Source organism: Schistocerca nitens, chromosome 1 (genome assembly GCF_023898315.1).
Source record: "Schistocerca nitens isolate TAMUIC-IGC-003100 chromosome 1, iqSchNite1.1, whole genome shotgun sequence".
Classification (NCBI taxonomy): Eukaryota; Metazoa; Arthropoda; class Insecta; order Orthoptera; family Acrididae; genus Schistocerca; species Schistocerca nitens.
Window position 1 is genome coordinate 797,127,293 of NC_064614.1, and position 57,866 is coordinate 797,185,158.

The 57,866-nt window shown below is 43.0% G+C and overlaps 1 protein-coding gene across 3 annotated transcripts; it reads left to right on the plus strand.

Annotated features, from left to right (window-relative positions):
• Window positions 1-5,127: 5,127 nt before the first annotated feature.
• LOC126262403 (S-adenosylmethionine sensor upstream of mTORC1) lies at window positions 5,128-15,023 on the plus strand. Of its 3 annotated transcripts, none has more exons than XM_049959029.1 (3): window positions 5,128-5,558; window positions 5,655-5,853; window positions 13,466-15,023. In XM_049959029.1, the coding sequence occupies exon 3, from the start codon at window positions 13,708-13,710 to the stop codon at window positions 14,767-14,769; it is 1,062 nt and encodes a 353-aa protein (XP_049814986.1). In that variant the 5' UTR covers window positions 5,128-5,558; window positions 5,655-5,853; window positions 13,466-13,707; the 3' UTR covers window positions 14,770-15,023. The 3 variants fall into 3 exon arrangements, with proteins under 3 accessions (XP_049814986.1, XP_049815004.1, XP_049814995.1); XM_049959047.1 differs by having other exon boundaries at window positions 5,134-5,558; window positions 13,466-13,703; XM_049959038.1 differs by lacking the exon at window positions 5,655-5,853 and having other exon boundaries at window positions 5,139-5,266.
• The last annotated feature ends 42,843 nt before the right edge of the window (window positions 15,024-57,866 follow it).

The following is a 57,866-nucleotide window of genomic DNA, read 5'->3' on the forward strand; positions in this document are numbered from 1 at the left end:
TTTCTCATAGAATATCAACCACTCGTGGTCTGACTCATGGATCTTTGGCAAGAAGAATCATTATTCCATAAATAATTACAGACTTTAACTTTGAGCGCTCCTCAGTATGAACTCTTAAGTTCTATTTAGCCCCTTACTTGCAATACCATCTCACCTTCACATTAATTTTCCTTGGGCTTGCAATAACACAATTGCCATGTCACTTTACTCAGCAGCCTTCAACACAAAAAAATCTCGTCAACCAGGCTCACATCATTGTGCGTGGGCACAATAAACAAAACTCTCAATATCATCATCGTCATCCTTCGACATTTTTACTTCCTTAAGATCCTGAAACATTCTGAAAAATATCGTGCTAGACAAAAGGCATTTATTTTCTTCAGCCATCGTCCAGAAAAAAGCATTCTAATCAGACTGCTACATATATTTCTCATAGTAACCACAATCATGCATCACTCAGTTGTGTAGAGATTGTAGCACACGGCGAAACCCACATGACACAAGTAAGAAAAATCACACATAAACTAGAACAACTGTAAAAACATCGCTCAAATAGACACTAGACAAAATACCTATGCAAATTCAAAAAATAAGTTCGTAAGTCACATAAAATGTTTACTCTACATAGAGCTTTATGTTCGATACGTGATGTATCCCTTTTGATTGGTTTCATCGTAGGGTTTCCAGTTCTGCCACATTTTGTACCTTTGGTACAAATAGTTTTATTTCTTCAGCAGCCAGTGAGCTTTCATTCTTCTGTCTTTAACAATACAAACAATTCACTGCCCACAAACCATTTATTTACACTAGATCCTAACTCTGTAGATTCATTCACAATCAGTAAATTCATTTACCTGCAAAAAAAATCTTCAAGGCGCCAGTGTTATTCTCTAACTCCGTTTTTTTACAATTCCTTTCGTCAACAAAATGGTTGGTTCCGAATGCAAGATGTTATCTTAGTGACCGGAATGACACTTAACCTTGTGCCCCATGTCGAACCGATTTCACGTCATAATATACCATTCGTTCCAGGGATATGATCCCATTTTGTTGTTCGAATCCTTTATCTGCGCTAGCAATCACTTCTCGCCTTTTCTTCCACCTCACCACACCGGACTGACGAAGTTAATGCAGTGCAGATCCTAGCAGAACTGCCGCAAATTACTTCCTTGAGTTACAGCAGCACTCCCACTTCTTCAGTGCCATACTACCTCCTTGTTGGAAATCTCGTAGCTCATCCTCCACTGTGTTTTGCCGCTTACTCGTTACTGCCTTGCTATCTGTGTCTTGGGAGCTGTGAGGGACCATGTCGCGTCACACACGCGATTCTTCGCTATTGCCTACTGCTGCAGGCAGCATGCATTCGGAATCTCGATCATGTGGAAGTACATTCGTTCCAGCCTTGTCGTAAGGACCTCAAGTTTCTCGGATACCTAACGGAGATCGTGCTCCCGTTTTCGAAGTGCGGTTTCCTGTTGCGAGACTCGCTCAGTAGCGTTTTCTAAAACTTTTCCTTGTTCTTCACAAACTTCCGCCATTACTATTTTTATTGTGATGCTATCCACATGGACTCCTTCAGAATGCTGATTAGCGTTGTTTTGTAGGGCACTGAAGCTGGCATCTATGTGTCTATTCATTTCACTCCGATTTTTGCACATCACCTCTATTTTATCAGTTACTTCCGTTTTCCACATGGTTATCGCTTCTACTTCGGCCCTAACCTCGCTGATTTCTTCTCGTGTTGAGTACGTGGTAATTTGGTTCTCCTCCACTATGTCGTTAATCAGCTTTTTTCTCATCAGACGTGTTTTGAACCCCTCGTTTATTTGATCGAACCTTTCATTCAGATCCCACATTTCTGTCTTCCTTTTCTCACTTTGTTTTCTGCCTTGTTCTTCAAGCAGTGCTTTATGAGCATTGAAAACAAGGGTTACATCGTTGACCTCGGTTCAGGAGTTGCTGCAACAGCCAATGGTGCCTCAAACAGTGTAGCCTGGTCCGGTTTCCTAACTACATTTATGCATTCTGCATTTGGAGATAAAGGTATTTCCCAATCGACTACATCACTTGCGACTCATTTATATAATTTTGTGCTTCGCCCCGTGGTAAATCTGCCTCCCTTGAAGTTGGTATGAACACGTCTGGTTTACTGCTTTTCCTCCTTTCTCGTGTGCAACGTTTGCCCTGACTGTCTCAATGCAGGATCGCCCTCTGCTTGTAAAGCTGTGTTACAAGAATGACGACTGTGCACACTTCGCTCTGCAGAAGTTCTGGACACTGAATGGTTTGGAAAAAGGCTTGGTCCGATGAATGCGGTGGGTCTGGAGAAAAAGATTTGGAAATTCGAAACGATGGGTTCTTTTGATGTGCAACATCACAGAGGGAGGAAACGAATTGATTCGGCGTCAGTGGAAGCAGTGACCACAGCAATGTAGGAGGAGACAAGTGGTGGAGTGCAAATGTGTAGTGAGTGGAGAATTGAACAAACACTGGACATACCCATGAGCATGGTGCATAAAATCCTATGAAACATTCTTCCTTCCTATCCATTAAAAATTACCCATGTGCACGAGCTGCTTCCTGTTGACCTGCCAGCAAGAGAGACCTTTGCTTTAGAATTTCTTGCTCACATGGAAGTGGACAATGATTGGCCATGGAACATTTTGTGGACAGACAAAGCCCACTTCCATGAGACAGGATATGCCAGTACACAGAATTGTCGAATATGGGCACAGAAAATCCACACACAAAACAACCAGTACCACTTCATCCTGAAAAGGTCACTGTTTGGTGTGGGTTTATGGCATCATAGGGCCATGTTTTTTCGAAGAGACAAGTGCGTCCGGTCCTGTTACCTGCTCTGCGACTGGTAAGCACTATGAGTATCTTTTGCGCAACCAAGTCATTCCAGCTCTCTAACAGCGTGATTGTGTGGATGGGATCATTTTTATGCAGGATGGCGCACCTCTTCACATTGCAAATCCAGTTAAGCATCTGCTGAAGCGCCATTTCGGAAATGCTAGAATTATCAGCCGCCATTTCCCTACTGCCAGGCCATCCCAATCACCTGATCTTTATCTGTGTGACTTCTGGTTGTGGTGCTATCTGAAAAATCTTGTGTTCAGTGTTACAATGGTAAACGTAGCTGCATTGAAGGCACACATTGCGCAACACATTCTGAACGTGACCCCCAAAACATTTAGATCAGTTGTGGAACATGCTGTTTCTCGAGAATGCAGGCTTTCTCGGTGAATCTTGATGATTAAATCTTCTTAGGTTTCTGTTTCTCGATTTCAACTAGTTGCAGAAAACGCTGGACAACATATTTCACATGTTTTGCTCCAGTCACATGGAAATTAATAATCCGATTTGATTTTGACTGATGCTTTTTATACGGTTTTTAGCCTCAGGACAATTAAAAGCCAGTGTGAGTGATGCCTTTTATGCGGTTTTTGGTCTCAAGACAATTAAAAACCGATTTCTCCCATCCGATGTGATATGACCTTGCTATGGTGGTTGGGCTTACTTAGCTAACAGTATCAAACCTGTACATTCGTGCACACTGAGTACTGCAGTTTGTTTAATGTCAAGCGTACACGTTAGGCATTGTTGTATGATTCATTTGTCGATCACTATTAAATTATGATGCTTACAGCGCCATCCGTTGTTACATTTTGTAACTATTTATTTTTCTTCTGCCATACGTTTTCCCTCTTCTCCGATAATATTCCGTTGACCGGTGGTGTTATTTCGACAGCGGTTTGAAAGTTTGACTTTAATTAATAATCATCCTGTACTTTTGATAGCAATTAAAGATCGAAGTTTTGAAGTGAAGTAAGAATATGTATTAAGCCGGGTTCACACACGCAACAAAAGTATCGCCCTGCGAGTGGCATATTGAAGTTGCATTGCAGTTGCATGTGTGAGCTCCCAGGTTTTAGTGGTGCAACTTCAGAGACACAACTTTTGTCATCCCACAAAAAGTTAAGCTTGGTTGAACTTTGATGCGCCACTTTCCTAACAGCACTGTTCCCTGGTGGCAGTATTTCTAGACAGGAGTATTCTGTCGCAGTTATCGTGGTGAAATTTCTGTTGCACACCATTCGATTTTAGTGTTTTTTTTTATTTCTAAAAAAAGTGAAAACAATGGTCGGCAGGTACACATTTGCAGCTTCTAGAACTTCACGATTGGCAACCTATGTCTGATTTTCAGCAGCAGTGTGTGTGTGTGTGTGTGTGTGTGTGTGTGTGTGTGTGTGTGTGTGTGTGTGTGTGTGTGTGCAAATAAATTACATAACCCATAGTCTTAAAAGATGAATAAAGAAACTTAATATATTTAACCATAAAAGTGTGTCGTATAAACTTCGTAATTTGTGAGACCAAGCATTGTATAAATTTTGCATTATACGCAGGAAATAGTGCCAGAGTGTGATGTGGTAGTTGTTATACTAAAAATTAGTTATTCGAAATGCCTGTATCAATGGATATAATAAGGATCTAAAGTCTTGGAAGACTGGCGTGTCTGCCGATGATACCTGCCAGCTGTTGGTTATTTTGCCATTGCAGACAGCATTTTCTTCTCTGAATATTATTTTGTTATAAATGTGCTTGTTTCCCCTGATTTATCCCTGAGCGAAATCTATTTTCGGATATAACATTTAGGTTTCGTCTTCCTCATATTTAACAGTCATCCTAGCTCTAAGGGCATAACCTGCACTATAACATTCATACTCGCTCATTTGATTTCAGTTGACGTCACCCGCAGAATTTGTTGCGTCCCATGTGGACGGTAGCTTACGATGCCACTACAGCAAGTCACAAGCTGTGTCGCCACGTTAGATGCGTGTGTGAACAAAGCTTTATGAAGTTTGCTTTTTCCATTAATAAACTTTATCGTTGTTAGTTACATAATTTCGATACTATACTCCGGATTTTTGTATCCCGTGTGGCAATCTACACGTTGAATTTCACCGTTCAGTAGTAGGCTAACGAACTGACGTGATGGACAGTGTGAATACACCCTGACGTGGCGCTTCCGTGGCTGATAGCCAGTGTGAATTTTTCTACTTTTTTCCTCTAGTGAAAAACACAGCTAGGGGCCCCCAGCCAATTATATCTTTGCTACCGACTGCATATACATAATCTTTAGCGCATAGTGATGGTATGTCTATGTCAGCACTCAGCATAGAAATGTTTGGTTATGTTTACGGAGGACGGAAACTCTGTGTTGCGTAGAACAAACCGAGGAGTCTAACGTCCAGACATGGTATGATTAAAAGGACACATCATCATTTAGTAGTGTTATGTACAAGATTCGATAATCGCGCCAAAAAAACTGAATTTGTGGCTTGTCAAATGAATGTTCTTCCCGTGCTTGAAACTAGGAAAGTATTGTTAAATCATCTTGCAGCGAAAGTATGGCCTTTATGTCATTCTAAATCATTAGGCAGAGAAATTGCATCTCGTATAGCTTTCAGCTTAACAGATAACGAAATTTTGCACCTTCTCGAAAATGAAAGACAGCTTGAAGAAGCCGTTGGAAGGTCACTGACATCCGTGTAAGTAAAATAACAGAGTTCGTTGTACAAGATATATTCTCCACAGAGGTTCAGTGTGTTCAAAAATTTTCTAATATGTCATCTTTCCATGTTCAGCTGTCCAGAAGACAAGAAACACGTACTCGGAGAAAAACTGTTTGCTGCTGTTGCAAGTGTAGAAACAGAACTATGTGCACAAGTCACAGGGATGCTTCTAGAGCTAGATTTCAAAACCGTAGAGTTTCTCCTTAATGAGCCAGATGCGTTGACAGCAGCTGTAAAGAAAGCAAGGAATGAATATTTGCTGTACACTCAGGTGATCTAGCTATGAATAGAATTCAGTATGTTTTAGGTTATTAATACTACAGTTCCTTGGATACACCTTTTAGTTTCTCAACAATCAATTTATTTAGTGCACTGCTTGCATTAGAAAGTAAAATTACAGAGAAACAAAATTGACTTAATTAGTATTTACTTGCAGGAAGCAAAATTCCGTTACTTCAGATATACACCTTTGGGAATGAAAACATTGATTTTAGTTTTTGGAACTATTATTTCCTGCCTCACAGAGGAAAGATGAATAGGTTGTGGACAGGAAAAATGGGCAGATCACTCAGCTTCCAGGATGAGAGGATCCCACAACCTGTTGTGTTAGACACTCTCACCTCCCCCTTAAGCTTTGTTTCCATTCCACCTCACGGTGGGTTAGTATCCCTCACCCTACATTCCTAGTGACATAGTGTTGCTTTCTAACTTTCGTGTCCTTCATCCCAGCAGAATGAACTAGGATTAGTGTTCTCCTTTTTAATTGTGTCTATTGACAGGGCTGGAATTTTGCCTCCTGAAAGTAATTCCTGGCTAGCCATTTTATGGTTTTTGAAATTTGAGGCTTCTAAACTGAATTTTGTTTTTGATGCAGTTAAAGTAAGCAGTGTATTATGTACAATTTACGGGAAGGAAGAGTGAATGTTTCCGATCAACAAATGTCATTGGCCTGAGCTGTTGATGGTGTCTTGTTGGTGCTACCTCCTTGATATTCACACAGTCTCAATCAATTCTTGAATCTCTCTGCTTACCAGAACTTACTATTAACAGTATATTTATCAGTAATGTTCTAGTTAGATTCTATTAGTAATACAAACATCACAAAAAGTTTTCCACCACCTCAGTTCCGAGAGTTCCAGAACCTGTACTGAAAATTGGAATAGAGGTCAACATAAACATCATTTCCGCCCTTTTTATTGCTCATGAAAACCACACACTGCATGTTGTACCACTATTCAGCGAGACCTTCAGAGGTGGTGGTACGTCTAATACCCAGTAGGACATCCCCTTGCATTGATGCATGCCTGTATTCGTCATGGCATACTATCAACAAGTTCATCGAGGCACTGTTAGTCCAGATTGTCCCACTCCTCAACGGCAATTCGGCGTAGGTCCCTCAGTGGGTTGGTGAGTCATGTCGCCCATAAATAGCCCTTTTCAATCTATCCCAGGCATGTTCAGTAGGGTTCATGTCTGGAAAACATGGTGGCCACTCTAGGCAAGCAATTGCATTATCCTGAAGGAAACCCTTCACAAGATGTGCACTATGGGGTTGCGAATTGTCATCCATGAAGACGAAAGCCTCATCAACATGCTGTCGATATGGTTGCAGTATCCGTCGGAGGATGGCATTCAAGTATCGTACAGCCATTACGGTGCCTTCCATGGCCACCAGTGGCGTATGTCGGCCCCACCTAATGCCACCTCAAAACAGCAGGGAACCTCCACCTTGCTGCACTCGTGGACAGTGTGTTTAAGGTGTCCAGCCTGATAGGGTTGCCTCCAAACACTTCTCCGACGATTGTCTGGTCGAAGGCATATGCGACATTCGTCTGTGATAAGAATGTGATGCCAATCCTGAGAGTCTGTACCGTGCAGCATGGTGTCGTGGCTGCTAAGATGGACCTCGTCATGGACGTTGGGAGTGAAGTTGCGCATCAAGCTGCCTATTGCACACAGTTTGAGTCGTAACACGACGTCCTCTGGCTGCACGAAGAGCATTATTCAATATGGTGGTGTTGCTGTCAGGGTTCCTCTGAGCCATAATCCATAGGTAGCGGTCATACACTGCAGTAGTAGCCCTTGGGCAGCATGAGCGAGGCATGTCATTGACAGTTCCTGTCACTCTGTATCTCCTCCATGTCCGAACAACATTGCTTTGGTTCAGTCTTAGATGCCTGGACACTTCCCTTCTTCAGAGCCCTTCCTGGCACAAAGTAACAATGCTGTATTTGACCGCCTAGGCATGGTTGAACCACAGACAACAAAAGCCGTGTACCTCTTTCCTGGTGGAATGTCTGGAACTGATCGGCTGTTGGACCCCCTCCATCTAATATGTGCTGCGCATGCATGGTTGTTTACATCTTTGGGCAGGTTTAGTGACATCTCTGAACAGTCAAAGGGACTGTGTCTGTGATACAATATCCACAGTCAATGTCTATCTCAGGAGTTCTGGGAACCAGGGTGATGCAAAACTTTTTTTTATATGTGTATTTTAAAAGTGCAGTAATACATTCCATTCTGTGATTTTGTTGTGACTGTGAGAGTGTAAATCACAAACTGGTTAGCTAGCTGTAATGTGAGTTGTTAACAGAAGACATGGTTGGTGCAGTATGATGTGGATATGGAGCCGTTTGTATTTCAAAAGATAGTTAACAAAATAGAGTGACTGTGACAAGCAACATCAGACTAAGCTAATGCAGTGATAGAAACAACTTTACAGAGGAGATTGCTTGGAGGCCATGATGTTGATAAAGGCGTGAAAATGCAAAAAACACGATGAAACAATTACATATACAGAAAAAGTGTGGCATCTCTTACCCTGTAGTGAAACATTTGAAAAAAAATTATGTATTTTGTAGGACACTCTGAACAGTTTGAATAGCTGTCACTATCCATCTAACCCTAACACCATGTCACTTTCTTGCAGTCAACATACTCTGAAGTTTGGTGTCTACCTGTCTGCTTTGACCAGTGACATAACTGTGTTGTCTTGTGTGACATCTTGGTGGTGCGGTGAATCTGAAATGGATTGTGTTTGCAGAGACCGTGTCAGAGTCTGTAGTGGTGATCTCTTGTATGGGATGTTTATGTTTCTAAATGCTTTTGTGAGTGCCATTTGTAGTTCATTGGACTTCACAAGTGTGTTAATGGACTCTTTGGATATTTTGATTGTGGTGGTAAACTGACCTGTAATGCAGCCAGAGGCCTAGGTTAGGTTGGACACTGACACTTTGTTTGTGAGTTGACATAGTTAATGAATGTGAAAGTGGAAAATCTGGTTATAGCAACAAATTGACCTGTAGCAAGGCTAAAGTTTATGTCCACACTATAGTGGAAGATTTTTGTATTGGTTTATTAATCAATTATTTGTGTCAATGGAAGTGTCCGATTCCACCCGTCTGCTGTGACCCATGATGTAAGAGTGTTGTGGTGTCTGACGTCATTATGGCGCAGAGTTTGAGTTGGTTGTGTTTGTGGATGTCGTCTTGTGTTTGATGGCGTCCTCTCTCTCTCTCTCTCTCTCTCTCTCTCTCTCTCTCTCTCTCTCTCTCTCTGTGTGTGTGTGTGTGTGTGTGTGTGTGTGTGTGTGTGTGTGTGTGTGAGAGAGAGAGAGAGAGAGAGAGAGAGAGAGATATGGCTGGCCGAAATTTGTTGGTGGTAAGTAATTGTTTTTTGGGTCTATTTTTCTCGAGATGTAATGTTTTGTGTATTTATTGTGTACTGAATGTGTTTTAATTTATGTAGGGATGTTTGAGTTTTTAATTTTTGAGTTGTTGTGTTTTTTTTTTTTTTTTTTTTTTTTTCGTAGTTGTAGGTGTTGGTTTTTTTGTACCAGTAGTTATAGTTGACCTATATAGGTTAAGGGAACTGACCGATTCCAATTTTCGTATTTTTATATGTAGGTATAGGTGTTTTGGTACCATCAGTAATGGTCAAGGGAAATGTCTGATTCTAATTTCCTTAGTTTTTTTGCTGTAGGCATTGGTGTTTTGGTATCGTCAGCTGCCATTGACCTCTATAGGTCAAGGGAAGTGTCCGACTCCTGTAAATTTATTTATTTTATATTTATTAAATTTTATTTATTTATTTTTTTTTAATCGTGGTGTGTCTGTTTTTACTGGGGTAAAGTGAAGTTTCTGAGACCAGATTTGTTTTTCCAGATTTCTTGTTATTGTTGTTTTTTGGTAGTGTTTGCTTTATTTTTTGCATTACTATTTGCTTGTGTATGTCTTCATTGTTAGGACTGCCATTCATACTCATTTTTCAGGTGTCCCTGCACTATTTCTCTGATGGGTTCATAGTTTGATTAATTCGCTACAAGCTTTCATCATTTAACACTTGTTTCATTACAGCTGTACAAATCTCTGTCTCTCAGTTCATTACTCATAGAGGATAATCATTTTAAAAATGAAACACACTGATCCACCAATAATTTTTGCTAATTGCTCTTGCCTTCATCTTCTGAGACCTTTCTTTCAATAGTAATTGTTGTGATTTTTCAAGATTGAAATGATGAAAAGCTTTTACTAAACAAATGTAAATAATTTAGAAGTGAAGACCACTTGCACCACTACCACTACATTGTGCCAGCTGTACACACATTGCATGGATTGCTTTTTGGTGGGTGAACTAGGATGGGGTTGGGGCACTGGAAGATGAGTTGGCTCAAAGGAGGCAGTAGATTTGCAGCCCTGGTATTATTATTATTTTGTTTCATTTATTTATTTATTTATTTTTACTCTAGCTTGACAAAGGATGTATTCCAAAAGCTAGCTAGTTTCTTTTTCTTTTGCGTGTTCCTGTTGATGACTCGAATTCTGGTATTCAGTGAGTAGTCTCCTCTACTCCTAAATTAATTACATTCTACCAGAACTCTCCTAACATTTTATTACACTTGTGTATTCATGTCAGAAACGTATTCATGGTTTGTGAAGTGGAACTGTCAGCTACTTCAAACACTTTTACTTTCATTACTGGGAGAATACCTTTGTTGCATAATTAGTTAACAATTTGTTATTTTTATTATCTCCTTTTCTTGGTGACTATTAACTTCATTTTAATTTCAATTGCTGCATAATCAAAATAAGTGCTACATATAATCGGCACACATGCGACAGCATGCTTACCAATATGTTCCAAAATGCCACACATAAAAACAGGATTTTATGGTGTTCATACCTCAGGGTCTGTTGGTGATAGAAAGGTAGGGGTCAAGTGTTTTGGATTTGGGGTAGGGACCATTCACATACTCAACACATGGATTGTCTTAGTGTCGCTATCATAGAGTACAAGGTCAAAGTAGGAATATTACACACTTCCTCCTTCTTAGGTATTGAAGCAAATTGGTTGGTTCTTTTTGCATTTGATGTGATAACGGTGGGCTTGATGGGACTTATCAAGGTAGCATTAGTTCATGGATGGTTCCTCAGAAAATCCCCCCCAAAAAAGGATTTGTTTACTACATTTTCACCATCATCAGTGGACCAAAACCCAGCTGAGGATTCGAAACTGGCTATGCACAGCCAGTGGTTGAAATTTTTATGGTATACTCTCAAGGTCCCAATCTTTAACACCCTTGAAAATTTTCTTGCTATCTTTATTCCTTTCCCACATACAGGGGTTCAAAGTTACGCAGCTCATACACATAAAATATACCTATAGAAATTAAATAGATTATTGATGACAGGTATACCCACTATAAACATATTCTCAGTTTGCATATAATAAATTTTCTTGAGACCAAGAAGCTTTCATCTGTGAATTAGCATTGTTTTAGAGAGCATTGCTCGTGTGAAACTCAGCTTGCTCTTTTCTCAACTGACATCTGCAAACTATGGATGAAGGGCAACAAGCAACTTCCACATTTCTAGATGTCTGGAAAGCATTTGACACAGTGCCCTGTTACAGGCTCTTAAAGAAGGTATGATAATATGGAACAGGTTCACAGATATGTGAGTGGACTGAAGACTTCTTAAGTTATAGAACCTAGTATGTTGTCCTCGACGGTGAGTGTTCATCAGAGATAAGGGTATCATCAGGAGTGCCCCAGGCAAGTGTGATAGAAATGCTATTATCTCGATATAAATAAATGATTTTCCGGACAGGGTGGGCAGCAATCTGCAGTTGTTTGCTGATGATGCTGTGACATATGGTAAGATGTTGAAATTGACTGACTGTAGGAAAATACAAGATGACTTAAATAAAATTTCTAGTTGGCGTGATGAATGACAGATATCTCTAAATGGAGAAAAAAAAAAAGTAAGTTAACGTGTAGAAGTAGGAAAAACAAACCCTTAATGTTCGGCTACAGCATTAGTAGTGTCCTGCTTGACACATCATTTAAATATCTGGGTGTAACATTGTAAAGTGATATGAAATGGAATGAGCAGGTGCGGAGTGTGACAGGAAAGGTGAGTGGTTGACTTTGGTTTATTGGGAGAACTCAAGGAAAGTGTGGTTCATCTATAAAGGAGACTGCATGTAGGATGCTAATGCGACCTATTCTTGAGTATTGCTCAAGTGTTTGTGATCTGTACCAGGTCAGATTAAAGGAAGACATTGAAGCCATTCATAGGTGGGCTGCTAGATTTGTTACTGGTAGGTTCGAACAACACACAAGTGTTATGGAGATGCTTCAGGAAATCAAATGTGAAGGCATGATTCTTTTTTAGGAACACTATTGAAAAAAATTAGAAAAATGACTTTTGAAGCCAACTGCAGAACAATTCTGTTGCCTCCAGCACACATTGTGTTTAAGGACCACGAAGATATGATATGAGAAATTAGGACTCATATGGAGGCATGTAGATAGTAGTTTCTCCCTTGTTCTTTGTATGATTGGAACAGGAAAGGAAATGACTAGTAGCGGTATGGGATACCCTCTGCCATGCACCATAAGATGGATTGCGAGGTATTGATGTAGATGTAGAAACTTGAGTTAATGTAATTGATGTGCATACAAGTGAATAAATGAATGATGCATTTTCGTACTTTCACGGGTAGTTCCGGAGAAATTTTCACAATTTTTCGACATTAGCTGCAACCACATCCCACTCGCGTATTCCAAGATGGCTATGAACAGCAAATGGCTGTAATTTTTACAGTATATTCCTAAGATTCCAGTCTCAAACCATCTTGGAAATTTTGTAGATATGTTTATCCATTTGGGAGATGCAGAGTTTGTTACCCTACGTGTGCACGTACAATCTTGACAGTGACAACGAGTGAAAGAGGGATAATGACAGTGAGGAGAGACAGCAGCAATGGAAGGAATGAATGAGATAGTAACTGTAAGAGAGAACAAGAGGGAGACAGTAACAGTGAGATGAGGCATTATTATTATTATTATTATTATTATTATTATTATTATTATTAGTAGTAGTAGTAGTAGTAGTAGTAGTGTGACAGAATGAACATGACTGGGTGTCAGACAGGAGACAGTAACAGCTGGAGCACACAAAGAAATAATGAGTTGGGCCGAATGAATAACAATGAGCAACTGGGAGTGGTTGGGCAGGAGAGACTTACAGCGATGGACTAGTGGGTGTGAGCGAGTTATAGTTATGGCAGCTTGTGAGAGTGAGAGGTGAGTTACATGTTAAAAATAACTCGAATATGTTGGGCATGACAATATTTTTGCAAAAATTTTTAAAGGCGGTGATGAAGGTAGACTGAGGCAGCTGGTACCCCACTTTTCAAAGCCTATGAATAAAGAGTAGCATTATCACCTTTTTTGTGCTCCGATAGCATTATTCTGCTGGTAATTACGTATGTATGTGTTATATGCATATGCAAATTATTTGTAATAGTTTTGATGCACTTGATATTTGTTGTTTTTGGGATGAGTAAAAATCATTTGTTATTTTTTGTTTTATTTTCAGAGCACAGGACCAGTTAATGATGATAATAAAAGCGATGAAATAGGAGAAGCCTTATATGATCTAGTAATCAAGGACTATCCAGATGAAGAGCTGGCAGCACGCTTAACAGGGATGATACTTGAGCTTGATGTTAAATATGTGAGACAACTTGTTAGAAATCCTGATGATTTAAGAGAGAAGCTCTTGGTGGCACATAAAGCTTTGGAAAATGCAGAAGAAAGTATAACTGCTTAGGGTGCACAATGGCATCATTAGAACATCAGGAACTGGCTCTTTTTATTAAATCAGTACATCATTCTCTCAGAAGGCAATGCAAAAAATTAGGTCATGAACAAGCATGGAAGCACCACTGTAATCAGAAGAATATTTTAAAAAAATATGCATCAGTTATGCATACACTAGCTACCAAATTTTGGGAGCAGTCAAATGACCCACTTGTGAATGGTTCCAGCAACAGGATCCAATGGGTTGTTACGATGTGCATGAACTATTTTCTGAATGGTGGCAGGGTGGAAGAATTTATCAAAGAGGTTACAAAAACAAGTTATTGTACAGAAAACACATCAAATTCATCATTAATATGCAAAAACTCCGTTTTCAATGTTTCACCTCAAAAAAGCATGGAGAAACTGAAGTTATTGGATGTAGGAAGCTGCTATAACCCATTTAGTCAGTTCTCAGTGTTTCAGGTTGTCCCTATTGATCTGGCACCGGCTACCCCTGATGTATGGCAATGTGACTTCTTGAATGCAAAGATTTCTGATTACGGTCACAAATCTCTAACAGTTCAACAAATCTTAACTCAAGGAGAAATACCAGCAAATTTTTTTGATGTTGTCGTTTTCTCCTTATTCTTAGAATACATACCTTGTCCACAGGAGAGATATAAATGTTGTCAGAAAGCATACACAGCACTTCGACCTGAAGGCCTGCTCTTTATTATTACGCCAGATTCAAGGCATGCAACAGCAAATGCACCTATAATGAAACATTGGAGAATTGTTTTGGGCAAAATGGGGTTTCATAGAATATATTATGAAAAACTGACCCATTTGCACTGTATGGCCTACAGAAAAAGCATTGATCACAATATTCCACTGAAGTGGGCTCAGAAAGTTGCAGTGAAACTGCCAGATTCTCTTCCTGTTGAAGATAATGTCTTGTACATTCCTCAAGACAATAACTCTTATGAATCCGAAGAAAGTGATAATTCTGATGAGACTCTTCCTCAGTTAGAGAGAAATGACCAAGACAATGCGCTAATGGCAGAAATGTTTTCAGAATTGCCAAGTTATGAAACGTAGAATTCTGAAATTTTAATAGTGACTGTAAATGGAAGAATAAAGAATGAAGAGCTTGAATATTTTTGTCTCAGTAGTATCACATTTGGAAGCAATATGAAAGGCTGGAATGTGTGCCTCCCATTTTGTTCTTTCTGAAATTGTTTTGTATAAATACAATAGTTTCATTAATAGTATGAATGTCTCAGGCATATTTTGTATCTTTGTATTAAAGCATATTGTTTCAGAGTTCATAAAAATAGTTTTTGAAGTGATAATTTTATTCTTTTAAAAACATGTTGTTGTTATATACAAAGACTTATTAAAATATGTTTGCCATAATGATGAGCTTTCCATATCATTTGACTGTAAGAAAGACTGCTACTGACACTTCTTCCATACATCTACAAACTAAACAAGAGGTAATCAAAAAGTAGTGGAAATATTTGTTTTCGTAAAGAATCTTTATTTATTCATCAAAATCAACTTCGTCCCCTTCAAAGTAATCCCTTTCAGATAAAATACAGGAAGGAGCTCATAATGCACTGTCCTATTACAGGTGTTCACTGATATTAGTGAAAACTGCAATACCAAGGAGGATACATGCTTAATACCACAAGAAATTATACAAATGATCATGATTACAAAACTGTACACGATTTGTTGTTGAGAATTCAATCTGTGTCTCACAATCAGAATTCTGAAACATCATAATATGGAAAGAAAGAGAGCCTGTATATATTCCTAAGGACTCATCCTCACCAAAGTTCATATTTAAATCCATAAAACATCAACTATGGTTGTTGAAGGAATGTGAATATTAAATTATTATTCTGCTCTATTCAGCTCACAATTTGATACTGCATCCTTTGACTTTCTGCATGCATACTCTGCAAACCCTGAGAATTGCATGGCAGATGGTACTTAACATGTTAGGGTTTATTTCTGTTCCAGTTGCACATGAAGAGCGAAGAGAGTAACTGCTTAAAATCCTCCTTTTGTGTTGTAATTAGTCTACTGTTATATTCACTTTCTGTTTGGAAGCAGTATGTAGGAGGATGAATTTCTGTAGATTCTTCACTTAATACTGATTCTTGAAACAATGTATTGAGGCTTTTGTGGGATAATTGGCATCTGTCTTCGATATCTGTCAGTACAAGGTTTTCAACATTTCCGCGATACTCTCCCAAAAGCCAAACAAAACTGTGACCATTTTTGCTGCCTTTCTTTGTAAATGTTGAATAGCCCTGTTAGTCCAGCACAATAGGACAAGACACTAAGATAGGACACACATGTGGCTTGTAAGCAGTCTCCTTTATGAATTTCATTTTCCCAGCATCCTGCCAATGGACTGAAGAATGCCACCTGCCTTACCTATGGCTCAGCCTGAGACCATTCCATTTCATATCCCTACAAATCTTACACCCAGCTATTATTTACTTATTCTGATCCTAGCTCATTGATGTTGTAGTTGTAAGGTAATATTGTACTTCATTTTATGAATTCCACAATTTCACATTTCTCAATATTTAAAACAAGCTGCCAAACTGTTCACCACTTTGAAATCTCCCTGGATAGTTGTGTGGTTTTTTTCCAGCAAGGACATCATTATAGACAACTGCATCGTCAGCAAAAAGTCTGAGGTGACTACTACTGTTGTCTGCAAGGCTATTAATACACAACATTAACAGCTAGGGTCCCAACACACTTCTGTGGGTCATGCCTGAAGTTACTTCTTCCTCTGCCGATGACATATCATCCAAGATAACATGCTGTATGCTCCCAACCAAGAAATGTAGCTACTTCATCGAAACATCATGAAATTTTGGTATCTTCATGGAAGGTTGTTCACCGGGCCATTTTTAGTGGCCAAATAACCAAAACATATCACCACACGTTAAGATAGGAACTTTACATTCAGAATTCTATTCTTAACTTTGATGCTTGACGAACGAGATCTGGGTTTTTATTTCGTAATAACTTGACACATTTTGCTTCTAACTTTTCTTTTCTTCAGGCACAAGACAAAGTTACAGACAGCTTCACAGCCGTTGCTAGTCTCAACCACACACAAAATGAGACCCAGTTATCGATAATAATTACTATGACTCCATGTCCTACCTATTTATAGGATCTGGCTCTCAGCTCATTATGGTATATTGTTGTTTGGATTAAACACGCTTGCTTTTTTTAATTTTTCACCAAATTACTGTATCATAGGACATCTAGCTTCTTGAATGAAATTTTCAGTCTGCAGCAGTGTGTGTGCTGATATGAAACTTCCTGACAGATTAAAACTGAGACCCAAACTCAAGACCCTTGCCAGATGAGGTACTGGCAGCAGCAAAACTGTGAGGATGGGTCTTAAGGCATGCTTGGGTAACTTAGTCAATAGAGCACTTGCCTGCGAAAGGCTAAGGTCTCAAGTTTGATTCTCAGTTTGGCATACAGCTTTTATCTGCCAGGAAGTTTTATATCGGCACACACTCTGCTGCAAAGTGAAAATTTCATTCTGGAAACAGCCCCCAGGCTATGGCTAGGAGTGCTAGTCCTGCAACTTTCGCGAAAGAGCTGGGTGGTTTGGAAGGTAGGAGATAAGGTACTGGCGGAAGTAAAGCTGTGTGGATGGGTCATGAGTCTAGCTTGGTTGGTAGAGCAAAATGCAAAGGTGTCGTGTTTGAATTCGGTCTGGCACACAGTTTTAATCTGTCAGGAAATTTCATCTACTTTTTGTGTTTTGGTTATAATTAATATTTTGTTGTGACAAACATTATTATTAAATTTATTACATTACTTTAATTTTTTTGAAAAGATGTGAAGTATTTTGTTAATACCATTCTTTGACAGTCACCCAAATGATTTCAATTATATAACATAACATTGATTAGAATACAAAATTAATTTTGCTTTTCATGTTATTAGGTACCTTAAAATTGTTTCATAGTAAGACTTGGTATGGTATGAAAGGAAAGAAATACTGCATCCATGTAGTTGGTGTGATGCATAGCTTTCATGATTTTGTCTTAGAAAACCACAAGTTGGGTTTTGTGTGATTGAAGTTTTCAAAATTCTTGCTGGTTGGCATGGAGGAGGTCATTGAATCTGAGATTAAAGTTTAACTCGGAATGAGGTTGCAGCCATGGAGGTAGCGGGCGTACTGGATGCTATGTTCAAATCTGTGTCTGCACAATCCAGATATGTCTTGAGTGCTGTATGGTGCTGTGGACATTTGTGTCATATTGTTGCCACTAGCATCGTATTCCATGCTGAACTGAGTTCATGTACTTTCTCCCTGTTGCGGAGTTTCTTGTGAATTCATATTTCTATGGATTTCTTTATAATGTTGGGATGGATGGTTGCTCAGCATAGTGCCTTGGTGTTCTGAGTCAAAAGTGTGGTCTTCCTTTAAGGTATGCTCTGGTACCACTGATTACTCCCAAGACCCAGTCATACATGCCCTTTGTACTCTTCAGCGTTTCAAGGTACAACACTACATTTGCCTGACATATTGGTAGCCACATTCAAGAGAGATGCTTTATATCCCAGGTAAGTTCAGTTTCAGTGGATTTTTGCAGAGCTGAGATACTCTTTCATTTTAGGCAGTGGTCAGAAGATGGTTATTATGGTATGTTCGATTTTTCGAGCAGTCCCACCGTTTTGGTTGAGAGCAGTCCTAAGCAAGAAAGGAAGCTGAATGTCGTGTCTATTTCCTTCTCTTCTCAGTTTGCTGCATCTTTTCTTTTCTTGAACTCCCTACTAATCTATGCTTCACTGGACACATTTTAATGAAACACTTTGTGAAGGTGCTCAGCTCATCTCAGAGGATTTCCTTGTTCAGATGATACATAATCTATGTACCAGGACGATTAGCACTGTCTGCAATTGTTATGGATGGTGGCATATCACTGCATGGAGGTACAGCTCTCTGTGGGTGTATGGCCTGATATACCATCTCCCTTCTCATTTATTAGTATATCCACAAAAGGGAGAGAACTATTCTTCTCTGTTCTCATAGTGAATGCAATGTTTTGATGGATGCCATTAAGGTGGTCCAGAAACTCAATCAAAACCTGTCTGCCATGTTCTCACACCACTTAACTATCATTGACATATAGGAAGAAGTGTTTGAGGTTTTGACAAGTGTTCCATGTAGAGACCTGAAATCATAGGAGCCACTTGGGATCAAATGGCTACACAATCCATCTCTTCACAAAAGTGTCCATTGTACTTGAAGTAAATTGTTGTCAGTGCATGTTCAAAATGTTTAACTATTTGCAGATCAAAATGTTGAATAAGAGGTGCCAAGGAGTCATGTAGATGTACTTTCATGAAGAGTTATGTAACATTATAGATTGCAAGCAGGTCATCCATTTGTAACAAAATAATGAAAAGGATACCTGGTGTAGAAGTACAAAACCAGAATTTCTCTATAAATGGTGCTAGCTTTCAGTATAGGGTCCATGAGACCGCGTCTGCAGTGCCATCTGCTTCCCGTGATGGCTGATGACGAATGTCAGTGCACAGTAACCCAAGTTCCATATATTGGTATCTGTTTCAAACCTGTAAACATGTCGAGTTTTATGCTTGTGAACTACGATTTGCAGACAGCATTGGTTTTTTGTCATCAGTTGAATAAAACTGTTGCAGAGTCGCATCAAATGCTTGTCAAAACTTTCGGTGAACATATTCTTGAGAAAACAGTGTTTCGAGTGGTTAAAAAAATTCAAAAGTGGTGATTTTGATGTGAGAAACGACGAGTGCAGGAAACCAACAAAAAAAGTTTGAAGACAATGAATTGCAGGCCTTATTGGATGAAGATGATCCTCAAACTCAACAGGAACTCACAGAACGATCAAATGTGACACGGAAAGCCATTTCTCTTTGGTTGGAAGCTGTGGGAAAGTGAATGAATGACAGCAAGCAACTTGAAAGACCACTTGTGAAATGCTGCTTGCTAGATACAAAAGAAAGTCACTTCTCTATCAAATAGTGACAGGTGATGAAAAATGGATCCTAAACATTGTAAATCATGGATGAATCCAAGCAAACCATCGACATCCACTACAAGACCAAATCACTTTGGAAAGAAGACAATGCTCTGTGTTTGGTGGGGTCAGAAGGGTGTCATCTGTTATGAGCTGCTAAAACCTGGTGAAACCAGGTTGCTACCAACGGTAAATGATCAATTTAAATCAAGCATTACAAGAAAAATGACCGGAATATGGAAAAAGGTAACACAAAGTCATATTACTCTATGATAACGCCCCATCACACACAGCGAAATGGGTCAGGGAAATGATCCAGGCATTCGGTTCGGAAATGTTAGGGCATGCAGTTTATTCTCCACACTTGGCTCCATCCAATTATCATCTACTTGCATCACTGGGAAATGCTCTCGCTGAACAATGCTTTACTTCACATGAAAATGTACAAAAATGTCTAACTGACTGGTTTGCTTCAAAAGAAGATTTTTTTTTTTTTTTTTTTTTTTTTTTTTTTTTTTTTTTTTTTTTTTTTTTTGCTTGGCATTCACAGCCTGCTGGAGAGGTGGGAGAAGTGTATAAACAGCAATGGAGATTATTGTGAATAAAATATTGTTTATCAGTTTCAAACAAAAGATGTGTAATTATCGCAACCAAATTCCGGTTTCATACTTCTACACCTGGTAGTTGCTACTCACCATATAGCAGAGAGACTGAGTCACAGAAAGGCACAACAAAAAGACTGTTGGAAAGTTAGTCTGACTCCAGCTGCCAGAGACTGTGTGTGTGTGTGTGTGTGTGTGTGTGTGTGTGTGTGTCGCGCACGCGGTCTATTTTTGACAAGACCTTGTTGGCTCAAAGCTAACTTTGTAACAGTCTTTTTGCTGTGCTTTTCTGAGACTCGGCAACTCCACTAGATGGTGAGTAGCAGCTATCCTTTTCGTTATATTGTTACATTCTATTCTGGATTTTCCACTGTTTGATTTCATCCATTTGTAGTCACATATCGTTAGTACTTGCCTTAAATCAGCCAAGTTCTTCATGTAGTGAGCGCAATGTCCCACAAGAGATTTGAGAAGTATCACCTGATATTTGGCCAGTCCATAGGTGTTGAGACAGTGGTGTCAAGTATTCATTACAAACAGAACACTTTCTTGTGGTCTTTGGGAAGTCCTTACAGGTGTGGTGTCACTGGCACCCTAGGATACAGGAGCTTCTTAACTTCCCCTGGTACTGGCTCTTTAACAGAGCACCATTTTCCAGGTCATCATTAAGGTTGGATCCTTTGTGTGGAATTACCACACCCAGTGAAATCAAAGATCAACCAGATATTATGATGAGCAGGCATGACCATAGCAAGGAAGCGTATTTGATTCACAGGGAAAGAGGTGGACAAAAATGTGTGTACCTTATATGCCACCTGCATATGACAAGGGCACGACAAGCACACATTTGGGTTGGACTGAACCTCTTACACCAGAGCAAGGTCCACAAATGATGTGCTGCTGCAAAACAGCTTTGCAAATTTGATAGACTGTCAGGAGCTCCTCTGAATAATACGGATGCAAATAACACTAGAGCTACTGTAAATTTGACATAGGAAATACTAGGTTCAGCTATTACTTCAGCCCATGAAGAGGGGTGTTCTTGGCACCCATCTCAAGGACCATACTCAAATCCGACGTTGTTGGGGGGCATGAAGAAAGATGTTCAAGGTCCACCAAAGGAAGAGCCAGAGGAGATCAGGTAGGAAACCTGCAGGGTCGTTGGCAAGTCCCAACTTCAGAGATCCAAAAGTGAACATGACTGCTGCGAAATGGGAGGCTCTCCGAATACTGAGGGATGATGCTGACACTAAGGTCCTTCCAGCAGAGAAAGGGAAAGCAACAATGCTGACATGTATCAACAACTACCACCATAAAACTGGCTGTGTTTTGCTACAGCACCCAGCTTACAAGAAGCTCAACAAGGACCCGACCTGTATGATGACCAGGAAAATGGTTGCTCTATTGAAGAGCTCAAATCTACCAGAGGAACTGAAAAGGTGGCTGTATCCCAGGGTGCCAGTGCACACCTGTATGTACTTCCGAAAGTCCACAATGAAGGTGTGCCTCTGTAGCCAATACTTGACACCTTTAAATCACATTATTGTGGACTCGCCAAACATCCTGTTGCATTTCTAAAACCCCTTCTGGAACACTGCAGTCACCATGTGAAGAAATTGCCCAATATCACGAAAGTACTTGCAGACATGTGACTACAAAGGGATGACCTGCTTGTGATCTGCATTATGTCACTCTTTATGAAAGTACCTCTTAAACACTCCTTGGTTCTCCTTACTCAACATTTAGTGCCCTAAGTAGTTGAAGTTCTTGAACATGCACTGACAACCTTCTACTTCAACTGCTATGGAGAGCATTATGAACAGATGGATGTAGTGACCTTGGGATCTCCACTGGCTCCTGCGATTTAAAATCTGTACATGAAACACTCTGAGGGGGTGGCTCTTCAAACTGCTTGTCAAAAACTTGAGCACTTCTTCAGCTATATCGATGATACTTTTGTGGTGTTGGAACATGACAGATAGATGTAGGATGAGTTTATGGACCACCCTAAAAGCATCAATCAAAACATCACATTCCCTTCATCGTGAAGTTCATGGGTACCTGAACATGGAGCTGTTCTCCAATACTAACAAAGGAGGAGTCAGATGGAACACTAGCCAATGCACCATATAGAAAAAAGATTCACAAAGACATGTACCTCCATGCAACAAGAGGCCAACTTCCAGTGCAATGGCAGAAAGTGTTCACCATGTCAGTGCATAGAATGTGTCTGATCTGCAATAAGAAAACAATCCCATTCTAACTACAGCACTAAAGGAAGGGGTACACGAAAATGTGTATAGTGAAGCAGAGATTACTAAGGTATTCAAGCGAAAAGATGTAGCAGATTGTGAAGAGAAGAGACTTTTCTTCTTTACTCTGGACAGCTCTGGGATACAAATCATCCACATGAATGCATTGCATTTAAGCGTGATTTCCCAAAGGTAAATGTTTTTTGTGCCCTGTCACATAGAAAACTGTACAGGCCATTCTTCTTCACCAAGAGCACTGTCACTGGATATTCCTACTTAACATGTTGCAGCAATGGCTAATGCCTCAAATACAATTGGACTCTCCGTTCGTCTTTCAGCAGGATGGGGTTCCACCCCATTTTCATCGTGAAGTTCGTGGGTACCTGAACATGGAGCTGCCACATTGATGGATTGGCTGTGCTACAGAAGGGGACAGCTGTTTCATGAAATGCCCTCTCCGATCACAGATCTTATTCCATGTGACTTTTTTCTGAAGGGACACATTAAAGATCTGGTGTATTTACCGCCTCTACCATGTACTAGAGCTCTGGGAGAGAATACAGGAAGCGACCGCCACAGTCGACACTGCCATGCTGGGATAGGTATGGCAAAAATTTGATTACAGTGTTGATGTCTGCTGGGTCACTCATGGTTCGCATATCAAATTTTTTTTTTTTTTTTTTTTTTTTTTTTTTTTTTTTTTACAAACTTTCAGAGTTTCTCTTCAAAATGCAATATGTATGACATCTGTACAATGTTTAGTTCTTGTTCAATAAATAATTGAAAGTGTTCCCAGACTTTATGTTCACCCTGTATAACATGAAAGCTGTTTTCTGGCAACCACCTGAGGTGAAAAAGTACTTCAGCTCTGCATAATGAAGTCAAATAAAAGTGTCTCTGGTTTTGGGTTGTAATTAAGTCTTCACTTCTCCTTCAGTCTGTCACCATGATGCTTTATGTGATCACCTTTAGCTTACTTGAACTACTTCTGGCTATGTGACTTCGTTTCCATTTGCAGAGGGTTGAAGGCTGTAAGGGAGCTCAGATCTATGCCAGCTCTTTATGAAAGAATGAAATAGTATATCATTAACTCTTCTGTATTTTATGTTACCTCTATATACAAGTTCAATGACAAAGCCAGGTGAACAGATCTCAGACAGTTTTTTTGACATGCATACATCTTCCTTTGATGTCAGCCAACAGTTTCTGAATAAGTGACATTTCTTAAAACCAATTTCATTTATTTTCCACTTGTTTACATTTTTGGGTGCGTGTGTCTGTTCTTTGACTTCCAAGGCACTTCAAGCAGTGACGTCCAAAGAACAAGTGCTCCACCGCAGCATGTGGAGAGGTTTATTCACTGTCATGCCTTACCAATGTCTGGAGATGTCGTGACTTACACGTTGCCTACAAAGACATAAAAATGAGAGAATGCACAGTGGGATGTTTTACCCGTACCAACTATCTAAACTAAGTTTTCAGCTCTCAAGAACATTTTTCACCAGCCTAAGAGAATAAGAGTGGAAAATATTATTCTGAAGTGTGGTTTCATCCAAAAAATAGGGTGCGAAAGCAAGGTTGGCACCTCACAGCAAAACCACAGACATGTAATGTTGGTGAATGCCATATTGATAGATGAGTAATGCCGACATAGCCATGCCTTCTAGAGCTTCACTACACCACCGCAACTGAGGTGTAATTATGGTTGAGCAGAGGAACGCTCGCCCCAGTTTGCAGTCAATGATCAAGATGACAGTATCATCTTGGATAGGTTACCAGTGTATTAAATGTCTTATGCAGAACATTATATGAACATTCTGTCAGGAGGGTTTCAAGTGAAGAGTCTTGTAAAATTGTCAGTATCAGCATCTTGTAAAATTGTGTATATCAAGTGATAATTAAATATTCAGAGACAGTGGTAAATACTCAGAATACAGTTGTAAATACTCAGAATACAGTTGTAAATACTCAGAAGAGGGCCTTCGGAAATTCCCATTACAAACTTCTAAAACGTGTAGAGGGAAGAGAGAAGATAATATTCTGAGTTGGAACCTGTATCCAGAAACGTACCATTCTGTGCTACAATCATTTGAAACTATGTTGGTAGTGCAACCACATTTACAAGTAATTGATTAGGTGTGGCACAGTTCATCACTTGTTTTACAATTCCACTAATTAATAGCCAAAGAAATCACTCGTGTACTTGTTGATAGGTTCTCTTCAATGTGATGCTGTACAGCCTCTTCCAAATCAGTTGTGGCATATCCTTGGAGCACCACAGTCATGCCTGCTGACGGTGAGGTATCCTTTCTCGAAGCCAGTGCGTAATTGTGGCAAAAAGGGTATGCAATGGAGTTGAACACTGTTAAGGTGATGAGCAGCTCTTCCATTACTGTGAGCTTCACCACTCAGATGAATCATGTTAGTGTATTATGCAAATGTGCACTCAGCCACATTGTTCTAACACTCACAGACACATGAATGAGGCTCGAACCAGATCAGTGACATACGATAGACGTCAAATGACATCAATCTGACATAACTAATCCCCTCCCCCAAACTATGACTACCTTGTTGCGTATCTAGCTAGGAAACATGTTTTCAAACATATGTAGCATGGAAACAATGTGTTTCTGGACATGGGTTCCTATTCAAAATATTATGTACTCACTCCTTTCTAAAAGTACTAGAATTTTGTAACGGGGATTTCCAGATACCCTGTATATTATAGTAAAGTGAACTAATATTTTGTATGTTACAGTTCCACTCCATATCCTTCCAGAGCAAATCAAAGAATCCACAGTCTTGCTGGCGAGTGTGTTTTCGTACATGAATATTATGAAAAGGATAGTTGCAACTTACCGTATAGCGGAGATGCTGAGTCAGATAGGCACAAGACTACATGCAGCAGCAGCAGTAGTGCATGTTGGGAGAGGCAACTGGGTGGGGTAAAGAGGAGGCTGGGGCGGGGCGGGGAGGGGAGGGATGGCATGGCATGGCATGGCATGGCATGGTAGGGGTGGGGGACAGTGAAATGCTGCTGGGAAGTATGGAGGGAGGAGGTGGAGAGGGGGTAAGGCAGCTAGGTGCAGTTGATAGGTTAGATGGAGGGGGAGGGGGGGGGGTAAAGGAGAGAAGTAAAAAGACTGTGGATGCTTTAGTGGAAAAGAAGGCTGCGTAGTTCTGAAATGGGAACAGAGAAAGGCTAGATGGGTGAAGATAATGACTGACTAAGCTTGAGGTCAGAAGGATTATGGGAACGTAAGATATATTACAGGATGAGTTCCCACCTGTGCAATTCAGAAGAGCTGGTATTGGTGGGAAGGAGCCATATGGCACAGGCTATGAAGCAGTCATTGAAATGAAGGATGTAGTGTTGAGCAGCATGCTCAGCAACAGGCTGGTGCAGTTATTTCTTGGCCACAGTTTTTCGGTGGCCATTCATGTGGACAGACAACTTGTTGGTTGTCATTCCCACATACAATAGAGCACAAAGGTTGCAGCTTAGCTCATTGATCACATGACTTTGATGGGATAGGTGATGTCTGTGACTGGAATGGAGTGGGTGGTGGTGGGGGGATGTATGAAACAGATGCTGCATTTAGGTCAATTACAGATATATGAGGCATGAGGTAAGAGGTTGGGAGTGGGGATTATGTAGACTAAGGTTCGGTGGACAGCAGAATACCACTATGGGAGGTGTGAGAAGGATAGTAGGCAGGTCATTACTCACTTCAAGGCACGATGAGAGGTAGTTGAAACCCTGGCGGAGAATGCAGTTCAATTGCTCCAGTCCTGGGTGGTACTGAGTTGCGAGGGGAATGCTGATCTGTGGCCAGATGGCGAGATGTAGGGAGGTGGTGGGTTATGGGAAAAGATAAGGCAAGGGAGATTTCTTTTTGTGCATGGTTGGGAGGATAATTACGGTCTGTAAAGGTCTCAGTGAGACCCTCGGTATATTTAGAGAGGAACTGCTTGTCAATACAGATGCGATGACAGCAGGTGGCTAGGCTGTATGGAAGGGCAGCTGTCGAAGTGGAGGTATTGCTGGTGGTTAGTAGGTTTGATATAGACATAGGTACTGATGTCACCATTTTTGAGGTGCAGTTAAACATCTAGAAAGGTTGCTTTCTTGGTTGTGTAGGATGTGGTGAAGCAAATGGGGGAAAAGGTGTTGAGGTTCTGGAGGAATGTGGATAGGATGTCCTCACCCTTGATCCAGATCGCAAAGATGTCATCAGTGAATCTGAACCAGGTAAGGGTTTTAGGAATCCGAGTGTTTAGGTGGGATTCCTCTAGATGGCCCATGAGTAGGTTGGCATAGGATGGTGCTATGCAGGTGCCCATAGCTGTACCCCGGAATTGTTTGTACGTAATGCCTTCAAAGGAGGAGTAATTGTGGGCGAGGAAATAGTTGGTCATGGCGATTAGGAAGGACATTGTTGGTCTGGAATCAGTTGGGCGTTGGGAAAGGTAGTGTTCAATAGTGGTAAGGGGGCACCATGTAAAGGAACAGAAACAGTGGAGAGTCGGTAGAGGAAATGGTTGGTATCTTTTATGTAGGAGGGAAGGTTCCAGGTAATAAGCTGAATGTGGTGTTCTACAAGAGCAGAGATTCTCTCAAGGGGGGCACAGTAACTGGCCACAAGGGGGTGTCTTGGGTGGTTGCATTTATGGACTTTAGGAAGCATGTAGAAGGTAGGAGTGTGGGGAGCGGTAGGGGTGAGGAGAGAGATGGACTCCGGGAGTTGAGGAGAGACTGGAGATCCTGCTGGATTTCTGGAATGTGGTCACTGTGGCAAGGTTTTTAGGTGGCTGTATCTGACAGCTGGTGGAGTCCTTCTGCCAGGTAATCCTTGCAGTTCTAAATACCAGTGGTGGTGCCTTTCTCCACAGGTAGGATTATAAGGTTGGGATCAGCTTTAAGTGATGGACTGCTGTTCTTTCTGCAGATGTAAGGTTAGTTTGCATGTTGATGGGTTTGTGGAATGATGGTGGGGCAAGGTTCAAGGTTGAGAAATTCTGGAAAGTTAACAGTGGGTGATTTGAGGGCAGTGAGGGTGGATAACGGTTGGATGGAGGAGTGAACTGAGTCAGGCAGGGTTCAACATTGGTCTTTGGTTGAGTCTGACTGGTAGGGTTGATGGTGAAGAAGTGTTTCCACTGTAGGGACCAGGAGGAGGACAGAAGGTCCTTAACAAGTCCTGCATGACTGAATTTGGGAGTGGAGCAAAAGATGAGGCCTTTAGAAGGGACTGATACTTCTTCAGGGCTAAGGCTTTTGGAGGAAAGGTTCATGACTTTGTTTAAGGTCTGTTTGGGTTCTGGATTCTGTGTGGTGGTGGTGGTGGTGGTGGGATAAAGTTTTAGAGATGAGGTATGTGTAGATGGTTCGCGAGACAGGGTTTGTCAGTTATGAGGGGATGTGGGGGATGTCTGGAGGTTGTTATAGAAGTGGTGGACAGTGGTACTCAAGGCAGGGTGGCTTTGTGCATGTTGCTCTAGTTCCTGGAAGGTAAGAGTTTCAGTGTGTGTTATGGGTTCCAGGAATTTCAGATTGCATAGCAGGAGAATTTTACGGAGGGAGAGAAGGTATTGCAAGGTGGCTTGGGCTTGATTGATATGGTTTTGGAGGATTATGTTGGTGAGGGCCAAGGATTGGTGGAATCTGAACAGATGATGTCAGTGTGGAAGGAAAGATGGCAGCTGAAGATGGCTAATTTGATGGTAAGGCCATTTGAGGGGGATTTCATGAGCCAAACAACAACGCAGGAACAGTATGTGGGACTGGGTTCTGGCAAAGGGATAAGGAAACTATTCTGTACTCATCCATATGGAAGGAACAAGTATTCATGGTGGTGGAAAAAATGCAAAAAATTACATAAGTAACATAGAATTATGTCTGAAAAATTTTGCAAAAATACACACAAATATGTGTGAAAATTCACAAAAAGGATGCAAAAGGGGGAAACATGATGAAATCTGAGGGAGTCAACGACAGTGAAAGGTGAAGACCCACTAAAATTGGTGTGAAGTCACATTGAGATCAAAGAAAAGATAGGTACAAATAAAAAAAAAAAAAAATAAATAAATAAAAGAAATTACTGCGAGTTGCAGGTCTGAGACTGGATAAGTGTGAAGGAGGACAGCAGATGTGACTGGATGAGGTGAAATTAGTAGGTGTGAATTGGCACAGAACAGAGGAGGAGTGGGGGGTGGGGAGGGATTGGTAGGATGAGATACAAGATAGAGTGACACAGGGAGAGTGATCAAATTGAAGTTTTAGGATTAACGATATCAGTGAGAGTAATGTGGGACATAAGATGCTGCACCAACAATCAGCATGCTGTTGTAGCCGTGTGTTGTGCGGAATCTCGTGTTACACTACAATAAGACCCCCTAAAACTGAACATATCTGTTACGTACAATATCTTTTGTGAATTTGGCCAGCAATACATTGGGCAAATGCAGCAGTGTACCTCAAAATATGTGAGGAGCACATCAGGCAAGTATGACTGGGTCACACGCAAAAATCAATGAGTGCACAGCATGGCACACATGTCGGCCACACACTAATTTCAAAACAGCAAGACACTATGCCAAGCAGTTGGCTGTTTGGGTCAACACTACAAAGGAATCCATAGAAATAAGGGTTCACAAGAATCTGGTCAAAATGGATGAATGATACTGACTTAGACACGAAATGCTGTGCTAATGCCAATGCAGCACACAACACACATCTGAAATACACAAACGAGATTTGCGCACAGTGTCCCAACACCTCTGCTACTCCTCATCACATGCCCAGCTCCCCACCTGCTAACCAGACAATATCAAACTGCCAGCAGTCAGACAGAGAAGGGTGCACTGCTAGTATAAATATCAAAACATCCACAGTAGCTAGACACTTCACCAGACGATGACGAGCATGACACAGTCACATGGCTGACAACCTGAGAGCTTTTCATCAAAGGATCTATGGTTTATTATGTTTACAAAGGGAGCTAACTCAGCTGCAAAATATCAGTGGAATCTGACAGATTCTGCCACAAGCTCTGGAGCATTGTTCAGTTTCAGCAATTTCAATAGTGGTGCAAAAACTAAGCAGAGACGATACTTCTGTACCTCTCTTTATAAAGGAATATTTGGAAACTTTTTCTTTGCTACCCTCACTTTCAGTTCCTACGTCAGCTGCAAGTGTTTGAAAAGTAAATTTTATGTCACTGAGAGCCTTTCATGTGATCAGGAATTTCTCTGGATTTTTGAGAGAGCTTTTGATAATATTCTGCTACTGTAGTCACTAAAGGCTTCACATAATGCTCATTTGGCAACTAAATGTCTTTTGTTCAGTACCTCCCTATCCACAACCCTATATTTTGTTTTACACGTATCATACAGAAGTTGCTATTTCTTTATAAGTTTCTTTACAGTGACTGTATACCATAGATGGTCCTTCCCGACATGAACTGTTTTACTTGGTGCATATCTACCAAAGTCAACTATTCTTCTGAACTTGAGCCACAGTTCTTCTACATGCTCCAGTTCAGAGGAAAATGTTTTTGAGTTTGTCTTCAAGAATGACACAACTGCCTCTTTATCTAGTTTAATAAATATGCAAAACTTTTCCCTTTTTTAGCTGCCCTTTGTACTTTAGTAATCATTGTTGCTACAACTGTAGCATGGTAATTGATAATGGTTTCATTATTGACTGTCTCATAGATGTCAGGTCTCTTTGTTGGTAGAAGGTCCAACATATTTCCATCATGAGCAGGTTTCTGAACTATCTGCTCTTGGTTCTTCTCAGCGAAAACATTTTGTAGGGTGTCTGGTCATTATCACCATTACAAAACTTTAACTATCTATCCCAATCAATATGGTAAAGTCCCATATGTAATATAATTATTGGAAGTTAACAGCTAACCGTTTATTAGAATGGTCAATAGGCACATAAACAAGACTAGTACAATGCCAGCACAATGTAGCCATGTAGGACAAAACAGTGCTGGTAAATGTAGTTTGTGGAGACAATGTAGCTGTGCGGGTGTTTCCTGTAGATAGCTCTGAAGAATGCTCAGCAGTATTTTTGATCTTGTTTTGTACCTATCAACCTCTCAACACCCCTACTATATAGTGAGTCAATACCTTTACTCCTTCTCTTATTTATAATCTTTGACATCTATAAGTCATATTGACATTTCATTTTCACATTTCCATTTCAATTGACATTTCACTCATTTTTCATTCATATAAGAAAGGATGCTGCTGGGCCTACATGTATGCAATTTATCCACAATCTTTATCAATAATTGTTGGTACACTGTTCTATACATTCTACAAATATGAATTCATATGGGCAATTCTTGCTGGATGTTTCAATTTTGACAAACATGTGTATTTTTGTATGCTGATTTACTCAAAATTTTCACTGTACGAAAACATGTTCCAAATTGGTAAAAATAGGCTCTGCTCTTCGTAATATTCAAGGGGGTTCTATAAATAGCGTGTTTTTCACAAAACAAAACAATACAGATCTTGCACTTTCTTTTATCTCATTCAAAGCTGATGTTTGTTGTTGGTAAACTGGCGAATGAGAATGAAACTAATAATCCTACATGGGTAAAGCTTATGTGCAATACTGTTCAACTGCAGATGGACTACATGGCAAATAACAATACATGAAGCACAGAATTTTGTGTTTGTGAAAGTAAATGTTCAGTTATCAGTTTGCTGAAATGGTAGAACGAAAATGTTGCAGGTGTTACTGATATATACAAAATCTTCAGTGATAATTTATTGTATAATGAGGGTAAACTGAATCAAAACTTCCTGCACAACACCAGTTACATGGGTGTTTTACAGAGCACTTTTTTGAACTACAGGAAGGAAATTTAGGGGATACAGTCTTCAAGTGGGAAGTTTTATATGGTTATTATCAACCACCACATAAGATAGTAAAGATTTCGTGCACCCTACATTAACATTATACTTAGTTGTTTTATTGACTAACATTGTATATGTACAGGGTGAGGCAAAAGTCTGGATACACCACTCTAAAAGTAGAACAATGTGAGGAATCATAATGGTGTCTGGTATGGGGTGTTTGTAGGTGGGGGACAATGTATAGGAGCTATGATGACAGTGGCGACCATCTTGAAGTCCACCATAGCTATACATGATTCAAATGGGAAGGAGGATCATGTGGCACATCATTTTGAGCTGCTTCTTTCTCAAGAATACACACGTGAACTCTGTTTTAAGGTATCTTTATTTGTGTGGGAAAGACCTGTTAAAGTTTGAAATTGCAAGGAGATGATGAATCCCATTTATTGTTGCAGGTGATCCACAATGGCACTTATACAAAAGGAATGAATGCATTGACACAGTGTTAATGAGTGGTGGATGAAGTACCAGAGTGATTGATGCTGACTTCAATGTCCGGCATCCTGAGAGAAACGACACTTCACATATGACAGTATCCAAGTTATTGGACAAATTTCGAGCAACACGTTCTGTGCTGGACATCCAAGAACAGCCACCAACGAGGGGATTGCAACAGCAATTGTGGCATTGTCTATAAAAAGTCGAAATTGCAGTACACGCTGGTTATCAGCAATATCTGGTGTCAGCTAGTGTTCAATCCCACTTGTGTTGCACTCAAATCAGTGGCACCCATACAAGTTACAGCATCATCATCATCATCTCTCGGAGGGTGACCCTGACCGGCAGGTGCAGTTTACAGAATAGGCTCTGAATCAGTGTACTAGGAATCAAAACTTCATACGAAAGGTGTTGTTTAGTGATGAAGCTAATTTTCAAGTGCAAGGGGAAATAAACAAACAGAATCACCATTACTGCTCAGATGCAAACCCCCTGGGTGGATCCCTTAAAGGCACTGGTGGTGTGAGATTTGAGAGACAAGCATCGTGGGTCCAGTGTATATTGTGCAATCTTGAATGGGAAAGGTTTCTTAATATGCTCCATGATTATGTGCTTCCACGCTGTTGAATCTGCAAGGTGATTTCTCAACCCTCTTCCAACAAGACAGTGCATCTCCCCACTATGCTGCTGACACCAGACAGTTTCTGGATGAATAACTTGGAGGTACTGGATGGGTAGGAGGGGTTCTATTGAATGGCCTCCATGGTCAACTGATCTTATGCCTCTTGAACTGTATCTGGGTGGACATTTGAAATCAGTTCCCTGATCTGACACCTCTTGACTCTTATCTGTGGGGACATTTGAAATCAATTGTGTATAAGGTAAAAACCATTATGATTCCTCACACCATTCGACTTTAGATGTATATCCAGACTTTTGTCTCACCCTGTACACTGATATTACATCTGCACCTATGCTCTGCAAACCTGTGTGAACTGCATGGCAGAAGCTACGTCCCATTGTACTGGTTATTAGGGCTTTTTCACTTCTATTTGTGCATGAAGTTTGGGAAGGATGATTGTTTAAATGTCTCTGTGCATGCTGTAATTAGTCTAATCTTGTCTTTGTGATCCTTGTGGGTGTGCAGGGGCAGTGTAAATCATTCCTAGATTCACCACTCAAACCTCTTGATTCCCACCAATATGAAAATAATAATAATAATAATAATAATTTTAAAAAATTCACATAATTAACCTTTATGATCATAGTAAGCAAAGAATACAAGAAGAAATTGGCAAAAAGTGAACAATCAGCTTTTTTAAGAAGGTGGTTTCATTTTGGAACCACTGGGACATACAATTCTCAACCACCCATCATTTCATGTGATATATTTGAAAGCAAATTCACATTTTTTCCTGGATAAAATTCCACATCTCAAAATTTCCATGAACTCATAATGCCTAAAAAAATTACAGTCCTAAATAAAAAGTAAAAATGGGCCAAAAATGTAATACATTATCTATCAAAATTACACCTACATACACTCGCTGTCATTTCATTTTGTCAATACTCATAAAAGTAGTAGTATAAACTCTAGTTTATGTTACAAAAACTTAGATACACTTGCTTTCATTGTCAATGACCACCTCAATAATAGCACCATAAAAAAGGAGAAAAACCATGTCAGAATTTATTACAATCATGTAGCACACTATCTGCACCAATTGTTGCTGCTACTGGGCACTACATTCATAGAAGTACCTCAGTGTACCACTAGAAGTCTCTGTCATGCAATAGCACTGATACTTTAATAATAATAATAATTATTATTAATAATAATTATTATTAATAATAATAATAATAATAATTATTATTATTATTATTATTATAATATAGGAGCACTCACTACACTAAATATACACATTAGGCAGAGATCAGAACCAACCATCACACAGAAGAAACCCACAAAACCAGCATGGCAACACAGGCTACAGATCAGAATCGAAAAACTGAGAAAAGACATCGGACGGCTAATACAATTTATAAGAAATGAAATATCAGACAAAAAACGAAAAAGGTTAGGTAAAATCTCACAACAAGAAGCGATACAGCAATTTGATGAAAAGAAGCAGAAATTACAAGCATTGGCCAAACAACTTAGAAGATACAAAAAAGTGAAAATAGAAGGAAACAAAACCAAACATTCAACACAAACCAAAAGAAATTTTACCAGACAATAGATAACACACACATTAAAACAGACAATCCACCAAACATAACAGACATGGAACACTTCTGGAGCAACACACGGTCAAACCCGGTACAACATAACAGACATGCACGGTGGATACAAGCAGAAACAGACACATACAAGATAACACCACAAATGCCTGAAGCGATAATTTTGCAACATGAAGTCACTCGAGCAATTAATTCTACGCACAATTGGAAAGCCCCTGGAAAAGATAAAATAGCAAATTTCTGGCTAAAGAAGTTCACCTCAACACATTCACATCTAACTAAATTATTTAACAGTTACATTGCAGACCCATACACAGTCCCTGATACACTTATACAAGGAATAACTTATCTGAAACCTAAAGATCAAGCAGACACAGCAAACCCAGCAAAATATCGCCCCATAACATGCCTACCAACAATATACAAAATATTAACTTCAGTCATTACACAGAAATTAATGACACATACAACACAGAACAAAATTATAAATGAAGAACAAAAAGGCTGCTGCAAAGGAGCACGAGGATGTAAAGAGCAACTGATAATAGATGCAGAGGTGACATATCAAGTTAAAACTAAACAAAGGTTGCTACACTACGCATACATTGATTACCAAAAAGCTTTTGATAGTGTACCCCACTCATTGTTACTACAAATATTGGAAATATACAAGTAGATCCTAAATTGATACAGTTCCTAAACATAGTAATGAAAAATTGGAAAACCACACTTAATATCCAAACAAATTCAAATAATATCACATCACAGCCAATATAGATTAAGTGTGGAATATACCAAGGAGACTCATTAAGTCCTTTCAGGTTTTGCCTTGCTCTGAACCCACTATCCAACATGCTAAATAATACAAATTATGGATGTAATATTACTTGAACATACCAACACAAAATCACACATTTGCTCTACATGGATGATCTAAAACTACTGGCAGCAACAAATCAACAACTCAACCAATTACTAAAGATAACAGAAGGATTCAGCAATGATATAAATATGGCTTTTGGAACAGACAAATGTAAGAAAAATAGCATAGTCAAGGGAAAACACACTAAACAAGAAGATTACATATTGGATAACAACAGCGACTGCATAGAAGCGATGGAAAAAACAGATGCCTATAAATATCTTGGATACAGAAAAAAAATAGGAATAGATAAAACAAATATTAAAGAAGAACTAAAACAAAAATATAGACAAAGACTAACAAAAATATTGAAAACAGAATTGACAGCAAGAAACAAGACAAAAGCTGTAAATACTTATGCTATACCAATATTGACCTACTCATTTGGAGTAGTGAAATGGAGTAACACAGACCTAGAAGCACTCAATACACTTACACGATCACAATGCCACAAATATAGAATACATCACATACATTCAACAACAGAAAGATTCACATTAAGCAGAAAGGAAGGAGGAAGGGGATTTATCGACATAAAAAAATCTACATTATGGACAGGTAGACAATTTAAGAAAATTCTTTATAGAACGAGCAGAAACTAGCAAAATACACAAAGCAATCCACTCATATAAATACATCGGCTACACCATTGCAATTTCATAACCACTTCTACAACCCTTTAGATCACATAACATCAACAGATATGAAGAAAGTAAATTGGAAAAAGAAAATACTATACGACAAGCACCCGTATCATCTAACACAGCCACACATCGATCTAGACGCATCCATCACATGGCTTAGAAAAGGCAATATATACAGTGAGATGGGAGGAATCATGATTGCAATACAGGATCAAACAATAAACACCAGATATTACAGCAAGCATATTATTAAAGATCCCAATACCACTACAGATAAATGCAGACTTTGCAAACAACAAATAGAAACAGTAGATCACATCACAAGCGGATGTACAATACTAGCAAATACAGAATACACCAGAAGACATGACAATGTAGCAAAAATAATACATCAACAACTTGCCATACAACATAAACTAATAAAACAACACGTTCCCACATACAAGTATGCACCACGAAATATAATGGAGAATGACGAATACAAATTATACTGGAACAGAACCATTATAACAGATAAAACAACGCCACATAACAAACCTGACACCATACTCACCAATAAAAAGAAGAAATTAACACAACTAATCAAAATATCCATACCCAATACAACAAATATACAGAAGAAAACACGAGAAAAAATTGAAAAATACTTCCAACTGGCTGAAGAAGTCAAGGACATGTAGCATCAGGATAAAGTTGACATTATATCAATTACACTATCAACTACAGGAGTCATACCACACAATATCCACCAGTACATCAACACAATACAGCTACATCCAAACGTATATATACAACTACAGAAATCTGTAATTATTGATACACGTTCAATTACCCGAAAGTTCCTAAATGCAATGTAACATATACCGTACAGTTAAGAGGAAGTCACGCTTGATCAAGGTTTGCGTCACTTTCCATTTTTAACCAGACATGTCGTCTGAGAAAGGAAATAATAATAATAATAATAATAATAATAATAATAAAAAAATGGTGGTTTCAGGCAGGAACCACAGTACTCCAAGGGCTAATGTTGGTTTCAGAAACTTTTTATGTAGGCTTTTCTGGGATCGATGCAAACTATATTCAAGCACCAGCCAGTTCAGTTCTTTCAACATCTTCATGACACACTCTCACATGTCAAACAAACCTGTTGACCATATGTGCTGCCCTTGTTTATATCCATTCAATATCCCCTCTAAGTCCTATTTGGTACATATCTACACATTTGAGCAATATTCTAGGGTGGACTGCATGAGTGGTTTATGTGAAATATCCCTTGTGGGCTAATTGCATTTCCTTAGTATTTTACCAATGAACTGGAGTCTGTCACAAGCTTTACCTGCTACTAAGACTATGTGATTGTTCCATTTCACATTTCTATATATTTTTATGCCTAGGTATTTGTATCGGTTAACTCATTATGACTGTGACTCACTGATACTGTTGTCATACAACATTACATTTTTTTCGCTTTGTAAAGTGCACAATTTTACTTTTCTGAACATTTAAAGCAAGTTGACAACCTTTGGACCACTACAAATTTTATCAAAATTTGACTGCATATTGTGCTGCTCTTTTCAGACAGTACTTCATTACTGGTAATTTTATCATCTACAAAAAGTCTGAGGTTATTGTTAACATTGTCTACAAGGTCATTAATATACAAAATGAACAGCAAGGGTCCCAACATAGTTCCATGGGGCATCTGAGTTACTTCTAGGAGGTATGTCCAGAGGATAAGTACCATTTTGGAAAAAAAAAAAAAACCATAAATACATTTTTCTCAAACTAAAATTTATTTTTACAAGAAAAAGCATTTTTCTACATAGTCGCCACCACAGTTCAGACCTATGTCATAGCAGGAAGTCAAATTTTCTATGCCCTCTTCATAGAAAAATGTTGACAGTGATAACAGCCATTGATGAACACCATTTTCTTTGTGTCATCATCGCTGTCAAAGCGTCTTCCTCCAAAATCATGCTTCAAGTTCAAGGACAAGTGGTAGTCAGAAGGTGCGAGACTGGGACTGTACAGCAGGTGATCAAACTGCTCCCAATCAGATTGTTGAATAAGGTTTTGAATGACACTAGAAAAATGGAGATGTGGCGCTGATGAGGTCGACACCAGTATCGATATACATTTGTCTCTAGACTCTGAGCATTGTCTTTGGACGCTAAGCTAAGATTATCTTTGCTCTCTTCCGCCATGTCCAGTTCTTTGTAAGCCTTTGATGAGTTTAGGTGAATAAACGAACTACTGCAAAATGGGAGTGGTGTTTGGTGTAACCGACCCGAATTTCCTCCTCACTGGTGACCCTGAGTTGTAACGTCTTCCGTTTTTGCCGTTTTACTGTGTCTGCGACCTCCGTGTTGGTTATTTTCGCATGTATTACATTGACACAGCATTCGAACAATGACTTCGGCCCAACGCCTAACGCCGGATTTTGTGATCGACATGCATCGTGTTGCGCGTGATGTACATCCGCCAGGACTGCAACACGATGCCTCTTATTCGACGATTATGCCGATTTTGCCGGACGTTTTCGAGCCTGCAACAATAAGTGAAGTTAGGAGTGTGCATGGCTCCAGCTATCAAACACCTTTGTTCCCACCACGTGCCCTCCCTCATCGACTGTGCAGTTACCTCTTACGGATCTCCGTGCAGTGCGGGACCAATGCCGATTTCTGCAGATGCTTTGTTGGACAACCTACCACCGCCAGGACAATGATTTGCCACGCCGCAATTTGTAAAGTACCACGTGGATACCTGCCATGTGGCCGGAACTGCTTCGTTCACAGGTCAACCTACTCAGCATCCGACCACGCCCGCGCCTGCCTCGGTTCAGCATCAGCACTTGCCTTCCTACTTCGATACCTCGGCCTGCAACAGGAACAATAACATGTCCATTATGATTATCCGGGCTGTTATGCCGTGGTTGGTTGATGAATTTTGTCTCAATTTACTGAGTCCGCGACAAAATTCATCAACCAACCACAGCATAACAGCCCAGATAATCATAATGGACATGACATTTCAGGCCGTGAAAGTCTACATTTTAGTATAGGAACAATAACTTGTTATCTGTGCCTGACCTCCACCTCCATCTGATTGCTACGCCTGTGTTTTGTGCCACGACATTCACCTTATCTGCACACCGTTTTGGGTGGAGTGACAATGAACAGTGAACTTTCACACATTCCGTCCCACGTTCGACATCATTTCCCACACTGTGCTTCTGGACACCCCGCACCTCCGCAGCCGCCCTGCAACACAGGTGGCGCCGGCTCTGATCATACGTCGAGCTTTCCACGGACTAACACGCGTTCTCAAACTTTGAACTTCTTCTCACCTGTTGCCCACATGCCGGCTCCAGTCAAGCTTCCACTACCATTCTTGGCACTTCTCAGTGCCTCATCCGCGTCAGTCTTCCACGACGCGTCAATTCAAACACACCCGCAACATGTTGAGCTTCCGCAACTGCAATCGACACATTATAGTGTCTCATCCTAGTTGGCCTCCCGCGTTGCGGCGGATCGTGCTCAACCACAACATGTCATCTTCACGCTGCCTCCTGAACAGCCATCGTTGCCACATCCCCTGGAGGCACACTCTCCTGGAATACTACAGCAACAACAGCTCGTTTCAGGCAGTGCCCCGTCGAACTCAACTCAACCTGTTCTTCCGAACATTCTACACCACTTACCGACACTGCCGCCGTTTAATCCCGACAAAGCTACAACCTGGTTCAAAATTGCGGATGAAGTGGTCGACCATTACAAACTCGACGAGTCAACCAGATTTCTGTGCCTCATCACCCACCTGCACAACCAGGAGGACTTGATTGCTGACCTGGTCGATGCCCCGGACTCATCTACCCGGTACACTCTAGCCAAAGAAACAGTTCTACGTCAGCTTGCACGCTCAACAGAGGCAGCAATACGGCAAGTGCTCAACATCGAGCAACTGGGCAACGACAAACCTTCCCAGCTCTGGAGACGGCTACGTGCCCTGGTCAGCACTGATGATCTATTCTCTGACACAGCTCTCCTCGCCATCTGGCCAGATAAACTACCTCCTCACATCCGCTTTGCTCTAGCTCAAAGGCCTCCTGAACCTGTCGAGCAAAGAATGACGATTGCTGACAAGCTACACAATGCATCACTGCTCCACTTCGCCAGCCACTGCCTACCTGACAAGTCTCAGGTTCAGGCTCATCGCCCTGCGGCCGGGGTTGTACTGTGCTGACCATTCCACTCACTCCAGGAAGCAGTAAACAAGCAAGTGGGACGTCTCCGGCTCTTCCCGCGGTCACGCCCCCTCTTGCAACTGAACCTGCTGCGGCCACTGCCACTGGCAACGAACTTTCCGCAGGAAATGCAACCGCACTACTCGTACTGTTACTTCCACACACAGTTTGGTGAGGCGGCATGGAACTGCAGACCACCTTGCTACTTCGCAAACGCCAATCGCAGGTAGGTTCGGGTGCTGCCTACTGCGCACAACATGACAGGCACCCCCCACCCCCCAGTGCTCCATTCTGTCAGGGAACGAGTGGATAATTGTGGACGACTTTACATTAAAGACATTTCGTGGACACAGGCGCCTATGTTTCACTGCTGCCCACATCCTTAGCATTGTCAAACATCCGCCCTCATCATACTTCACTTCAAGCGGTGAATTTAACTAAACTACAATGCTTGGATTCAACTTCACACGTCGTCTCACTCTCCGCAAACTGCAAACTCGAGTGGACATTTTTAGCGCGCGAAATTGGCGAACCTATACGAGTCATTGACTTCTTGCAACACCATAAACTTTCACCGGGTCTAGTGCGAAACACCGTGTTTCACCATCTGTCCAAGACTCTCTTCCCCTGTGCTCTGTCGACCAATCCCCCACGTGACACATCGGTCCGGGCTCATCTCATCCGTACATGCTTGTCTCCGTTGACGACGTTACAAGAAACCATGCATAAATGCCTTGTCGAGCTAACCACGTATAAATGCCTTGTCGAGCTCGAACACGACGCTCGCCTACGCAAGGAAAACTTCGAGCTCTCCCTCTGGCTCCACAAAACACAGCTCCAGCTCTCCGATGCAGCAAAGGAATTACAGACACTACAGCAAGGACAAAGCAAGGTCAGTAAGTACATTGAATCTGCTTGCAATCCCAGCAATCGAGCCTCCGCGTGTTTACCTCCCGCTACCCCTCGCAACTGTGCTATCAAGACTGCCATAACACGTACTGACAGCTCCACAGGGTCACACCCTCCTAACACAGCAGTGTTTGACACTCGGCTGGACACAAGTGCGCATGCGCGATGAGCGTCACGTGTTCCTGAACTGATGGCTCCTACCCTGCCCCTCGTGGACAGCACGTCAAACTATGCAACTTCAGCTTCTGCGCGCCGCCGTGCGACCGCCACAGATAATACAAACAGTGCACTTGCGCCTAGCGCTTTGCCCACGACCTTGCTGCCACAGGCCGCACCCTCGGACAATGGACTCACTAACAGCTCACGAGCTCCACCGAGCTCTCCTGAACACGGTGCCACTGCTTCGGGCCAGCGGCCGTTTTGTCACGTTGACTCCTGGGACACTTCACTGCCTTGGCTCCCGTCGAGTGGCTCCGAACACCACGACCACGCCTCATCCACCCCGCCCGCCACACACTGTAAACAAACCACCTCCCGCGCCGCTGGCAACATTTCCGTCGTCACCAATGGCACGGTTCACAAACTTCGCCTCACACCAGGTCTCCCAGTCTCCAGTAAACTACGTTGACTTCGTCCCGAGCGCCTCTCTGACCTTAAAAAGCAGATTTCTGATCTACTAAGCTCCAGTGTCATTGAACCCTCTGCCAGTAGCTGGTCTATGCCCATACATATGACACCCAAGAAAGATGGGTCCTGGTGTATGTGCGGAGACTGCCGTTGACTAAACGCACGAACAATTATGGACACCTACCCCATACCCAACATTGCCGACTTTACCAGTTCCCTCGCAGGTGTGACCACGTTCTCTGTCATTGATTGCAAACAAGCCTACCACCAGATCTCCACGGCACCTGAAGACATCGAGAAGACAGCAATCACCACCCCGATCAGGTTATTTCAGTTTCGATTCATGCCCTTCGGTCTGAAAAATGCAACCCAGACCTGGCAACGCTTCATCAACGAAGTGCTATTCGACCTAAAATTCTGCTTTGCATATCTTGATGACATCCTTGTGTTCAGCTCCTCCATCGAGGACAACATTCGACATGTGAAAACTGTTATGAACACTCTCATGGCAGTAGGCATTGAGACCAACCAGGACAAATTGCAGCTACATCAACCCGCTGTCACTTTTCTTGGTTTTCGGGTCTCTGCCGATGGCATTTCACCGCCCCCTGAGAAAGTACAAACAATACTAAACGTACCCAGACCTGCGTCATTCATAGAGCTCCAGCGCTTTCTGGGGACAGTTAATTATTATCGCCGACATCTACCTCGGGCTGCGAAGATTCAGGCTCCACTCACGGACGCCTTGGCAGGCACCCACACTTCTGGATCTCGGCCCGTTCCATGGACCCCTGCTATGACTGACTCTTTCACTGCCCTCAAAAATCTTCTTGCCGACGCCTGCACCATCGTGCATCCTCATCCTAATGCGCAACTTTTCATCACCATCGACGCTGTCCTTAGCCAATCGACGGCCAGACTTCGCCTCTGCAGTTCTTCTCGCGCAAGCTCACCAATGCACAACGGAAACATTCCGCATTTGACAGTGAGTTGCTCGTGGTCTATGAAGCAATCAAGCATTTTAAGACTGACGTTGACGGACGCCCTTTCTATGTTTTAACAGACCACAAACCCCTGGCTGCGGCCATTACAAACCCGCCAGCTGACCCGCCTCCTCGCCGCTTCAGATACATGGACTTCATATCTCAGTTCATCACCGATGTCAGACACATAAAGGGTGCTGACAATATAGTTGCTGATTTCCTTCAACAAGTCGACGCCGTTCATTCGCTATTAGACCTCTCTGAACTGCCTAACTTCCAACCCGCCAACGAGGACACACAAAACCTGATTTCAGACTCTACCTCTTCACTACGCTTCGTCCGCACCACCTTCCCTGGCATTTCTGGTGCGACGACAGTACGGGCAAGTTACGCCTCCTCATCCCAACCACGCTCCGTCGAGCTGTCTTCAACGCAATGCAGAATTTAGCCCAACACGGTGTTTGTGTGTACGCCCACCTCGTTGCGGAGCGCTTTATGTGGAGAAATGTCAACAAGGACTGCCAGCAAAGGGCACGCTCCTGCGTCGCATGCCAATGCTGCAAAGTACACAAGCACATTTCATCCCCCCGCCCCCCTTGGAGCCTTTTCGGTCCCTCCTGGGCGTTTCCAGCATATTCTTATTGACATTGTCGGCCCTCTCCCCCCCTCTATCAACCGAAAAACTCGCTGGGTCGAGGCTGTCCCCCTCCCCAATATTACGGCAGAAACTGTTGCTCGAGCTTTCGTCGAGTCATGGGTATCGCGTTTTGGATGTCCAGCTATCATCACGACTAACCAGGGCAGACAATTTGAGTCGGCCCTGTTCAACGAGATTTGTAACATCTGCAGCATCCGGCGCATCCATACCACAGCATATCATCCGCAACGTAACGGGCTAGTTGAGCGCTGGCACCGCACTTTGAAGGTGGTTCTTCGATGCCACGACTCTCTATAGACGGAGGCCCTTCCTCTTGTGCTACTCGGCATTCGTGCGATCTATAAGGAAGACCTCAAAGGCACAATAGCCGAGTTCGTATACGGCCAGAACATTGTTCTCCCTGGCGAACTTGAGCCCTTCCGTTTCTCTCCCTCAGTCTGACTTACCTTTCTTTGTGGACCGCGTCAGACAGCACTTCATCAACCTCCATATCCCTCTGCCTGCCAGTCCTGCCCTAAGGTTCACGTCCCGAAATCTCTGGACAGTTGCGAATATGTCATGCTCAGATGACACTGTCCGTGCTCCCCTCCAACCTCCATATACCAGCCCGTACCGAGTTCTCCGGCGCTCAGCCAACTACTATGACATCCAGATAAAAGATTCAGTTGTTAGTCTCTCTCAACAGACTTAAGCCTGCTCAGGCCACGACCACGCCAATCACTGTCGTGGCTCACGACGCTCCAACCACTCCCTCGACGTCGGACTTACACACTCGGTCAAGTGACTTCCAGCTCCAATTGTCGAGCTCTTCTCCGACATCGGCCCTCTACTCCGCTCTCACACACTCGGTCGCATGGTCACATGCTCCCCACGTTGAGCTTACCTACGATCACGTCTTCGCTGCCCGGCCCTTCGTCGGTCCCTTCGACCTCTCCCCCATCGCCTGCCTCACCCTGTCGAGGTTTCTCATGGCCCCCCATCTTGAACGTGCCCTCGCTCGAGGTGTTTGTGCCTGTCCCCCCGGACATAATCCACGACATCTTTATAATACTACGCGATGATACACTGTTCGTCATGTGTTTCCCTTCATCCGGTGCTCATGACACAACCTGGTGAAATGTGTTCCCCTCTCGCCCAATGTCGACCTGGACACGCTTCGTGTGTTCGCCACACCCGTAAACCGCCGGCCTCCCTGTCGCCGCACGACCAGTACGACGCCCAGCGCGCTTCAATGACTTCCAGGTTCGATGGCTGAACCTTCCTTCACGACACCTACCCATGCAGCTCCCCGACGACGCTGTCGAGCTGACCGTGGTCCGTCTCCCTTGGACCACCCCTGCCGACGCCTTGGTCACCCCCTCCCTGGCCTCTCAACAGTACTCCATAAGGGGGGGGGGGCGCTATGTGGCGCCGATGAGGCCGACACCAGCATCGATATACATTTGTCTCTAGACTCCGAGCATCGTCTTTGAACGCTAAGCTAAGATTATCTTTGCCCTCTTCCACCATGTCCAGTTCTTTGTGACCGAGCGAGGTGGCACAGTGGATAGCACACAGGACTCGAATTCGGGAGCACGACGGTTCAATCCCGTCTCCAGCCATCCTGATTTAGGTTTTCCTTGATTTCCCTAAATCGTTTCAGGCAAATGCCGGGATGGTTCCTTTAAAAGGGCACGGCCGATTTCCTTCCCCATTGTAATGGTACTTTGACTACCGCACCTCCGCCAATACAAATATGTAATTTACGATCGCGCATGCAGAAGAGCGCTCCGCCAGCGACCGATTTTTATAAATAATTTTGTTTGTCTCTTTACTTTTTGCGTAGTTTTTTTGTTTTTAACAACTAATTGATCACTCACACTCACACTCACTCTCTCTGGTCTTCATACGAAAGACGTGTATTTTTCGGCGATGTGTTGAATGTGCTTTTGGGTGGAAATTAAAATTACATTACAAAGCGAGGTTGTTTCAATAGTGATTCGAGGTGGTTATCGCCAAAGTTGTAAATTGATCTTGACAGTGACAACTTGAAGTTTTCAACAGACGGAGAAAAGTGAAAGACGGGTCGTCCTACAAGAAAAATTAGGACAGCCATGAAGACTATATTGTAATTAATACTGCGTATCTAACAAGATTGTAAGGTAAATATCAATTAGTTTTCTGATGCTAATTCCGTACAGTCGCTTTTTGTAGTGTTGCCGACCCGGTCTGCCATGCACGGTCAAATTACAGCACGATCTCAATCAATAATAAGTCCGCCTTATCCATAACTGAAACCACCAAAATTCAAGATATCAATCAGATTTTCTATTTTATATTTTTCATGGCAGAGCGAACCCCGAGGATAAGGCAACACTACAATTGGCGTCCTGGTGACAGGACTTGCAATCTTCGGATTTGATACAAGTGCAATTATTATAAATTTTGGACATTTTATCTAATTTTAACCACTTAATAGCATCAGAAAATGAATTTGGACTAAGTCTCATTCATTTCAATTGTAATGTTATGTGCATGAAATTTACAACAATATTGTTTTCCCTGTTATTAATTCGTGTTAATTTTCATTTTCATGCCGAGGAAATTAATTTGGTAAACAAAACAAAAAAAAAAAAAAAAAAAAAAAAAAAAAAAAAAAAAAAAAAAAAAAGGATAGGTAGAGGGTCTGTCCATTCATTTCTTTCTGTTTTATCCATAATTAATTCAGTTGGTGTGTATCCAGTAGAAATGTGAGTTAAATTATTCACTATTTGTTCAAATGGTGCTAGGTATTCTACCCATTTTGTGTGCTTCTCTGGCGTGTGTTCTCATAAACTGTCCAAATTCTTGAAATGTTCTTTCTACTGGGTTTCCTGCCGCGTGAAATCTTGAAATTAAAATATGTTTAACATTTTGTTCTTCAATAAAAGTCTTCCATTTTAAACTGGTAAAATATATGCTGTATTATCCGTGATCATAACTTCAGGTTTTCCTATTCTTACAAAATAATCTGTTAATAGACGTCTGGTAATAGCAGTGGTAGAAACTGAACGTAAAGCATATAATTTTAAATACTTTGTGAAAACATCTAACACAGCAAGGATGTATTTCATTCCTCCACGTGCTTGTGGATAGGGTCCTGCATTATCTAAAGAAATTAGCTGTAATGGCCTCTTAGGTATGATTGGGTGCAATTCATTCATGCTTGTGCGATTACAATATTTGGCTTTCTGACACATGATGCATTTCCTATTATTACTCAATACTCTTCACCTTAAATTTGGAAAATAGCAATATTGTATAATCTTACCTGTACATTTGGTTACACCATAGTGTCCCCAAGTTCTGTGTGTAAATAAAATAAAATCATCAACATGAGCTTCAGGTAAGCAAACACACCAATGCTGTGATTCAGGGTTTCGTCGGTGAAATAATACTTCTTTGTGTAATGTGTAATATTTTTCAAGATGTGGGTCTGTTCCTGCACGTAATTTATTCTTTATCTGGATCCACCTGGGATCATTGTCCTGCAATATAGCTAACTTTACACCATCCTTCCCTAACCCGAGCTTGTGCTCCGTCTCTAATGACCTCGTTGTCGATGGGACGTTAAAAAACACTAACCTAACCTAACCAGTTCTTTGTAAGCCTTTGATGTGTTTAGGTGAATAAACGAACTACTGCAAAATGGGAGTGTTGTTTGGTGTAACCGACCCGAACTTCCTCCTCAGAGATACTGTCATGTAGGCAGCACAAGGCCTTGACTGAGTAACCCACAAATTTTATTTGGAATTGCCCCAATCTCACACCTTCTGACTACCACTTGTTCTTGAATTTGAAGTTGCCAGTTCTTCCTATGATGATGGCATAGAAACGTTGGTTTCCCGCTAAGAAAAATGTCTGAACAATGGTGCCAACAATGTAGAAAAACACTTACAGAAATGCTCTTTCTTGCAAAAAATCAATTTTTGGTTTGGCATGAAAAAAATGTTTTTACGAGTTTTTTTTCCAAAACGGTACTTACTTTCTGTACATGCCTCATACATCTGTCCAAGTAAAATAGAGGCCATAGGGGTGTAGAACCGCCAGAAAAAGTACACGCAGTGGTTTGCATGGTGCAAGTCACAGGCAGAAGGGGCCCATTGGCCAACCCAAGTGTTATGAGTATGTGACGCGGAGCGGCGCGTTCAGTGAAACAGAGGCACACAGCCGCATATAAATAGGTGCTGGTTCACTAACAAAGCATTGAAGTGTGATAGCTCTCCTGGACGGTGGGGCATGTCACAGCACCGGCTACACGCAGCAGCAGATGGGGCGCCAGCATTCCAGTCCATGGCGGGTTGCTGGTTCGACCCTCTGAGGGTAACATGGTGTCTGCAGCCAGCCAGCGGCAGGCAATGCCACGGCTCACTACTGCGGGCAGTCTCGTCAGCTCCCAACACATGCAGCAGGCATCCCGAGGTGAGGGCTGCAGATTCGGTCATCGGATCGCAGGCGCTTGTTGTTGCCCGCGATCTGAACCACAATGGCGGAGAAGTGTGCAGCAGGACACCTACGGCTCCTGGCGAGCGGTGCTGAGGTGGCAGGAGCAAAAACTGCTGAGTCGACTGCCAGTGCATCCTGACATCGCAGCTGTACAAGGCCAACACACAGCAGTGTGTGCACGGTTCGCTGAGGCAGCCATTCTGCGCCAAGCCATTTGCAGTCAGCGAAGTGGTGTCCTCAGCATTGCGGGACCTGGTGATACAGACCGAGGGGAATGCGGCACTGTAGTTGGAAACAATAAATCACTTGGAAAACTTGGATGAGCCTTACTATGGTGCCTTCTACCTCTTCCCGCTACATATGGTGTTGCTGTTACATTCGGTTTCAGAAGTTGCTACTACACTATTAAAATTTCGTCTCCTTTAACTATTTGAATAATTTCTTTTATCTCATCATACAATTCTTCAAGCTCTTCATTATCTGTGGAGCTAGTTGGCATATAAACTTCTACTACTGTGGTGGATGTGAGCTTCATATCTACCTTGGCTACAATAAAGTGTTCACTATGCCCTTGATAGTGGCTTATCCACATTCTAATTTTCTTATTCATTAATAAACCTAGACCTGCATTACACCTATTTGATTTTGTATTTATAACTCTGTATTCACCTCATCGTGACAATGAGAGATGGTTAAAACGAAATCTTCGTTCTAATCATTGACATCCACAAGGGTGGGGGGTTGGGAGTTGAGGCACTTTGCCCCTCCTGGAATCTGTGGTACAGACTTTTAATCCAGAACAGAATTCTTATAATTTCAGGAAATAATTATCTATGATTTTGTTAAATTGCATATTTAGCATTGCTGAGAACAATGTCTTTGTAAACCACTGTATACTTATGTTTGCTTGTGTGTCAGTCTGTTAACAAGAAATGTCACTATTTCCTTCACATGATGGCACTTTTGATGTGATCTTGCAGTCAAGGCTACTGAGAACATTCACAAAACAGTAGTGAAGTAGGGTTCCCCTTATATTCACTGATTTTTCCTTGTACAGCCCCTACTGAATAGCAGAAAAGCACTGAACTACGTTTAGTATACAATTCTCACAAAGACACTCTCCATCTAATAGCTGTACAGCTTAATGACAATAGTTCAGCTTCTCTTACAAGGAAGACCTATGGTGCTTTGGGAGACTACATTCAGTTTTACATGGCAGAGTGATTTTAGTGCACACTGAAGAACAGCACTGCTTTATACTGGGAGTGTGCTCATCGGTGCTTCATGTGTAGATCCAAAAGCAACAGCTGGAAAGATAAATAGCCATTTTATGTGCTATGAAAGAAAAGGAAAATGAGACATTTCAGGGCTGAAAATGATGGCCGCCGCACTTGAATTATATGGAGTGCAACACAGGGAAACATGCTGCCGTACTGTTATGGTTTCTGCCGTACTGTTATGGTTTCTTTAACATTGATGGGACAGCTGCACAATAATGTGTGAAAACGGTGAGATAAGGATTGTCTTGGTACCTCGTGGCACATATGGTTAAAAAACTTATAGGATGTGTGATGCATGTTTTGATTTCCTCGTTAAGATATTTTATCATCTGATTATGAATTCTGTCCAGTCATGGAGATGTTTCAGCATTGATTAGAACACTAAGCAGCTCCCATTTCCTGCAGGCATCATTATATTGTTCCTCAAGTTTTGTATCGAAGATAGGTTGGCAAACTCTGCAGTGTGCACATGAAACAGGAATGCTTGATGGCATCTGCTGAATACCCTCATTATTTTGATTGTAATCAGTTTAGACATGGACACATGCTTGTTGGCATCCCTGATGGCAGCTGTTTTGTTTTGTTTTAGGGTACAAAAAACAACTGAGGTCATACACGCCCAAGTCAAAACTATAGAACACAAATACAGAGATGAGGGATGGTTGGTTGGTTGGTTGGTTTGTGGGATTAAAGGGACCAGACTGCTACGGTCATCGGTCCCTTGTTCCAAAAAACTAAAACCACCCAAAGAGACTAAAAAAAACGAACAACAGGAAAGACGGCAGATGACACAGGACTAGAAATACTCCAACAAAGAACAGACAAAACAAATTAAAATCACACCGAGTGTGACGGTGGTTGGCCAACCATAGAGAAAAAAGGGAAAAGCCAACCACCGAGAAACACATTAAAAAAGCAGACTACAATTGTAGGCCATAGGCCAGAATCAACACAAAAACACACACATTTACATTAAGCGATAAAATCCCCCTGCCCAAATAAAACGCAAAACTAAGTCCGCTATGGCAGAGTCGTCAGTTAAAAGCGCAGGGAGCATATCAGGCAGCGCAAAAGTCCGCCTGAGCACAGTTAAAAGGGCGCACTCCAACAGAATATGGACCCCCGTCAAGGACGCCCCACGACGACATAGAGGTGGATCCTCACGACACAGTAAATAACTGTGCGTCAGTTGGGCGTGGCCAATGCGGAGCCGACAAAGGACGACTGAGTCCCTGCGGGTGGCTCGCATGGATGACCGCCAAACAGTCGTCGTCTCCTTGATACGACGGAGTTTGTTTGGCAAGGGGAGGTTGCGCCATTCAGTGTCCCAGAAATCGAAAACTTTGCGGTGTAATAGTGCCTGCAAATCAGTCGCCGGGAGGCCAATCTCCAGAGGTGGTTGACTGGTGGCCTCTTTCGCCAGGTGGTCAACATTCTCATTGCTGGGTATCCCAACATGGCCTGGGGTCCACACAAAAACCACAGAGTGGCCGCTACGTGCAAGAGTATGCAGGGACTCATGGATAGCCATCACCAGACGAGAACGAGGGAAACACTGGTCGAGAGCTCGTAAACTGCTCAGGGAATCGCTACAGATAACGAAGGACTCACCTGAGCAGGAGCGGATATACTCTAGAGCACGAAAGATGGCGACCAGCTCAGCAGTGTAAACGCTGCAGCCATCCAAGGAACGTTGTTCGGAATGGTCCTCTAGAGTTAGCGCATAACCGACACGACCAGCAACCATCGAACCGTCAGTGTATACAACGCCAGAGCCCTGATACGTGGCCAGGATGGAATAAAAGCGGCGGCGGAAGGCCTCTGACGGGACTGAGTCCTTCGGGCCCTGTGCCAAGTCGAGCCGAAGGCAAGGGCGAGGAACACACCATGGGGGTGTCCACAAAGTGGCCCAGAAAGGAGGTGGAACAGTGAAAACCCTAAGCCCGGAGAGAAGCCCTTTAATGCGGACCGCGATCGTACAACCTGACCGGGGCCGACGTTCTGGCAGATGGACGACCGATTGCGGGAACAGGAGACGATAGTTTGGATGCCCGGGCAAGCTGAAAACATGGGCAGCATAAGCGGCCAGTAAATGTTGGCGCCTCAATCGCAGTGGAGGGAAGCCTGCCTCCACAAGTATGCTGTACACAGGGCTGGTGCGGAAGGCACCAGTGGCAAGTCGGATCCCGCTGTGTAGTATTGGGTCCAGCACCCGCAACGCAGATGGGGATGCTGAGCCATAAGCCAGGCTCCATAATCCAGACGAGACTGGATTAACGCCTGGTAGAGCTGTAGGAGAGTAGATCGGTCGGCGCCCCACCTGGTGTGGCTAAGGCATCGCAGAGCATTTAGATGCCGCCAGCACATCTGTTTAAGCCGAATATGAGGCAGCCAAGTCAACCGAGCATCAAAAACTACACCTGAAAACCTATGCGTCTCAACCACAGCAAGAAGTTCGCCATCAAGATAAAGCCGCGGCTCCGGGTGGACAGTGCGTCACCGGCAGAAATGCATAACGCGGGTCTTGGCAGCCGAAAACTGAAACCCATGTGCTACAGCCAAAGACTGCGCCTTACGGATAGTGCCCTGTAACTGATGTTCAGCAGCTGCAATGCCAATAGAGCTGTAGGAAAGGCAGAAGTCGTCAGCATACAGGGACGCTTGGACAGATGTCCCCACTGCCGCAGCGAGCCCGTTAATGGCTATTAAAAACAGGCAGACACTTAAAACAGATCCCTGGGGCACACCGTTCTCCTGGACTCGGGAGGAACTATGGGAGGCCGCGACTTGCATGCAGAAGGTACGATACGACAGAAAATTGCAGATAAAGATCAGCAGAGGGCCCCGAAGACCCCATCCATGATGTCATGTCGTATCGTACGCCTTCCGGATGTCGAAAAAGACAGTGACCAGGTGCTGACGGCGGGCAAAGGCAGTATGGTTGGCCGACTCCAGACTCACCAGATTGTCGGCGGCGGAGCGGCCTTTACGGAACCCACCCTGAGATGGAGCCAGAAGGCCCCTTAACTCCAGTACCCAGTTCAACCGCCGGCTCACCATCCGTTCAAGCAACTTGCAAAGAACGTTGGTGAAGCTAATGGGACGGTAGCTGTCCACCTCCAAAAGGTTCTTCCCAGGTTTCAGAATGGGGATAACAATACTTGCCCGCCCTTGCGACGGAAACTCACCCTCGACCCAAATGCAGTTGTAAAGGTCGAGGAGCCGTCGCTGGCAGTCCACTGAAAGGTGTTTCAGCATCTGACAGTGGATGCGATCTGGCCCAGGAGTGGTATCAGGGCAAGCGGCAAGCGCACTGTGAAATTCCCACTCACTGAATGGAGCATTATAGGATTCAGAATGGTGGGTGCGAAAAGAAAGGCTCCGATGGTCCATCCGCTCTTTAATGGGGCGGAAGGCCAGTGGGTAATTGGAAGAAGCGGAACTCAGAGCAAAATGCTCTGCCAAGCTGTTGGCAATTTTGTCGGAGTCTGTACAAACTGCTCCATTCAGTGAGAGCGCAGGGACGCTGACAGGGGTCCAATAGCCATAGAGGCGTCGGATCTTGGCCCAGACCTGCGATGGAGAGACATGGAGGCCAATGGTACACACATACCGCTCCCAGCACTCCAGCTTGCTTTGGCGGATAAGGCGGCGGGCTCGCGCACACAGCTGTTTGAAGGCGATAAGGTTTTCGATGGAGGGATGTCGCTTGTGACGCTGGAGCACCCGCTGGCGATCTTTAATCGCTTCAGCGATCTCAGGCGACCACCAAGGCACAGTCCGCCGCCGAGGGGACCCAGAAGAACGGGGAATGGCAGATTTGGTGGCAGTAACGATGTCTGTGGTGACCGATTGAACCACCGCATCAATGTCATCACTAGAAAGAGGCTCAATAGCAGCAGTGGAGGAAAACAAGTCCCAGTCAGCCTTATTCATGGCCCACCTGCAAGGACGCCCAGAAGACTGACGCTGTGGCAGTGACAGAAAGATCGGAAAGTGGTCACTACCACACAGGACGTCATGCACTCTCCATTGGACAGACGATAAGAGGCTAGGGCTGCAGATCGAAAGGTCGATGGCGGAGTACGTGCCATGCGCCACGCTAAAATGTGTGGAGGAACCATCATTTAAAAGCGAAAGGTCGAGCTGTGCTAATAAATGCTCAATGGTGGCGCCTCGACCTGTCGCCACTGACCCACCCCACAGAGGGTTATGGGCGTTGAAGTCGCCCAATAACAAGAAAGGTGGCGGCAATTGAGCTATCAGAGCAGCCAGGACATGCTGCGCGACAGCACCATCCGGTGGAAGGTAAAGACTGCAGACGGTAACAGCCTGTGGAGTCCACACCCGAACAGCGACAGCCTCTAAAGCTGTTTGTAGAGGTACAGACTCGCTGTGAAGAGAGTTAAGGACATATATGCAGACGCCACCAGACACCCTTTCATAAGCTGCCCGGTTCTTATAATAACCCCGATAGCCACGGAGGGCGGGGGTTCGCATTGCTGGAAAGCAAGTTTCCTGAATAGCAATGCAGGAGAAAGGGTGAAGGCTGATAAGTTGTCGGAGCTCAGCTAGATGGTGGAAGAAACCGCTGCAGTTCCATTGGAGGATGGTATTGTCCATGTCTGAGAGAGGCGTGACGGGACTTGGAAGGCAGATTACGCCGCTGGGTCACCTGCTGCCTCCAATTGAGCACCGGTGTTAGAGCTATCCATGGCGTCTGAGGGACCGGCGAGATCGAGGTCCTCAGCGGATGCCAGAATCTCCACCTCGTCCTCAGATGCAGAGCTGGAAGGTTGTGGTGGGGTGGCTGCAACCGCAAGTTACTTGGACTTAGAGCTCTTCTTCTTGGATTTCTCACGCCGCTCCTTGGGTTTAACTGGCTGGGTGGGCTTCACCGATTCAGCCTCCAGGACTGAGGAGGATCGTGAAGCCCTACGACCAGTGGCTTGTGGGCACTTACGCAACTGTCAGTCGTCACCCTTCCCGCTGGTGGAAACCTGGGAAGGGAGGGACCCAAGGGACCCCTTGCAAGCGTGAGAAGCCAAAGAAGTTGGACACTTCTCCGGCTTAGAAGTGGGGACAGACGTCCCCGATGGGTGGGAGGATGTTGCTCCTGAGGTAGGTGGTGCAGGAGCAACCAGTTGGGTAGAGCCCCCCACGGGCAAGGGGGCAGGAGTAGTTGTACTGCTCATCGATCCGGCTGGAAGTCTCGAAACTGATGGGGCTAGCACAGTTGTTGTAGCAGCTGCGTAAGAAGACGTCATTCGCACAGGATGTAGTCTGTCATATTTCCTTTTGGCCTCAGTATAGGTCAGCCGGTCCAGGGTCTTATATTCCATGATTTGCGCTCTTTCTGAAAGACTTTGCAGTCTGGCGAGCAAGGTGAATGATGCTCTCCGCAGTTGGCACAGATGGGAGGCTGGGCACATGGAGTATTGGGATGTGATGGGCGTCCGCAATCTCGACATGTGAAGCTGGAAGTGCAATGGGAAGACATATGGCCGAACTTCCAGCACTTAAAGCACCGCATCGGGGGAGGGATATAGGTCTTGACGTCACAACGGTACACCATCACCTTGACCTTCTTTGGTAATGTATCACCCTCGAAGGCCAAGATGAAGGCACCGGTAGCAACCTGATTGTCCCTCGGACCCCGATGAACGCGCCGGACGAAATGAACACCTCTACGCTCTAAGTTGGCGCGCAGCTCGTCATCAGACTGCAAAAGGAGGTCCCTATGGAAAATAACACCCTAAACCATATTTAAACTCTTATGTGGTGTAATGGTAACGTTAACATCCCCCAACTTGTCACAAGCAAGTAACCTGCGTGACTGGGCGGAGGATGCCGTTTGTATCAGTACTGACCCAGAGCGCATTTTGGACAAGTCCTCCACCTCCCAAACTTGTCCTCTAAATGCTCGACGAAGAACTGAGGCTTTGTGGATAGAAAAGACTCCCCATCAGCTCTCATGCAAACTAAGAATCGGGGCGAATAACTGTTACCTCCATCCTGAGACTTACGCTCCTCCCACAGCGTGGCCAGAGAGGGGAACGTTTTCGGATCGTACTTCTGAGCATTAAATTGAGCCCGAGGACGCTTAGAGACTGCTGACGGCTGGCCGCCATGCGAGAGATGATGTACCAAGCTTCACTGCGGGTCATCCGCCCTGATGCCACCTACCCCAACCAAGGGCCGTCCCCACAGGCGCCACCCAGCCGCAGCAATAGCCACCTGGCAGGATGGCCATTGCCGGGAGTCCTGATGCCCCAAGGAGATGGGCATCTACTCCTTGGCATACGTGGGGAGTTAACGGCGCAGGCATCAGTGGAGCGATCCCTGTGTTGTCAGGGGGCTACAACCAACAGGGTACATGGCGGCCCCACCACAACGGACTGGCTACCGTGCTGGATGTTAGGTGACATGTGGTCCATGGTTGCCGTCAGTGCAGAAAGTGGCACTGCACAGCACAAGGTGGAAAGTGCACGCAGGAACATATCCATGCCCAAGAGATGTAGAGCAGGCAGGACTGCAATGCAACGACAAAGAAGCTGGCGAAAGGTCTGATCGCTAGATGGACACAATGCACCAAGTAAGGCGCCCTTCCCCAATCGGCTTGCTCTTCAGAAAAATTTTGAGAGATGGAGGTCAAACCCAATAGGGGACCATCACATACGGCCAAAAGGTTTGAGACTCCTTGTTGTCGCCTCTTACGACAGGCAGGAATACCGCGGGCCTATTCTTACCTCCGAACCCGCAGGGGGAGAGATGAGGGAAATGACTATATCTCAGTCCCAATGTACAGACTAGGAGACAGCTAAACAAAGCATGTGGAAAAAGTCCTAAAAGAACATACAAAAATGGAGATCCAAAACCAAAAATTAGATGGCTTTCGCCATATTGCTTAGACGGATAAAAAGTAAAACGCGGGTGGCAGCCCACGTGTCATCAGCTAAAACGGCTGATAAATCAGATGGCAAACCCAATATGGAACATAAATTGGTAAAAAATGGCAGTCCAGCAGGTAGTGGCAGACAGTTAAAATTTGAGCGCAATGCATTTGCCACTGAGCAAATGACGATGGCTGAAAAGGCACTGCCCAATACGCAGCCAAGTTAAAATAATCTCCTCCCGGTGGGAGGGTCGAGAGGAGGTCGTCCAGCGCGCCAGGAAAGGCTTAATAAGCTGTAGCTTATTCCCATGAAGGGAGGACCATTGGTGATGCTAAATGGACACCACCTCCTGACAGACGGCAATGCAGTGATCATCGGAGGGAATAGAGGTATTTGCGGGCTGAGGTACAAGGACTGCAGCCTTGGCAGCAGCGTCAGCAGCCTCGTTTCCTGGCAGACCGACATGACCAGGGACCCACAGACATGTGACATTAACTCCACCAAGAGTGAACAAGTTACAATTTTCCTGGACCCACTGCACTAAGGGACGGGCGGTGTACAGCACACACAGACTTCGAAGGGCGCTAAGTGAGTCTGAGCAGAGAACACAATTGAAAAGGCTGTGTCGCCAGATGTACTGCGAGGCCTGATACAGGGCAAAGAGCTCAGCTGTAAATACTGAGCAGTGTGCCGGAAGCCAGTATCGAAAGATACAGGTGCCAATGACAAAGGCACACCCGACACCGTGGTCAGTCTGAGAGCTATCAGTGTATACAAAGGTACTAGCGCTAAGTTCCATGCGAAGGTCGTGAAACTGAAGGCTATAGACCGAGGCTGGAGTAGTGTCCTTAGGAAGTGAATGAAGGCCAAGGTTAACATGGGTCTCTTCAGGAAGTCAAGGTGGTGAAGGGTTCACACCCACTGGGAAAGTTGCAGGTAGTGTGAAGTTAAGCCGGGACTGGCGATCAAAGGAATCATCGAAGAAGGAGGCATAGGATGGGTGGCCACGCTTGGCAGATAAACAGCATGCATACCTGCTGAGGAGAACGTCACGGCTGTAGGACAGTGGTAGTTTAACAGCTTCAGAATACAGATTCTCAACCAGGCTAGTGTAAAAGGTGCCAGTGGGTAAACGGATGCCACGATAGTGGACAGTGTAGAGATGGCGTAAGAGGGATGGATGTGCAGATGCATAAACAAAACACCCATAATCGATTTTCGAATGGACAAGAGACTGGTACAAACGGAGGAGGGTGGTTTAATTGGCACCCCAGAAAGTACCATTGAGGACACATAGGACATTGAGGAACTGCGTACAGCAGGCTGCCAGGCAAGACACATGGGAGGATCAAGAGAGTTTCCAATCGAGAATGAGCCCCAGAAATTTCGTAGTTTTAACGAACAGAAGGGTAAAGATGGTGGGAGAAACCAATTGCATCACCAGAAATTCATACAGATGGTTTTGTCAGTGGAAAAGCAAAAACTATTGTCGATACTCTAAGAGTAAAGACGATCATGACATTGCTGAAGATGCCACTTAATGAGACAGGTCTGTGGAGAACTGCAGTAGACGGCAAAATCATCAACAAATTGGGAGCCGGAGATGCCTGGTGGGTGACAGGCCATTATAGGATTAATGGTGGTAGCAAAGAGGATGATGCTTAGGATGGAACATGGCAGGTGGCCATGAAAGCCCATGTTTAAAAATTACCGAGGATGCCAAGTTCTCCAGCAGGTGTCATAGGCCTTCTCCAAATCGAAAAGCAGTCTGGGATTTCCACAGAAAACCATTCATGACATGGGTGGATAAGGTAACGAGATGGTCAACTGCAGAACACCGCACTTGAAATCCACACTGTGCATTCGTCAGTAAATTGCGAGACTCAAGCCACCATACCAGCCGGGCATGAATCATATGTTTCATCATCTTGCAAACACAGCTGGTGAGAGAGATGGGGTAGTAGCTAGAAGGAAAGTTTTTGTCCTTACTGGGCTTAGGCATGGGTATGATGGTGGCTTCATGCCAGGAAACGTGTC

Bases quoted from the DNA above. Each gene is read 5' to 3' on its own strand.
- LOC126262403 (XM_049959029.1), top strand. From the start codon at position 13,708: ATGGCATCATTAGAACATCAGGAACTGGCTCTTTTTATTAAATCAGTA.